This window comes from Mauremys reevesii, linkage group 1, assembly GCF_016161935.1.
Source record: "Mauremys reevesii isolate NIE-2019 linkage group 1, ASM1616193v1, whole genome shotgun sequence".
Lineage (NCBI taxonomy): Eukaryota > Metazoa > Chordata > Testudines > Geoemydidae > Mauremys > Mauremys reevesii.
In genome coordinates this window covers 212854024-212920980 of record NC_052623.1, presented here as the reverse complement: position 1 = coordinate 212920980, position 66957 = coordinate 212854024, and the positions used below count along the sequence as shown (strand labels likewise).

General features: G+C 45.4%; 1 protein-coding gene and 1 long non-coding RNA gene across 3 annotated transcripts; one reads left to right on the top strand and one right to left on the bottom strand.

Moving 5' to 3' along the window:
* Positions 1–9879: 9879 nt before the first annotated feature.
* HAO2 (hydroxyacid oxidase 2) lies at positions 9880–42027 on the bottom strand. 2 transcript variants are annotated; one of them, XM_039499475.1, is made up of 8 exons: positions 41977–42027; positions 28788–28940; positions 27514–27665; positions 26692–26975; positions 23110–23325; positions 16391–16549; positions 13492–13561; positions 9880–10151 (listed from the first exon to the last, which is right to left on the bottom strand). In XM_039499475.1, exons 2-8 carry the CDS (start codon positions 28916–28918, stop codon positions 10096–10098), a joined length of 1068 nt encoding a protein of 355 aa, XP_039355409.1. In that variant the 5' UTR covers positions 28919–28940; positions 41977–42027; the 3' UTR covers positions 9880–10095. The 2 variants fall into 2 exon arrangements, with proteins under 2 accessions (XP_039355409.1, XP_039355417.1); XM_039499483.1 differs by lacking the exon at positions 41977–42027 and adding an exon at positions 31279–31402.
* On the top strand, positions 20678–27597 carry LOC120381293. Its single transcript, XR_005588012.1, has 3 exons — positions 20678–20704; positions 26775–27048; positions 27495–27597. It is a non-coding gene; the product is annotated as an uncharacterized LOC120381293 (long non-coding RNA).
* Positions 42028–66957: the final 24930 nt, after the last annotated feature.

Genomic DNA, 66957 nt, shown 5'->3' with positions numbered 1-66957 from the left:
TTTGTTTTCAAATGAAGTGACACTGCTGTGTAGATCCACTACACTGAGATTTTGCCCCTGTAGCTTTAAGTTGAAATAATTGAAGTGGCCTGTCAAATCAACAAGGAAGGCCAGGATGCTCAGGCTTGTGGCATTCGTCAAAAATGCATGTAGCTCTTCTGCCTTTTCCCCTGGAATGTTAGTAGATATTCTTCCACATGAACTTAAATTTCCCACAGCCTTCTTAGTACTTGCCCTCGGCTCAGCCAGCAGATGTCATTATGAATCAACAGGTCATAGTAATCAGCAGATACTTCTGAAAGAAAGCTTTGGCACTGTATGTGTTGCAGTGCTGACTTGGACTGAAGGAAGTTGACAGGTTTAATAACCATTGACATTACATTACCATACTCATCACTAAGCTTTGCACAAAGTGTGGTTTGGTGGTTTGCACATTGATAGGAAATCAGACTGGGGTTCAGGTCTTGCAGATGATTCACAAGCTATCAGTGAGTACCAATCAAGGCAGAAGCACCATCCGTTGTAATTGACACAATCTGAGTCACAGCAAAACCTTCATTAGACAAAAAAGTTTGAACCGAATAAACAAATCCTCACCTGTTGTGCGATTGTTATGCAGTATAAAGGACAACAAATACTCCACAAATTTAGCTCCATAAAGAAACATACATACAGCGCTAGCTGAGCTGTGGTCTGATATCATAGGACTTGTCCATTGCCACGGAAAATCTTCTTGTTTTGTTTCTCACCCAACTGCTTGAAAACGTCTTGTGCCATCATTTCAGTGCGCCTCATAGCTGTGGTGTCTGAGAGTGGCAGTTGTCTGAAGGTGTCAACAACGTCTTTCTTCTCCGCAAAGAGGGTTTCAGCTGTAGTAACCACACCCTGCTTAATAATGACTGCATCGGTAAAAGGTTTCCTGTGTTTTGCCATTACCCACAGACACCTCAGTGAGGTTTCAGTTGCCTTTTCCTGAGCGCAAGTAGCTTTTGAAATCATATTTCTGTCCGAAAAATATTCATCTTTTAATGACGCGATCTTGTCTGAGCTTAAACGGGAGCCCAGTGGATACTTATGGTCAAAATCCATGTGCTTTGTTTCGTTGTGCCATTTGACGTTCCCACTTTTAACAACAGCCACAGGCCCTGTACAAATTAAACATACTAGTCAAGCCTTTGGACATTGCGGCAAAATAAAACAGTAAGGGTCAGTCCACGCTTCTTTAAATGAATGGTTTTTGGTGTCAACTTCCCTGGTTTTTGCTGCCATGTTTAAACACAGTGCCGTTAGACGCTGAAAACGCTGGAGGCAGGACTGCAGCTTTCAACAGTGTAAATGAGCCTATGAGTGTAAAATGGAAAATGTAATTTTTTAAAAAAGGAACATACATTCAGTTTTTTATTGGCAGAAACTGGTGATCACTCAAGTTAAGCAAATAAGAAATTAAAGAGAACCCGTCAATCATTAATTCACAATGCAATGTAATGGAGATCTCATTGTGAGAGAATGAGAGGGTTAAAAATAATAAAAAACCAGCACTGATGATCATAGTAAGTACATACAAAGATGTTTCAATCTGTTCAAATGTAACTGGTGGTCCGGATTTGGCCCACGGGCCGCCTAGTGACTGGTGTAGAGAATTAGTCCAGGTCACTGTGCCCAAGAGAACTCCTCAGGGTCCACTGGCAGAGGACTCAATGTTCTGTAACAGCAACTTGTATCAGGCTTGACAAACTCACTACACCTCACACATGCTTTCATAGTATTTATCCAAAAAGGGTCATACGAGATGTCTAGTGGCAGCTTACATCACACTGATCCTCTTAATCACATCATGATGTATGCACGGGGAATATTTAAAGAGTCATGTATCTGTGTATATGTATGTTTTACAGGCAGGGTTGACAAACTAAGTTTTCTGTCAGATAAGGAATGTTTATTCACCTGACTCAGTTCATATGTAATCAGCATGAGGATGTGATGTCAGCATGGGAGGACAGAGATAGAGACATCCTTCCACCTCATAGGGTACCAAACCCAGACATCTATACTGCAGTTTTATACCCCCACAGCCTGAGCTCCATGAGCCCAAGTCAACTGACATGCCAGCTGCAGGTGTTTTATTGCAATGTAGACATACCTTAAAGGTATATCTACAAAGCAATGTAAGCTCAGACTCAAGCCCTAACCCCCTTCCATAGACACAAAGCTCTTCAAATCAGGCTCAGACCCTGGGTCCTAGAATCCCACGAGGGTGGAGGGTCTGAGCTTGAGACAACGTAGGACCAAGGGTTCGAGCCCTATCATTTTTCAGTGTAGATGTAATCCCTGCCCAAACTCAGATCCTTGCAGTCCGCCAATAGTATCCCAGAATGCTGTGGGACAACTTCCTTGTCCTCCCTCTCCCAAGAATCAGGTCAACTCCAGGGAAATGGAACATCCTCCCACCCCCTGTTTCAATGCAGCAGCTTGGCGTTTAACCCTTCCATTTTAGTCTGACTGCAAGCTGCAAACACACCTTAGGAGAACCTTCAGCATTTGCAATGGATACCGACCAGAATGAGCCCTACAAAGCATGCTGCTTCATGGTTTTGGACACACAGGGAGGTTCAAATGTCGTCCATTTTCACATGTAGTCCATTTCTGTTAAATGCAGTCCAGGCTTTCCATGGGTGATGAAATCATTAGTCCCAAATACAACCTCGACCTCTACAGGCTGCAGTATCTCCACAGCTCACCCACACTGCAGAAGCCTGGCTCATCAATTGTACCTTCATGAACCATTCCAAGATGAAGCGTTTCTGGGATGAACTTGTGATTGAAGTTCTGGACAGGGCCAACAAGCAGGTCGAGTACCAAAGGCAAAGGGATTTGTGGCAAGAGGAAAGACATGCAGGAGGCAAGTGGAAAAGGCTCAGGCTAGCTTTGCAGCTTGAGAACAGGGTAGCGATGCAGGAGCAGTTGCTCACTTCGCAGTTCCTGGAACAGGTACAACGGTTAAGGGAGGAAGATAGAGCACAACAGAGAGAGCTGGCTGAGCAGCTGCTGTCTCTAATGTCTGCAACAGTCCTGGCTCCTGTAGTACTTTCTATCAGAGGGGTAGCCGTGTTAGTCTGGATCTGTAAAAGCAGCAAAGAGTCCTGTGGCACCTTATAGACTAACAGACATTTTGGAGCATGGGCTTTCGTGGGTGAATACCCACTTCGTCGGATGCATTCCAGGAACAGTTTGGACAACTCCATGGCTAGGTGGCCCATGCAATCAGGCCCTATGAGTGGCAGGATAGGGAAAATGTGCCTCGTGCAGTCCCACGCGGATGCCTCCATCTCCCTGCCTTGGCACCAAGTGTGTGGCAAACATGGAAGGAAGGGAAAGGAGAAAGGGCTGCTAGGGACATGTATTAGTGTGCAAACAATCAAAACCACTGGAAGGTAGAAAAGGAACAGTACAACAGAAAGACAAAAGCCTGTTTCAGTATACCAGAGGAGGGGGAAAGACCGTTTGCATCCTTTCACTGAGGAATCATCTCAGGGAGCAGGGATGTTTTCTCACAGGTACTGAGATGTTCTCATGAAAAATTGGATTCTGGTTCTTGTGAATCCAACCAGCTCTGCAACAGCTTGAACTTTGGGGTGGAGGAACCCTACTTTATTAGATAGGAGAGGTAACCATTAATAAGTGTAGGTCCAGGTTGACATTTTATGATTTTGTTTTGTATTGTAACCATTTGTTTCCACTGCTCTCTTTTAAATAATTGGAGATATACTTATCTCCTAGAACTGGAAGGGACCTCAAAAGGTCATTGAGTCCAGTCCCCTGCCTTCATTAGCAGGATCAAGCACTGATTTTTGTCCCAGATCCCTAAGCGGCCCCCTCAAGAATTGAGCTCATAATCCTGTGTTTCGCAGGCCAATGCTCAAACCACTGAGCTATCCCTCTCTAGTCTTTCTGAAATAAACGTTTTTTTGTTTTATTATAAGTGCTCACAAGTGCTGTGTGTTATACAGGAGCGGTGATTTAAGGTAAAATTAATAAACTGGGGTACACTGCTCTCCTCAGGGAAAGGATCTAAGATTTCTGTGAGTAGCCAGTGTCAAGGGGTGGGTATCACAGGGGAATGATTCAAAGGGACTCGGGGACTGGGGTGCACCTACTGTTAACCCACAAGGGAAGATAAGTCTGGCATAGCCTGGAGGACAGTGCTTGAGTGACTGACAGGCTGGTCGCATTAGGGAGCTAATACCCAGCCAGCACAGGCCAGGCTACCTCCTGCTAGAGGCAGGGTGTAACGAGGTGACTCACAGTCCTGGGCACCCTGAGAACCATCATAGTTATTAAACCAGTTCAGTTAAAACCATGTGGACATTCTTTATTTTGGTGTAGATTGACTTATTTCAGTTTAGTTTAAAACAATTCCCAGCTGATTTAAGCTAAACCAAAGTCCCACTTATAACAAAATATGTGTCCGCATGGGCTTTCATCGCTGTAACTAGATCAATATAAATTATCAACTTTAGTTCAACCCATGCAACTCTGCAGGTAGCCAAGGCCTAAAAAGCAAAATGTGACAATAAGTGGGAAGACGCATCATCCCAGTCAACAGCCTCTGGATAATCTAAAAGGATGGAATGTCTTGTTCCTGAAAGAAGGAAGAGAGATGATGTAGGGGAAGGCAAAAGGAAATAAAGAAACAAATTCCAGGCAAAGGGGAGACAGAAGACATGGAGGGAGAGAAAGGGCTGTCCCTTAATTACATAATACATTTTTTGGTTGATTTTTCAAGACCCACCCACCACTTGTAACACTGAAACAAACACACAAAATTAAAGACCCGCCCTCCCACCCATTAATACATTATGTTATTTACGGACAGTCCCAAAGTGGGGTATAGAAGAAAGGGGGAAGAGGGATGATACATGGGGAAACTAGCAAAGGGCTATACTCTGGGTGAGGTGAGATGGAAGGTAAGAAGACAATTGTGGGAAGGGAGGAACAGGGGATAGAGAAAAAGAACATGGGAAGAGTGGTAGAAAGATAGCTCATTATTATTAGTTATTTAACAGAGGCACTGTGCTGGCTTGGTCTGTGGGCATGGCACAGCCACAGGCAGCCCCCAAAGGCGGTGGCTCCTCTCAGACAGGATGGAAAGACCCCTGTCTCGAAAAGTAACTTGGAGAGGAAATAGAAGTGTGTTTTCTGCCTCAGGGAGAGATGGAAACTATTTGTACCAGCAGCAGGATATTCTGTATACTATTCAAAAAATAAATACCTGTTGTTAAACTGAGCTTATGCCACTATCATTACTCAGAGACCCCATATGGCTGCACTGATCTGCCAATAAGGAGACCACAGGGTGACCAAACGAATATTTATACAGGACCATAGGCATGCATGGTGCTCTGTACAGAAATAAGGCCTGACCCCTGCTGTGTCCAAGCTTAGCCTTAAAGTAGAGGGGTCTGGGGAGGGGGAGGGTGTGTGTGTGTGATAGGGTGACCAGATGTCCCAATTTTATAGGGACGGTCCCGATTTTTGGGTCTTTTTCTTATATTGGCTCCTATTATCTCCCACCCCCTGTCCCAATTTTTCACACTTGCTGTCTGGTCGCCCTAGTGTGTGGGGAGGGTTGTGATGATAAGGACATGCAGTGATGTTACTTAGGCCTGGTCTACACTACGCGTTTATACCGAATTTAGCAGCATTAAACCGATTTAACCCTGCACCCGTCCACACAACGAAGCCCTTTATATCGATATAAAGGGCTCTTAAAACCAATTTCTTTACTCCTCTCCGATGAGGGGAGTAGCGCTGAAATCGGTATTGCTATGTCAGATTAGGGTTAGTGTGGCCGCAATTCAACAGTATTGGCCTCCGGGAGCTATCCCACATTGCACCATTGTGACCGCTCTGGACAGCAATCTGGAGTCGGAGGCACTGGCCAGGTAGACAGGAAAAGCCCCGCGAACTTTTGAATTTAATTTCCTGTTTGCCCAGCGTGGAGAGCTGATCAGCACAGGTGACCACGCAGAGCTCATCAGCACAGGTAACTATGCAGTCTGAGAATCGAAAAAGAGCTCCAACATGGACCGCATGGGAGGTACTGGATCTGAGCGCTATATGGGGAGAGGATTCCGTGCTACCAGAACTCCGTTCCAAAAGACGAAATGAAAAAACATTTGAAAAAATCTCCAAGGCCATGATGGAGAGAGGCCACAGCAGGGACTTAGTACAGTGCCGTGTGAAAGTTAAGGAGCTCAGACAAGACTACCAGAAAACCAAAGAAGCAAATGGAAGGTCCGGGGCATGGCCACAAACATGCCGCTTCTACACTGAGCTGCATGCAATTCTAAGGGGGGTCTGCCACCACTACCCCACTTCTGTCCGTGGATTCCAAGGTGGGGGTGGTAATCGCAGCCATGTCTGAGGATTCTGTGGATGGGGAAGATGAGGAGGAGGAAGAGGAGGACGAGCTTGCAGAGAGCACACAGCACTCTGTTCTCCCCAACAGCCAGGAGCTTTTTCTCAGCCTGACAGAAGTAACTTCCCAGCCCTCCCAAGCCACTATCCCAGACAATAAAGCCATGGAAGGGACCTCTGGTGAGTGTACCTTTGTAAATATAAAACATGGTTTAAAAGCAAGTGTTTTTTAATAATTAATTTGCCCTGAGGACTTGGGCTGCATTCGCGGCCAGTAAAGTTACTGGAAAAGTCTGTTAACATGTCTGGGGATGGAACGGAAATCCTCCAGGGACATCTCCATGAAGCTCTCCTGGAGGTACTCCAAAAGCCTTTGCAGAAGGTTTCTGGGCAGGGCAGCCTTATTCCGTCCTCCATGGTAGGACACTTGACCACGCCACGCATGTAGCAAGTAATCTGGTATCATTGCATGACAAAGCCTAGCTGTGTATGGTCCCGGTGTTTGCTGGCATTCAAGCAACATCCGTTCTTTATCTCGCTGTATTATCCTCAGGAGAGTGATATCGTTCATGGTAACCTGGTTGAAATACGGGAATTTAATTAAGGGGACAGAGATGGTTGGGCTGTTTGCCTGTGGCTTAAAAGAAATCCTTCCCTGCATTTAGCCAAGCAAGGGGAGGAGGGGGGTGATTGGCGCTGAGCTTTTTCGCGTTTGGCTAGCTGGGATCTTCCCTGCTACCAGCCACGCGGTGAGGGGGAGGGTGGCTAGCAGCGATATTCCATGATACCAGCCACGCGGTGGAGGGAGGGGTAAAGCGATCATCCCAGAGAATTGGATGGGGGCGGTTCTGGTGCTGCACGTTAACAGGAAAGAAGCAGCACTCAACAGGCTTTGCTTGCTATTTGGGAAAGGAGGGCGCTAGATAGATGAAGGCTGCAGAAGCCAAAAGACAACGGCATACCATGGCTGCATGCAAGCCGAATTCTGATGCCCGGACCTGCGTCTGTGATCTCTAACACCAAAGCCTCAGGCACTCAATATTAAGATGCAAAATGCGACCTTGTAGTGAGATCACATGTGCTATGTAAAATGAATAGTGTTGTTCACCGTGAAAGAGTATAACCATTGTTCTGTAAAATGTATCTTTTTAAATACTTCTCTCCCTTTTTTCCCTCCCTCCTGCAGCTGCAAATTTTTCAAGTTTCCCTCCTCCGTCCCGAAGGCTCTCAGATAAGGCGGCGGAAAAAAAAGACGCAAGACAAAATGTTCTCGGAAATCATGGAAGTGACCCACAATGAAAGAGCTCATCTGAATGAGTGGAAGGACGTGGTATCAAAGTACAGGAAAGATTCCAGTGAACGTGAGGCGAGAAGAGACGCTCGAGATGAGAGGTGGTGGCAGGAAGATCAGAGGAGGCATGATGCAACTCTGGGGCTGCTGCGTGATCAAACGGACATGCTCTGGCGTCTGGTGGAGCTTCAGGAACAGCAGCAGGATCACAGAGTGCCGCTGCAGCCCCTGTATAACCGCCCTCCCCCCCCACCATGTTCCTTAGCCTCCTCACCCACCAGACAACTAAGAACACGGGGAGGGGGGGAGGCTCCATGCACCCACCCATTCCACCCAGTGGACAGCACAACCAAAAGGCTGTCATTATTTTGAAAAATTTTTAGTGGCCTTTTCCTTCCCTCCTATCCTCCTCCCAAACCCCACCCGGGCTACCTTGTCAGTTCTCTCCCTCTTTTTATAATTAAATAATGAAGAATATATGATTTTTAAACAATAGTGACTTTATTTCCTTAGGAAGCAAGCGGTAATCGAAGCGGGAGGCTGGGTGGCTTACAGGGAATGAGTCAATCAAGGGGGGTGGTTTCATCAAGGAGAAACAAACACAACAGTCACACCGTACCCTGGCCCATGATGAAACTGGTTTTCAAAGCTTCTCTGATGTGCACCGCTTCCTGGTGTGCTCTTCTAATCGCCCTGGTGTCTGGCTGCGCGTAATCAGCGGCCAGGTGATTTGCCTCAGCCTCCCACCCCGCCATAAAGGTCTCCCCCTTACTCTCACAGAGATTGTGGAGCACACAGCAAGCAGCAATAACAATGGGGACATTGGTTTGGCTGAGGTCTGAGCGAGTCAGTAATGTGCGCCAGCGCGCCTTTAAATGGCCAAATGCACATTCTACCAACATTCTGCACTTGCTCAGCCTGTAGTTGAACAGCTCCTGACTACTGTCCAAGCTGCCTGTGTATGGCTTCATGAGCCATGGTATCAAGGGGTAGGCTGGGTCCCCCAGGATAACTACAGGCATTTCAACATCCCCAACTGTTATTTTCTGGTCTGGGAAGTAATTCCCCTGCTACAGCCATTTAAACAGAGTAGTGTTCCTGAAGATGCGAGCGTCATGAACCCTTCCCGGCCATCCCACATGGATGTTGGTGAAACGTCCCTTGTGATCCACCAGTGCTTGCAGAACCATGGAAAAGTACCCCTTGCGGTTTATGTCATGGGTGCCCTGGTGCTCCGGTGCCAAGATAGGGATATGTGTTCCATCTATCGCCCCACCACAGTTAGGGAATCCCATTGCAGCAAAGCCATCCACTATGACCTGCACATTTCCCAGAGTCACAACCTTTCGTATCAGCAGCTTAATGACTGCTTTGGCTACTTGCATCACAGCAGCCCCCACAGTAGATTTGCCCACTCCAAACTGATTCCCAACTGACCGGTAGCTGTCTGGCGTTGCAAGCTTCCAGAGGGCTATCGCCACTCGCTTCTCTACTGTGAGGGCTGCTCTCATCTTGGTATTCTGGTGTTTCAGGGCAGGGGAAAGCAAGTCACAAAGTTCCATGAAAGTGCCCTTATGCATGCGAAAGTTTCGCAGCCACTGGGAATCGTCCTACACCTGCAACACTATGCGGTCCCACCAGTCTGTGCTTGTTTCCCGGGCCCAAAATCGGCATTCAATGGCTGAAACCTGCCCCATTACCATCAGGATCTCCAAAGCGCAGGGGCCCGCGGTTTGAGAGAATTCTGTGTCCATGTCCTCATCACCGCGCTGCCGTAGCCGCCTCCTCCTCGACTGGTTTTGCAGATCCTGGTTCAGCATTGACTGCACGAGAATGCGCGAGGTGTTTACAATGTCCATGATTGCTGTCTTGAGCTGAGCAGGGTCCATGCTTGCCGTGCTATGGCGTCTGCACAGTTCACGCAGGGAAAAAGGCGCGAAACGGTTGTCTGCTACTTGCACGGAGGGAGGGGTGAGGCTGTACCCAGAACCACCCGCGACAATGTTTTTTGCCCCATCAGGCATTGGGATCTCAACCCAGAATTCCAATGGGCGGGGGAGACTTCGGGAACTATGGGATAGCTACCCACAGTGCAACGCTCCAGAAATTGACACTAGCCTCGGTACATGGATGCACACCGCCAAATTAATGTGCTTAGTGTGGCCGCGTGCACTCGACTTTATACAATCTGTTTTAAATAACCGGTTTCTGTAAAATCGGAATAATCCTGTAGCATAGGGGGTGGAATTCAACAGCTTAAGGGGAACTGGGGTGCTTGTTGGGGGACAGTGGAACAGCTGGGAGTCTGTTACGGAGGACACTCAAAGCTTTGATAGTTATCAGGAGCTGCTTCCATTTATCTGGTTAGTAGGCATTGCTTGAGCCATTTACAACTTGGAGAACTGAACCAGGTTTCGGCCGATTCCTGAGACATTGTGACAGCCTGAAATAAAATACAGGGTTAAAAAATGACTATTGAGAGAAAGAATGGTCTATGGTTAAGGCACTGAGCTAAGTCTTGGGAGGTCTGGGTTATATTCCTGGCTGTGCTACAGACTTCCTGTGTGACCAGGAGCAAGCCACTTAATCTGTCTCAGTTCTCCATCTATAAAATGGGAACAATAAAACTCTTGTTTTAGCTTGTAAACTTGGCAGAGTTTTCTAAGTGTACGTTCAGCACCTGGCATGTTCAGGGTTCTAGACACTAATGTACCATAAATAATAATTACATACCAAAAACCTACTTTGTAAATAATATTAAGTTTGCAAAAATCAAACATACAAAAATTAGGAAATGCCAGAATTAAGACTGACCGCATAATTTAAATTTTGGCCCCCTTGGGCACATGCATTATGATACAGTCTTTAATTATGTGATCACATACTATTATTTCCACAGGCAAAAATGCCTCACTCAGTGCACAGGATGGATGGAGTAGAGGCAAACACATGCAGGCAAGGAAAGAATGGTCTCATAGTTAAGACAGTTGAATGCTGCCCAGATTTGGATTTTTATCCCTGGCTAGCTGGCAGACTTCCTATATAATGCTGTGCAAATGACTTAAACTAAAAATTTTGCAGGTGGCCAATCATGGTGTGTCTCTTATTTTCAGCAAGCCTAACTTGCGATCCTGGGGCATGATTTTCAAACTCCTGAGCACTTATGACTGCAACTGATGTTAATGAAAGTAGTGGATGCTCAATCTTTTTGGCAGTAAGATTGTGTGCTCTGGTGGAATGATCACGGATTTCTAGTCCTTGCCAAAGTTTCAATGTGTTGTCTTAGGCAAGCCTCTTTGTTTCTGTTCTCCCATGTGTAAAGTGGAGGTGATGGTATTTTCTTCTCTTACAGGGAAATTAATGTTTTTGAAACAGTCCAACACTACAATGGTGAGTGCCACAGAAAAGTCCACGAGGAAATAAATATTTATGTGTCCAGTCCGGGGTTCAGACGGTGTGCAGTAAACAGAGTCTGGGGCCACACATTGACCAGAGGTCATAAAAAAAAAGTATTGAGCAGCTGTCACATTCCCTCAGCACCATCCATGCTGTGCACTGAATGAGACAAGGATCCTGTGCAAAAAAATAGTACAGTCTGTGATGAGGTAGTTAAAGACTATCAGAATGCATACGCACAGGGGGCCAAATTAAGGTGACATGGACATCCTTAATTCTGGCATTTCCTAACTTTCAAGCGCTTGACTTTGAAAACTCCATAATTTACTTTGAATGTAGCTTTTATGTTGTAAATTCTTTGTTTTTTTAAAGGAAAAAGATAAAAGTAAATCATATTATATGCAATTGTAACAGCCAACACCATCAGTACTGCAATATACACTGTTGCCTCATGAGCTACAGTACTAGTGAACTACAGTGCATTCCAATTTAGGATTAAACGAAATGTTGAAATATCAGAATGGATGGAAATTCCAATTTTTGCTTAGCTCTGGTCAGTGGTTTTGCATGGTTTTAACCCAAACCAGGTAAAAAAGTAGTTTCAGCCCACTTTCTCACAAAACTCAAAGTATGTGAACCCATGTGAAGCAAAAATGAAAGAGGGTTTTCATGAACCCTAACAACTGAAACCAGCATGGTTCTAATGCTTTAATCCTGATCCCCAGTTCCCTGATCTAACCACTATACCCTTGTAGTAAAGTGGTCATAGAATCACAGAAATGGAGGACTGGAAGGGACCTTGAGTAGTCATCCAGCCCAGTCCCCTGCAGTGTTGCAGGGCCAAGTGAACCTAGATCATCCCTGAGAGGTGTTTCTCCTACTTATTTTTAAAAGCTTCCAATGATGGGGACCACATACTCCCTTGGAAGCCTGTTCCAGATCTTAACTACCCTTAGAGTGAGAAAGTTTTTCCTAATATCTAACCTAAATCTCCCTTGCTGCAGATGAAGCCAATCACATCTTGTGCTACCTTCAGTGGATATGGAGAACATTGATCACCATCCTCTTTATAACAGCCACTAACATATTGGAAGACTGTTATTAAGTCCTCCCTTAGTCTTCTTGTCTCAAGACTAAATATGCCCAGTTTTTTTAACCTTTCCTCATTGGTCAGGTTTTCTAAACCTTTTATCATTTTTGTTCCTCTCCTCTGTACTCTTTCCACTTCGTCCAATCTTTTCTAAAGTGTGGTGCCCAGAATTGGCCATAGGACTCCAGCTGGGACTACACCAGTGCTGATTAGAGCAGAACAATTATCTCCTGTATCTTACATATAACACTCCTGTTAATACATCCAAGAATCATATTAGCCCTTTTTGCAGATGCATCCCATTGAGGTGCCACAAGTACTCCTGTTCTTATTGACAACTCATTCACTCACATTCAATTTGTGAATTACTATAACCCCCAGATCTGTTTTAGCAGTACGACCACCTACATAATTATTCCTCATTTTGTCATTGTACGTTTGGTTTTTCCTTCCTAAGTGAAGTATTTTGTACTTGTCATTGTTGGATTTTATCTTGTTGAATTCAGACCAGTTGTCCAATTTGTCATGGTCATTTTGAATTTTAAACCTTTCCTCCAAAGTGCTTTCAACCTTTCCTGCTTGGTGTCATCTGAAAATTTTATACGCATATTCTCCTCTCCCTTAACCAAGTCATTAATGAAAATATTGAATAGTGCTGGACATAGGACTGACCCCTGTGAGATTCCACTAGATGTGTCCTCCCAGTTGGACAACAAGCCATTGATAAATACTCTTTGCGTACATTCCTTCAATCAGTTGTGCACCCACCTTATAGTAATTTCATCTAGACCATGTTTCCCTAGTTGGCTTATGAGAATTCAGAACTGTGTTAAAAGCCTTGTTAAAATCAAGGTATATCATGCCTAGTGCTTCTCCCCATCCACTAGGCCAGTAACCCTGTTAAAGAAGGAAAGTAAGTTTATTTGGCATGTTTTATTCTTGACAAATACATGCTGACTATTCCTTATAATCCTATTATCCTTCAGGTGCTTATACCTCATGATAGACTTAATTGGGTTGTCCACAGTACTATGGGATGGAGGCAGGCTGTACCCTGCCTTACTTCCTATTTTAGTCAGTGAGAGTTTTTCTACCCACTCTGTTTTGATGCAGTCATATAAAGCAACAAGCCTGAAATCCTGTGAATAGAATTATTTTTGTTGCACTGAGCAGTCCTTTTACAAACCTCCTCACTTTGATTTGATCCATCTGTTTGCATGTGGTGCCTTTGTGCTCACTCTAAAGGTGGCAATACTGCTTCTCGTTAATTACTAATCAAACAGCAAAAAATTCTTACCAGCCAGGGCCATTGACAAACGAAATTCATCATGTAAAATCTGCAAAACTTCTCGAAGCCCTTCTTCGCCCTATTCAAACAGAGAAAGCAGTGAAGGTAAGAGGAATGCAGTCACAGAGCAACACAGCAAAGAGCATTTACTATGAAAGTCGGGACAGCTCCTTAGAGCAGTGCCAATTTTTAGACACTCAGATAGATGGCTTCTTAGGTTTATGGATATTTTAGTTCACAAGAAGTTAATTTAGATATGTTCACTTTTTGTGCTGTATCTGAATGAAGAAAAAAAATTGAGCTGTTTTTCAACTCAGACATTTTCCGGATGTGTGAGGTGGGTTTTTTGTTTTTTTGGGGTTTTTTTGTAGTGTGCTTTCAGATAACTTCTTCTAATGCCTTTGTTTCAAAACTTTAAATGTTGAATGCACTTAGTGCTCAATAAGGTCCTGAGCACTTTACATTTTGGAAGATATAGGTTTTTCAGATAAAAGTTATGGATCCTAAAAATAGTGCAGTGTACATTTTCTTCTGTAAAAGTGGTGCCAACAACTTGAAAATCACATTTCCATTTGAACATTTTGTCCACCGTTTTTTTCTATACTGTTCTATATCACCGTAACTGAAAGGTATTAGAGAAAATTATTTTTCTCTAATTTCAGTTTTACATTTCACAATACTTAGTGATGTCAATGTCTCTCTTTCATTGATGGTCATTTGCATTTTCTGTCTCATACACTAGCAAAATTACATGGAAAGAGATCTTCAGAAGCACGTTAGTGAGGCACGGCACCCAACACACATTCCCCTTCACTGGGAGTTGGGTGCCTACCTCCTTTAGGCAAATCTGAAAATCCCACGTGTTACTCTTATGCATTGCCTGGGAGGGGGGCACGGAGCTCACCAACACCCTTTTCCACATCCCTTTAGTACAGTATTTACTCGCAACAGAAGCAGTGCTGCCAATTCTTGAAAGTTTATCACAAGTCTGCTATTTTTCTGAAAGCCCCAGTAGCTAGAAACACAACACTGCAGGGCCGCCCAGAGGGGGGGGCAAGTGGGGCAATTTGCCCCAGGCCTCGGGCCAAGCAGGGGCCCCCACGAGAGTTTTTCGGGGCCCCTGGAGCGGGGTCCTTCACTCGCTCCGGGGGCCCCGGAAAACTCTCGCGGGGCCCGGGCCCCCGGAGCTTCTTCGCTCCCGGTCTTCACTGGCGGGGGGTCCTTCCTCTCCGGGACAGAAGGACCCCCCCGCTGCCGAATTACCGCCGAAGCTGGACCCGCCGCCGGAGTGCAGCCGGGTCTTCGGCGGTAATTCGGCGGCGGGGGGGGGAGGTCCTTCCATTCTGGGACCCGTCGCCGAAGTGCCCCAAAGACCCGCGGTGGGGGCTGCACTTCGGCAGCGGGTCCCGCTTCGGCGGTAATTCGGCGGCGGGGGTCTTTGGGGCACTTTGGTGGCGGGTCCCGGAACGGAAGGGGCCCCCGCCGCCGACTTACCGCCGAAGCAGGGGCCCCCCACCGCCGAAGACCCCGGGCCCCCGGAATCTCTGGGCGGCCCTGCAACACTGCATCACAATCTTAGATTTCATTTAAAGGAAAAAATGTTTCCAGCCCTCATGATTGTGAAAATGTGAACCCAAAAGGTTCAAAAGCCAGAAGACAAATAAAAAGAACCCAGATTTTACTAGATTTTAAAAAAAAATCTCATGATTTAAGCCAGCCTTATGATTTTTGGGGTCTACTCAATGTTTTTGAATGCTTGAGTTTGATAGTATTATTGGAGCAGCAAAGCTGACACTGGAATAGAAATGGTAGCAGGCTTGAGCACATTAAGGAAAGATAGTGTGGTTGGTCCTGCCCAAAAGACCCTTTTAAACTTCAGCACAGTAGCAGAAAACAGTGGTTTTAGAAAAGGTTTCATGACATGCTTTACAATGGATACTATACCAAATCTTGGATTGTTTGTTAGGTAATTTTTTTTTAAATGTAAGGTGACCCTGGGTAAATTAAAAAAAAATCTAAGTGACTTAGGAACCTAAGTCCTGTTTTCCAAAGTGACTTAAGCACTTTGTAAAATCCCACTAGGCACCATCTTTTAGTGCCAAAATACTGTACCTTTCAAAAATCTAGCAGTCACTGTCTCTTTAACATCAAAATGTTTCACCAGGCTAAAATGCCATCAGTTTCGGCAGGTACAAATATTTGACAAAATGCACCTAAATGTATCTAAATATGGAGCTATTAAACTTTATAGCTGAATGAGGAGACCTGTCTCTATATCACCAGTACTGCCAAGCCCAGGCTTTCATATATCATGAGGCAGGCCCCCCAAAATCATATGATTGGCTTAAAAGTCAAGGTTTTTTTTATAAATACATTTTGGGTTCTTGTTTTTTTCTTTTTTGGTTTTTGAGTCTTTAGATTTTACATTTTCATATCTCTCTTCATAGCCATGAGCTCTATAAATATACTTTTTAAAAAAAAGCTGAAATTCTCAGTGATCACAAGACTCCTCATGAAATCACAAGAGTTGGGAAAATTATGTCACAGAGCAAGCTAACCTACCATCTGGAGAGTTGGAATCTTTTACTCAGGGTGAACACTGCTTATCTGCAACTTCTTCCTTTATCAGTAACTAGAGCTGGTGAAAAATTTTCCAGAGAAATGTCCATTGACAGAAAATGGCATTTTGTCTGTGCAAAATATTTGGTTTTGAGTAAATGTTTTGCGTTTCCATTGAAAGAACAAAAGCCTGAAAATTTTCAGAGAAACGTTACAATGAAAATTAAAAATATTTCATTTTTGTTTAATTTTTTCACTGGAAAAAATATCCCTCCCAGCTCTGTCAGTAACCCAATGTTTGTGCATATGAGAATGAGTGCATGTACAAACCCCACATTTCCTCATTCACCTTGTAGGTCAGACCCCATAAAGCTGGCCTTCCAAGGAAGACACATTTTGCTCCGAGTGCCAGTGCCTTTAATACATCACTTCCTGTTCGTATTCCACCGTCCAAATAAACTTCAGCTCTACCTTGCACTGTGTCTACAATTTCAATCAGAGCATCAATCTGAAAAGAAACAGATACTTCTACATAGAACTTTGATTCTTAGAGAAAGATGTAAGAAGAGAAGGGTGGGGGTACAAACATGTAAGACCTTCTGTAACTGCTTATGTTCTTTTAAACTGAAATTAAACAATGCACCTCATAATACAAAATGTAAAAATAAACCATTTTTGAAAATTTCTTATTTTGAAAATAGAAAGTAAATGATAAAAGAGAAAAATATTTGTAAAAAAAAAAGCTGAGGGAGAAAAAAGGGAATTTTTCAGCAAAAAAAGGCTAGGGTTTTCTTTACTTCTCCACTGTGAAACCTGACCATTTATTCCCACCTATTGTTTCTATCTTTTAACTGGTTACTGATCCATAAGAGGACCCATGACTGCTTACTTTGCTTAGGAGTCTTTGGTGAGGGAGCATGTCAAAGGCTTTTTGAAAGTGTAACCACTCTATATCCACTGGATCAGCCTTGTCCACATACTTGTTGATCCCTTCAAAGAATTCACAAAAGCCGTGTTGACTCTTCCCCAACATATCATGCTTACCTATCTGTCCGATAATTCTGTTCTTCACTATAGTTTCAACTAATGTGCCTGTGCTGAAGTTAAGCTTACTGGCCCGTAATTGCCAGGATCACCTCTGGAGACTTTTTAAAAGATCAGCATTATGTTAGCTATCCTCCAATCATCTGGTACAGAAGCTGATTTAAGTGCTAGGTTGCATACCAGAGTTAGTAGTTCTGCAATTTTTTATTTCAGTTCCTTCAGAACTCTTGGGTGAATACCATCTGGTGCTGATGACATATTACTTTTTAATCTATCAATATTGCTCCAAAATCTCTTCTATTAACTTCTCAGTCAGAGACAGTTCCTCAGATTTGTCACCTAAAAAGAATGGTTTGGATACGAGAACCTCCCCCATATACTCTGCTCTGCAGTGAAGATTGATGCAAAGAATTCAATTAGCTTCTCTGCAACAGCCTTGTCTATCTTGAGTGCTCCTTTAGCACCTCCATTGTCCAGTGGCTCCACTGATTGTTTAACAGGCTTCCTGCTTCTGATGTACTTAAAATGTTGTTGCTTTTAGTTTTTGTGTCTTTTGCAAAGTGCTCTTCAAATTCTTTTTTGGCCTGCCTAATTGTATTTTTACACTTGACTTGCCAGAGTTTATGTTCCTTTCTATTTTCCTCAGAAGGATTTGACTTCCAATTCTTAAAGGATGTCTTATTCTCCCTAGCCTCCTCTTTTACTCTGTTGTTTAGCCATGGTGGCATTTTTTTGGTACTCTTGCTGTTTCTTTTAATTGGGGGTATACATATAGTGTGAGCCTCTATTTTGATGTTTTTAAAAATTATCCATGCAGCTTGCAGACATTTCACACTTGTGACTGTTCCTTTTAATGTTCATTTAACTAACTTCCTCTGTTTTTTTGTAGTTCCCTTTTTGAAGTTAAATGCTACTGGGGTGGGGTTTTTTTGGTATTTTCTCCCTATAAAGATGTTAAATTTAATTAGATTATGGTTGCTATTACCAGTGGTTCAGCTATATTCACATCTTGGATCAGATCCTATGCACCACTGAGGAAAAAATCAAGAATTGCTTCTCCTCTTATGGGTTCCAGGACTAGCTGTTCCAAGAAGCAGTTATTAACTGTGTAACAGGATGGTCACCTGCTCCGGACATGAGGGGCTTAAAACAGCTCAACAGAGGGCTGTGGCTGGGGCACGCCGCTCACAGGCTGATTGGGGAAGTAGGCACAGCTGGGAGCCATGCCCCATACAGACCACAGCCAGCCTTTATAAAAAGGCTTTGAGTCAGATGCTGAGACAGATACTCTCTCTCCCTGCCTTTAGAGGAAGAAGAAGAGCCTGGTTGCTGGGGAGTGCACCTGGGTACCTGAGCTGGAGCAGGGCTGAGGGAAGACCCAGGGAGTTGGGGAGCTCTGACCTGGAAATCTCCAGACTGTGGCCTGGTGGAAGGCCGAATAGGTACTGGGGGTGCAGGGGGCAGCCCAAGGGCAGGCAGAGGCAGCCGGTCCAAATCCTCCTTGCTAGTGTAAGCAGAGTCAGGATGAGCTCTACAATGACATCTGGTGGTAGATTATGGGGAGTGCGGAAAGAAGTTTCAAATATTCGTATTAGCATTTCAGTTATTTGCATGGGCACTCCCACCCCACTTAGCATACCGCAAAGCAGCCTGGGATGGTTATTTTCACAGCTATGGGAGCCCCAATTTTGTTGTTATTGGGGCAGGAGCAATAAAATGTTGTCATCCCGATTAAGTAAATGAGGAACTACAAAACTGTCTTATGATAGAGGGTTTCATTGTCAACTAAATAGCACTTGCTAGACAAGGGACATGGGTTCCAAAACCCAATCAAGAGAGAAAGAGGCTGGGGACAGAGATCTGTATTTGGTGGTGTAGGCTCCTTGTGTGAGCCAGAAGCACCAGTTCCACCTATGCCTCTCTCCACTGTGGAATGTCAGAGTTAATTTTTGATTCCCTTAAGAATCTAAATGCAGGTTACTGAGCTGAATTCACTGGTACTGGGGTTCCCCTACTAAGAGCTGAAATCACCTAAGAGCTGGACTTGCTGAGCTGAGAGCACTGAGTACTGTGCTAATGAGTGGGGGATCCTGAAGCCATACTGTGGAGCAGAGCAGCTGGCAGAGCGGAGTGGAGCAGTTTGTGCAGCCACTGGGTGAGTGGAGCCAAGCAGCTCGCGAGGACGGCTGGAGCGGATCACAGGACAGCTGGTGGACCAGAGCAGCTGGCAGAGTGGAGCAGCCCACAGAGCAAGCGGAGCTGAGCTGTTTGCGGAGATGACTAGTGGAAGCAGAACCCCACGAAGAGGCAGGGCAGTTGGCCCCGAAACCATGTACGGTGCCCCTTTCTACCCAGGCTGAGGAGGGGGGCCTCTGCAGAGAGACTCTTGAGCTCTGGGGCTGCACTGACCTGGGACAGAGACTTTTGGATTGTGGGACTTTTGGGACTGTGGGTGATTTGGGGGTTGCTGGACTCAAGGGCCCCGAGAGAAGGACATGGCCCAATTTGCTGGAGTGGGTCTTTGCTCACGGTTTGACCTATGAACTCTAGCTGAGGTATTTTCCCAATTTAATGCTTGTTGTTTGTCATGTAATTAAACCTTTTCTGCTACACCAAGACTCTGTGCTTGCAAGAGGGGAAGTATTGCCTCCTCGAGGCACCCAGGGGTGAGTGTAAGATTTTCCCAGGTCACTGGGTGGGGGCTCGAGCTGGTTTTGCATTATGTTGTGGGGAAGGGACCCCTATGTATTGAACCCAGCCCTTGCTGCTATCGTTTCGGCCCGGCAGAAGGGTTACACTAGTGATGAGTGGCAATCATAGTGCAGTCTGTCCCAGTGAATGGGGGCTAGATGGGGACTAGCAGTAGCCAAGACTGAGGCAAGGTGGGGATAGGGAGATGGAGGTTCCCTGGGTAGGGGAGACCCACTGAAACTGTGGGGTTACTGCCAGGGAGCAGCACCCCAAGGAAAAGGGGCACTGGGGCCTAAGGGGGAAATGGGGGCCCAACAAGTTGAGACAGGGGCTTTCAGAGGGCGCGCCAAGGCTATGAAAGAGCTAATTCCCAGGCAGAGGTGAAAGGAAGCCGGTCCGGTACGGCGTATTGGCAAGAGCCAGTAGGCCGTGCTGGACTGCATCGACTTCCACAGCGGGGATTGAAAGGGTTCTGGGCTGCATTCGGCTGCAGGTAGCCCAGAGCCCTTTACATCCTGGCTGCAGCTCTGCCGGCCAGGCTGGGGCTGCGATTTAAAGGGCTCTCAGGGCTCCCCATGGCTGTGGGCAGCCCAGAGCTCTTTGAATCCCGGCTGCGGCTCTGGCAGCCGGGCTGGGGCCAGGATTTAAAAGGCTCCGGGCTTCCCTCAGTGGCAGGAGCTCTGGACCCTTTAAGTCCCTTTCCCAGCCCTGCAAAGCTTGGGGTTCCCCCTGGCAGCCAGAGCCTCAGGCCCTTTAATTTGCCCCTGAGCCCCGGGGGGCTCCCAGCCACCTCTTCAGCTGGGAGCCCCTGGTTGATTTAAAGGCTCTGGGTCTCCCAGCCACAGCTGGTTCCCCAGGGCCTTTAAATCTTGAGAGGCCACACCTCTTCCGGATGAGGCCACACCCCCTCAGGACTCCAGCAGTATGGGTAAGTCCTGTAAGTTACTTTCACCCCTGTTCCCAGGATGAAGCAGGGGGTGCCGCCGGGTGAGTCTGTGCCCAGTTACAAACTGTATCTAGAAATTTTATCTCTGCATCCCATTCTGTACCTAGTCAACAGGGGGATAGTTGAAATCCTCCATTATTACTGGGTTTTCTGTTTATGTAGCCTCTCTCATCTCCCTGAGCATTTCACAATCACCATCCTGGTCAGATGGTTGGTAGTATATTCCTACCGCTATACTCATTATTCAAGCATGGGATTTCTATTCATAGAAATTCTGGATGGACTGAAGGAGGGAGGGCCAATAAGAAGGGATTGAAGAAGTTTGGGCAAAAATTGATGATAGGCATTTTCCCCCCAATCACCTTGACTACTATCTCAACCTTATCTTTAGAAGGCACTGGTCTTCTGATCTGTTTCCCTTCTGTGTTCTCCTTCTATATTGTAATTATAATAGTTAGTTACATTTCCTAGAATAATCTTTTCAGTTGCTTATGATTTTGTCAAAGTTTGAGCCTGAAGTTTTCTAAGTTTGATATCTGCTGGTTAATTGGGGCAGCAGAAGGCATGACAGACCCTGCACTAATAGCTGGAGCCATAGCAGTGGTTGGAAGTCTAGTAGAACAGAGGTTCTCTCATGTTTGTTTCTTTAGTCTGTAGGCCCTTTGGAGTTTCATGCCTTATGGGTTTCCTCTTGGAACAGAGGGGACCCGGATGGTGCTGAATTCAGAAGAGTCCCCACATGACCAGCAAGCTCCGGGACCCCTCCCCTGAGGAGGGGGTTCAGTTGCTATGGCAGAGGGGCAGGGGCCTGTGGAGAAGGAGTGCATGGAGCCCATTGGTTTGACCCTGGGTGAGGGGTCCTTAGTGTGGGAACAGCTTCTCAGCTCCACAGTGTGTTGGGGAAGCCAGGGCTGCTGGACAAGGGGAGTCCATCACCTGGCCCTTCAAAGAGCAGCTGGAGCCAGGTTCTGGGACAGCCCTCCTCCTAGCCCCCATCTCCCTGGCAGAGCACCCAGCCTTGGGTTGGCAGCAGAATTTCCCTGCCTCCCCATCAGCCCCCCAGCAGTGCTATCACCTCCCTCCCTTCTTTCTACCCAGACCCTGCTCTCTGTCCAGAGCAACTCCCCCTGTCTGGCCTGTCTCCCCGCAGCAGAGTCCCCAGACCCAGACCCAGGGCCGGCTCCAGGCACCAGCATAGAAGCAGGTGCTTGAGATGGCACATCCAGGTCTTTGGCAGGAATTTGGCGGTGTCCCCCTCATTCCCTGCCGCCAAAGTGCTGCTGCTCTTCTCTATTTGGGGGGGGGGTTGGTCCGCTTGGGGTGGCAAAAAAGCTGGAGCTGGCCCTGCCCAGACCCCAGCTCCCCTATCAGAATCCTCCTCTCACCAGTTCCCCCACCTCCTATATTCAGTCTCTGCAGCAAACAGCCTCAAAGCTGGGGGTGCTCAGGCTGCCCCAGAAGAGGCTAAGTTGGTTCTCAGCCAGGCAGATGCTGTCTGGTGAGAGCTCCCAAGCAGCTCATGGCAGTGGGGGCAGCCTCTAATGTCTGCAGGCAGCAGGATAGCAGCACAGCACTGGACATGCTGGGTAAAGGGAACAAGGGAGCCTGGAGTGCAGGGATCCTGGGACTAGCCTCATCTCGTCTCTCCCGGCCCCGCCCCCCTCCCCGAGCATGTTCAGCCCTCTGAAAATCTTGTTGTGTCTCTCCAGAGTGGTGTGCCCCACACTTTGAAAATCATGAAGGTACAGGCATGAGCAGGAAGATTTAAGGTGGTAGTGAAAACCTTATCACTTACATATTCTGCATGCATAAAATTTTCTACCTTGTCATTGCATCAAAGTAGTGTTTCCATGGAATTCTTTGGATTATTGTGTTGTATTTTATAAAGCAAATGAGAGAAAAGTCAGTAAAAATAGTAAAGTGAATAGGTCACAATAAAACACAGATGTGACAATATGCAAAAATAACATGGATAAAAGAAACAGAAAAAAAGATGAGAAGAAACGTGGGTGTATGCAAACATTCAAACACCCAGTGATTAATTTGTAGAGATGGATATCAGGGAGGTTTCTGCCACATAAATTCTTTACTCTGGGGCTTAAGGGACTATAAATTTCCATTCCATTAAGATCTAATGCTGCAAATATTTGCAGGCAGTTTCTGCTAAATTCAATGGGCTTGTGTCTCGGCAGAATTAGGTGCTGAGACCGTATTGTACCCTCATCTCTATATTTTCTACTCTTCACTTCATCCTTGCTACAGTACACACAGGCACGCAAATGTATGTGCAGGTATACCACATCTATGTATATGAATGTCAGCACACAGTTACCTATGTCGGGAAACATGTACATGCCTATGACAACAGATTGCAGCTTTCCACTTACAGTGGCAGGTCCTCCATCCAGCTGCCTTCCACCATGGTTGGATACGATAATCCCCTTAACTCCATGTCTCACTGCCAGATCTGCATCTTCCTTAGTCAAAATTCCCTTGACAATGATAGGCAAGCGAGTCAGGCTCTGCAGCCAATAGATGTCATTCCAGTTTATAGAAGGGTCTATGGAATTAGACGGGAGGCCATACACAGAACAACTCTCTTCCTGCAGCCATGGAGTAGAAGGAAATGTCATTACATGTATATAATATAATATAATATAATATCTCTCAAACTCTTTCTCTACCACAGAAGACATTAATAGACTTCATAACAGTTCCATCAATTGGCTTTGTAAAGGGCATGTCCCTGTAGGACAACAATTATTATGGGGAATGGACATGGAAAGAAAACTCTCTGAGGGATGTAGGCTGAGATGTCAAAGCCAAGGTATTGGAGGGCAGGAGTGCAAATGAGGATATTGCAGAAACAGGAGGGGATATGCCCTTGATACAGCAGTTGTCAAAATGATTTTTTTTTCTGCAAACAAGGCCATTTGGCTTCTTTAGATAGCAGCATAAACTGTCTGGTGTGATGGAGGCCAAGGCAGGTCTCCTTTCCATTCACTGTATTTCAAAACAAGATGAGAAAGCAGGAGATACAAAAGGGAAGGCTACCCATAGTCATACAGTTCTGATTGTTGCAACCTGCCTATTTGCTACATATCATCTATCCTGCCATTAACCTTAAAGGTACTCTCAGTTACACTGGTTTAGACTGAGAGTAAGTGCATGGACTACAATGCATACTCAGGAATTACACTGTGCTGAAACAATTGGGCCCCAAATCAGGCCCAGATCCACAAAACAGTTCTCACTCATTCTGTACCTTGTCTCATTCAGTGTGTGCCACCCAGACCCACAGAAAGAGTAGCATGTAAATGAAGACTGTATCACAATACATTCACATAAGCAACTGTCACTTTTGCATTTCCTGATTTGTGTGTGATTTTAGTGCCATTTTCTTGAGGGAATTAGTAGTTTATTTAAAAGGAAACAATGGGGGGGGGGTGAAATTGGATGTGGCTAGCCCACCGTAGATTGCTCTGTCCCATTCAAGATGCACACTGAAGGAGGCAAGGACTCCTGCAGAATCGTGCCTCACTCAGTGCTCACATTGTGCTTTGAATGAGGCACTCCTTTGAATCCCTGGCTTAACATAAGAACGTCCATTCTGTATCAGACCAAAGGTACATCTAGTCCAGTATCCTGTCTTCCAACAGTGGCCTATGCCAGGTGCCCCAGAGGGAATGAACAGAACAGGTAATCATCGAATGATCCATCCCCTGTTGCCCATTCCCAGCTTCTGGCAAACAGAGGCTAGGGACGCTATCCCTGCCCATCCTGGCTAATAGCCTTTAATGGACCTATCCTCCATGAATTTATCTAGTTCTTTTTTGAACCCTGATATAGTCTTGGCCTTCACAACATCCTCTGGCATGGAGTTCCACAGGTTGACTGTGTATTGTGTGAAAAAATACTTCCATTTGTTTGTTTTAAATCTGCTGCCTATTAATTTCATTTGGTGACCCCTAGTTCTTGTGTTATGAGAAGGAGTAAATAGCACTTCCTTATTTACTTTCTCTACACCAGTCATGATTTTATAGATCTCTATCACATCCCCCCTTAGTCGTCTTTTTTCCAAGCTGAAAAGTCCCAGTCTTGTTAATCTCTCCTCATATGGCAGATGCTCCATACTGCTAATCATTTTTGTTGCCCTTTTCTGAACCTTTTCCAGTTCCAATATATCTTCTTTGAAATGGGGGCAACCACATCTGCACACAGTATTCAAGAGGTGGGCGTATCATGGATTTATATAGAGGCAATATGATATTTTCTGTCTTATTATCTATTCCTTTCTTAATGATTCCCAAAATTTTGTTAGCTTTTTTGACAGCCGCTGCACATTGAGTGGATGTTTTCAGAGAACTATCCACAATGATTCCAAGAACTTTCTTGAATGGTGAGAGCTATTTTAGAACCCATACTTTTATATGTAGAGTTGGGATTATGTTTTCCAAGGTGCATTACTTTGCATTTATCAACATTGAATTTCATCTGCCATTTTGTTGCCCAGTCACCCAGTTTTGTGAGATCCTTTTGTAGCTCTTCACAGTCTGCCTGGGACTTAACTATCTTGAATAGTTTTGTATCATCTGCAAATTTTGCCACCTCACTGTTTACCCTTTTCCAGATCATTTATGAATATGTTGAATAGGACTGGTCCCAGTACAGACCCCTGGGGGACACCACTATTTACCTCTCTCCATTCTGAAAACTGACCATTTATTCCTACCCTTTGTTTCCTATCTTTTAGCCAATTACCAATCCATGACTTCCCTCTTATCCCATGACTGCTTGCTCATGCAGAGCCTGAAAAAGTGAATGGAATTAAGCCAAGTTACTTAGAAGCGTATGTGCCGACTCTGAAGGTGCTCCGGCACTGGAGCATCCATGGGAGAAAAAAAGTAGTGGGAGCTGAGCAGCCGATAACCTGGCCCAGTGTTTCAAAATGTTTTAGTAAAATCTCCACACACACAATTTTGTTAGATCTGCACATGCAGATCTGCCAATAGAAATCAGGGAGAGCACTATTAAAAGATTCTTGTGCGCGTACAGAGTATGATTTTAAACATTTGGTCAAATCAAGACAGATTTTCATCCAACCATTTGAAAGGAAAATGTTTGACCAGGGGACTACGTGCCTATCAGTTGTCAATTCTTTCCTGCAAAGGCACTTGAGCTGTTGAACAAAATGACTTCAGGGGCATTACACGGATTTAGAGCTCACCTCCCGTTCAGTTGTGACTGCTGTAACCATCAGTGGAGCTCTGAGAGTGAGGCCAGGCTTTAGAGCAACCCAAGCTCCATCAGAATTTAGAGCAGGCACAGATGAATGAAAGGCAGTGAGCACTGGCTGGCACAGCTGAGATCTTAGGGCATGTCTATACCCCAAAATTGTACCACTTTAACTATACTGGTACAGTTAAAGCAGTAATACCATCCCCACCCCCACACACACCACTGCCACCAGCATGGGTGCAGTTATATTGGTATAAAGATGCATCTACCAATATAGCTATTCCCATATGGAAAGGGAAATAACTATACTGGCATGAGTCACCGTTATGCTGGTATAACTGCATCCACAGTAGTAACAACATCACATCCCCTCACTGAAGTAGTTATAACAGTAGCTCTTTTAAGTGTGGACCAGGCCTGAGTTCGGCAAATAACATGTATCCAAAAAGGCTAGGAACTACTTTTGTAGTCCAGAGGCAGAGGCCGTGTGTGTGTGTGGGGGGGGGGGCGGGGTAAGGGAGACATATGGTCATGTGCCCCCACCCTGATATGCAGCTTGGTTTGTACTGAGCATGCTCAGTAACACTGCTTAAGCCAGCTGCCCTCACTCTGCCTCCTCCCCCACTATCGGTAGGCAGGAGTTGTCACTGTCCAGTGAGGCTCCCATCTGCACGCTCTCTCTCTCTCTCTCTCTCTCTCTCTCTCACACACACACACACCATTTCCCAAACCTCAAAGACTCCTTCAAAGTTCTTCACTGTCATGTGTGGTGGGAGCTGGAAGTTGTTGCGGATGTCGTCTCGTCTCTTCCCAGTGTAGGGAAGATCGGCAGTGAGCACCAGGCCTTGAAAACCCGCGGCTTCTACACGTCGGACCAGCCCCTCTGAGAGTGCCCTGTTGCAATGAATGTACAGCTGGAACCATCGGAAGCCATTGGGTGCGGCTGCAGCAATCTCCTCCACGGCGCAGGTGGAGAATGTGCTGGTGATGTAACAGGTGTTCATGGCTTCAGCAGCTGCAGGAGATATTTTAAAAAGTCTCAGTACGAGGTGTTGAAGCTTCCTCACCAATTCTGCCTGGATACAATGGTAATGCCAGCTAAGAACCCCCAATACAAGTTCTTTCATCCATATTTTATAAAGTGTGTATGGACTGTACAGGCTGAATGCTGTATGTTACCCCACCTCAGATCCTGGGGCCAGTAGGGGGGCAGTTTGGTCCCCGGCACAAGGAGGAATAGCTTCAGGTCTTCTCTAAGTTACAGTAGCCCCCAAGAGGCTGTTCTGGTAGCTGAGGATAACTACAGTGCTGCAGCACTGTGACCATATGTGGTTTTCCCACTGCTTTGTGCCTCCAGAACATCGCAAGGGAAAGAGGAGTAGGAGGTCAGGAAAAGAATTTGGCTCTAAGACATGGCACTTCAGTATCATTCTTATGGATTGGCTTTTCAGGGGGGTCGGCCTCACTTTAAAATGCCACCAGAGTTGCTCAAGGTTTCCCACAGGCTTTTAGTGTGGCCTCTTTTGTTTTACAGGAACGAAATAAGAAGGTACCTCTTGCTGTGCTCTTCTCTCCATCAGGCCAAGCCAGCCGGTGGAACGAAGTGGGGGCAATCCCCACAGGGAAGCTGATTTCAGTACCTAGAAGCATAGTCCTAGTGTCTATCACAGACATACCCCGCAACATGCGTGGCCGGAAGTGGATTCTGCAGGAAGACAAAGAGGAAATGCCAGTGGAAAGAATCTTACTTTGAACCAAGACTGTAGTTTTGTTAACTAGAAAGTGTATTTTTACTTGTTTTTTAACTCTTTCTAACTTTATTTTTTCAATTTGGTATCACTTAAAATCTATCTCCTTTGGTCAATACATTTGTTTTACTTTTAATCTAAACCATCCCAGTGCTGTGTGTGCATTGAAGTGATTAACTCCAGTTAAAGTGCATTTTGTCTCTTTAGAGGAACAAAAAAACCTTATTCCTCTGAATGGTCCAGGAAAGGGCTGGACATTGCAGAGCACATGGTTTCAGGAAAATTCGGGATGGGGTGGATGCTGGGGTCATATTGCCAGGTGCAACCAAAGCTGGTGGAAACCAGGGAGTGATTGTGTTGCTGCAGAAGGCAAACTGCTGCTGTATCAGGATTGCACAGCAAACAGACAGAGGGCATGCTTGTTGCTAACTGTGAGCATCCCCGGCAGAGAGCTTCAGCAACAGAGCATTTAAAGCACTTGGAGTTGCAGGGAAAGTGGTGATACCACCCCTCAGTGGTCTGAATAGCATCCTAGAACATGAAAACCACCTACTCAAATGCTCCTTGTTCCATGTCATTTGCCTTCCTTGTATCCCATGCCATACACATCTGCACTTTTGCTACTTGCTGTTGGATTCCACCTCTCTTCCCTTACATCAAAAACCTTCAGATTGTTATAGCCATATCATCAGCCGGAACACTGCCCAGTCTCACTATCCATGCAATTTCCCCTCAAGTCTCAGCCCCCTGTGCTACATACTTTCCACCCCCATACTCCCAATGCCCCACACTCCCTATGGCCACTCCCACCCTTTACCCTCTCACCTACACAATATGCCACTTGCTTCCACTCCCTTGCTGCCCATTCCCACCCTCAGCATCCCCTGTGCTCCATGCTACCTACCTTCATCTGCTGGGTAACGCCAGAGGCTACAGTGTAAGTAACTCAGGTGCATTTTGCTTTGGGTCATTTATATAGGGGATAGGTGTTGAGAGTATTAGACACTTGAGAACATCAAGAACTTACATCCCAACATAGTCTAAAAGATTTTGGCCCACAAAATAAGAGCTCTCTTTACCTCTTATATGCCAGGAGGTTGTCATCTCGGGTGCAACACTCATCAGCTCCACCTGCAAAAAAGTCCCATGTGCTCTTGGGCAGATGCTTCTTAGCATAAGCTTCAAAGTCTGACAAACATATCATGGGCATTTCAGAAAAAGGTTATAGGAACCTGAGAAGAGAGGAATAACATGTCAAGCATAGAGTAGATATCAGGTCCGTGAGCATTGTCAGCGTTCTCTCTTTTATCCACTTCAATTTAATTTAGTGCTGGTCTTGGACTGACAGCTCTACAATCCTCTATCTGCAGAAGAATTCCAGCTCCAGCTTCTCCACAGCGACCAATCAGTGTGCCTCATCTCTGCCATGATGGCGCGACCTCCAGGAATGAGAAAGGCACTTATCCTTAATCTATCTATTGAGAATGTCTTAGAGTATAAAGATGAGAATGGCTTTCAAGATCTGAAATGGTCTCAGATGCCACTATATCATTTTGTATAGGCCACCATTTGCCAGACAAATTTCAGTCACCCACACTGCTTCCTGCAGCAGTCTGGGGATTTTTTTATTTATTTTTTTGGTGGTCTCCAACCAAAGTACTGTCAAGACTTCTTCCTGCATAGTAGGATCACTGCATAAGGTAGAATATTCATCCTTTCAGAAACTGAAGCATAAAGACAAAAATTTTGTACTCTATGAAATGCCATTGAAGTCTGTGAGGTTGTAGAGTATAACTACTGTCTGAATTTGGCCTGCGATATGTACTATGTGTTATATATTGTGTACCACAGTCCACTTGCAGATACTGTGTATGCTACGCCTGTCGTATTATTTTTTACTGGGCATTTGTCACTGGGCATTGCTGTGTAGCGCACATCTGCAGCTCTAGCTGTTGGCCACACAGCTATTTCCTCCCAGCGGCATCATAATAAGAGGTGCAGGTAGTGCTGCCAATAGTTAAGGTTGCCTGACACTTCCTTCATAAGAACCTGTTTTCAGTTGCTTTTAACTTTGTCAGACTTTAATCGTTTGGATTGAAATTTCCATACTGGGTGTCTGCCTCCGTCTGAGTTTTTTTTTGTTTTTTGTTGTTTTAAATTTCAGCAAAAGCGGTTCAGTCATTTCTGAGAACAAGCTTAGGGAAAATGCATTGTTTTGCTCATGAATAACTGTTTCATTGAGAAGTTCTAGTACATCTGTTTTTTGGTCCAGGAACTTGGAATTTGCCTTAGTGTAAGGTACACGTCCTTTGTCTTCACTGTGAATATCCACCTAAACTTGGCCAAGTTGTGAGACTGAAAATTTCAGTTTGCACATCTCGGTAGAGACAGAGTTTGGCAGCTAAATTTTCTGAGGATTTTGTTTTCACTGAGCATTCTCCAACCTAGACCTGAAGGACTTTCCCTGAAATTGTGTCTCCTTGCCACCAGAGGCAGCTGAGGCAGCAGACACAGGAACTGAGAGCTGGGAGACTGATCCACCACAGACTCCTCAGCAGGGAAGAGGAGGCACTTGCTAGCTGTAATGTAGAGAAGTGAGGGGCTGGGATGGTGATGAAGGGGAGACTGGGATGAAGACCCAGAGGACGTATGGGTGGGGGCAGTGCTATGGACAGGGATGAGGAGATGGAGGATGGATAACTGGGGCTGGTCCTTGGACAGCTGGAGGCATTGGTGGGCAGAAGGGGTCTGGTTTTCAGGGAACAGGGACAGATGTCTCTAACCACTAGAGAACACACCCCTCAGAACCTGGAATGGAACCCAGGATCCCTGGGCCTCATCATTCCTTTGCTGTCAGCAAATATCTGTGTAACCCAAAATGTATGCCTCATCCCCCTCCCCCTAGTAGCTGGCCCACACAGAGAATGCCAACCTACTACTGCTACCAGTTATTCTTTTAGTTCAAGTGGTAGAGGGCTGTGCTATGGATTTAAAATTTTGAAACCTGAAGATGACCCATGTGAGAATCAATATGACGGAATTTCAGGGGGGGGGGAGGGGGTTCAGTTTGCTTTTTTTTAAAACCTAAGAAATGACTCACAAAAAATACATTTAAATCCCATTAAGGTTGCAAAGTCAATCACTCAAAAGTTACGAAATTCCACAGTTAAAGTTACCTGTGCCACCATAATTTGGCTCCTTTGTGTGTATGCATTATGATACACTCTTTAATTACATGATCAAATACTAGTTTTTTCCCCCATAGAATTTCTGACTCATTTAGTGAACAGGATGGACCATGCTCAAGGAATGAATCAGGGCTGTGTAAAGAAGAACGCTGTTGCCTGTAAAACCCCTCCTTCATTGTTGCAGAATCTGGAAGGTGTGAATGAATGAAGCAGGGGATTGCAGAAAGAGAAAGGACAGTTTTATGGTTAAGGCAGCTGAATGCTGCTCTGGAGAATCAGATTCTATCCCTGCCTGTGCCACAGAGTTCCTGTGGGATCCAACGAAAGCAAAATTTTTACAGTTGGCCACTAATTGAGTGTTCTTCATTTTCTGGATGCTTACATTGAAACAGAAGGGGTCTGAGCTGCAGAAGTGCTAAGCCCTCAGAGCTGCAACTGAAATCAGTGAGAGTATAGTCTGAACAGTGCTATAAAATGGTAAGTTCTAGGGAAAATCTGGCCATAAGCATCGCAAATTGGCGCCTGTAGTGAGGCGCCTGTTGGACCGAGCCCAGTACCCCAAGGAAGGCTGGCCGAGCCTTCCCCGAGCCCGGTACCCCGAGGAGGACTGGCCGAGCCTTCCCCCAGCCCGGTACCCTGAGGAGGACTGGCCGAGCCTTCCCCGAGCCCGGTACCCTGAGGAGGACTGGCTGAGCCTTCCCCGAGCCCGGTACCCTGAGGAGCTGCCCGAGCGTCCCCCCCGACCTGTGTCCTGAGGAGCAGCCTGACCTAGCCAGCGCCCAGCGCCCCGAGGAGCCCATGGTGTGGGACCCCGCCTGATGAGCCCAGAGATGAGCAGGTACCAATGGCGGGGGAGATGGGAAGTAGCCTGGGGGTAGCCGACCCCAGTCTGGCTACAGCAAACTTTGAGCCAATGTTGGTGTGTTGCGGTCAGGACCCCACCGACACAGCAGCAGACTAACTGCCGCTGTTAGGGCCCCGGGCTGGGACACAGTGGAGTGGGTGGGCCTGTGTCCCCCCTGCCACCCCACTCATGGGTGGCAGTCTCCCCCTTCCCACCAATGCCCAGGCATAGAGGCCTGGACTTACCTGTGTGTGTTTGCTCAGCTCCTGCCTGAGGACCTGAGCCCCTGAACCTCTGTGGTGTTTGCTCAGCTCCTGCCTGAGGGCCTGAACCAGTGAACCGCTGTGGTGTTTGCTCAGCTCCTGCCTGAGGGCCTGAACCAGTGAACTACTGTTTGCTGCACCGCCCTGACCTAGGGCTTGGACTCTGGGGACCGAACTGCTTGCTAGCCTTGTGTAGTGAGGCGGCCTGGCTCCCAGCCGCTCCTGAGATGGCTGAGCCCCCACACCGGACTCTTACACGTGGTGCCTTCTCTGAGGAGTCTCGCCCAGGATGTGAGTGCGAGCTCTTGACACCGGTGAGAAGGGGGCCGCGGGAGAGAGACCACCCTCCCGAGAGATGGATCTGTCCCAGCTCCTGGCCCTCATGACGGAGAACCAGGAGCGACAGCAGGCGGCCCAGTCACGACAGCAACAGGAGCAGCAGGCCGCCCACCTGCAACAGCAGCAGTAGCTCGTCAAGCAGCTAGGAACCGAACAACGGCAGCTCATTCAAGACCTGGTTACCCAGCACCAGGACTTTCAGCGGCAATGTGTCCAGCAGCTCGCAGCGGCACTGACCCAACCAGGGGAATCCCAGCCAGGAGGCGTTGCAGGGGCCCCGCGGCCCAGCCCCCCAATTCGACTGACGAAGATGGGGCCCGGCGATGACCCCGAAGCCTTTCTCGTCACGTTCGAGTGGGTGGCCGTTGTCGCGGGCTGGGCCCAGGACCAATGGGCTACCATCCTGGCCCCATACTTAACTGGGACTGCTCAGACGGTCTATTGAGGCCTGTCTGTGGAGGCAGCCCAGGACTACAGCCAGGTGAAAGCCGCCATTCTGGATGCCCTGGATGTGAGTCTGGAGACCTACCGACAGCGGTTTAGAAGCCTGACCCGTCCTCCAGGGGCCCGGCCTTGGATGGTGGCCCAAGAGCTCCAGGAGACCTGCAAGCAGTGGTTGCAGCCCAAACGCCGGACGTCAGAGGAGCTGATAGAGCAGGTAGTACTGGAGCAGTTCGCCCATGTACTCCCACCGCGAGGAAGAGCCTGGGTCCTCCGCCATAGGCCGGCGACAGTGTCCAAAGCCGTTATAATAATGGAGGACTTCCTCGCGGCTGAAGCCCCGCTGGATTCGGCTGGCCGGACAGCCCCACCCGGATGGAGCACCCCAACCCTGAGAAGAAGGGGGCGCCCACCCCGACAGACGTATGAGTTTTCTCCCATGGAGCAGAGGCCCAGACCCGTGCCGCAGTGTCCTCTGGGAGACCCGCTCGGACCCCGGCTCCCGCGGCTAGAGAAGACTACCGGAGTCCTCCTGGAGGTAACCCCGGGATCCGGTCACGGACGGGATGGGCGGACCTGGGGCCCTGTTTCTCCTGCGGGGCGCATGGCCATTTACAGCGGGACCGCCCAGGATTGGAGTGTACCTTTGGCCAGGTTTACTCAGGGGAAGGCCGTGCCCGGCATACGCAAGCGGCCAAGATCACTGTGCCCGTGGTCATTGAGGGGCACCCGCCGGTGGCCCTCCTCGATTCAGGCTGCGGCCAGACGCTGGTCTGCCAAAGCGTAGGCCCTCAGGCTGACAACCGCCCGGGGAAGATTCAGCTGCAGTGCATCCATGGAGACATACGGCCCTACCCGAGTGCCAGGGCCCAGCTGACCGTTGATGGAGTCACCCAGCTGATGGTAGTAGGACTCGCTCCACGACTGGCGTACCCGGTGATCCTGGGTCGGGACTGGCCCAAGTTTCCAGTGGTCCTACGCCGCCACGCGAAGGGCAGCCCGCGGGTCACGCCAGCCTTGGAAGGGGAGGCCCCAGAGACTGAGGAGGACGAGGCAGAAGCCCCCGACCATGCCAACCCGACGGGGGGACCTGAAGAGGCCTCCCCAGGAGTGGGGGAGGATCCCGCGGCGCCTACGGACTTCTGCCGGGATCAACGGGCCGACCCCACTCTCAAACGAGCATACGACCAGCTGCCCACCGTGAATGGGACTGTCCTCGACCCACATCGAGCGGCGCAGTGGCCGCACTTTGAGCTGCGGCAGGAGAGCCTGTATCGCGTCGAGAGGGACCCCTGCACGGGGGATACCCGGACACAACTCCTTGTGCCTCAGTGTCACCGCCGGGCGGTCATGAAACTGGCCCACGACATCCCAGCGGCCGGGCACCTCGGTCACGAGAAGACGCTGGCTCAGATCCTGGGGCGCTTCTTCTGGCCAGGGGTACACCAGGAGGTAAAGAATTATTGCAATTCTTGTCCAGAATGCCAGTTGGCTGCCCCAGCACGAACTCCCAAGGCACCGATGGTCCCAATGCCTCTCATTGAGACCCCCTTTGAATGCGTGGCCATGGACCTGGTGGGGCCTCTCCCTAAGAGCAGTGCAGGGTTTCAATATATTTGAGTTATCATGGACTATGCTACCAGGTTCCCTGAAGCAATCCCTCTCCGGAACATCACAGCCCGCACCATCGCAGCTGAGCTGGTGAAGGTCTTTGCCCGCGTCAGCCTGCCCCGGGAGATCCTCACGGATCAGGGGACTAACTTTACTTCACGGCTGCTCCAGCAGGTGTGCGAACTCCTGGGGATAAAACAACTGCGGACGTCCGTCTATCACCCCCAGACCGATGGGCTGGTTGAAAGATTCAACCGGACGCTGAAGGAGATGTTGCGTAGGTTCCCCCAGGAGGACCTTTGCCGATGGGACCAGCTACTTCCACCCCTGCTCCTGGCGGTACAAGAAGTCCCCCAGTCGTCAACCAAGTTTTCCCCCTTTGAATTGCTGTATGGACGTCGACCCCGGGGCCTATGGGACCTCATGAGGGAAACTTGGGAACAAGCCCCATCACCGGCCCAGGGACTCTTAAAGTACGTACTCCAGCTCCAGGAGCGCCTTAAGCAGGCGGGGGCTCTGGCGCAGGAGAATTTGAAAGTTGCCCAAGAGGCGCAGGCCCAGACATATAACTGGGACGCCCAGACTCGGGACTTTCAACCCGGAGACCGGGTGTTACTCCTCCTTCCCTCCAGCGAGTCGAAGATTCTGGCCCACTGGCAAGGGCCATATGAGGTGGTCCAGAAGGTGGGCCCGGTTACCTATGAAATTAATCAGCCAGACTGGAAAAAGAAGATCCAGCGGTACCACGTCAACCTTCTCAAGCCCTGGCGCGACCGTGAAGGTCTTCTGATTAACCTCTACCCACCAGAATTGGAGCTAGGACCCCAGGTCACCCATACCGAGGACCCCGGGGAACCCCAGCTTGGGGAGACCTTAACAGAGGAACAACTCAAACAGACCCGGTGCCTCCTGCGAGCCTTCTCCTGCACCTTCACGGCTCAACCGGGATTCACTACCCTGGTATATCATCGAATCCAGATGGAGCCTGGGGTGGTGATCCGGAGTACGACCAGGCCCTTGCCGTATCACCGAAGGCGGGTCATTGAGGAGGAGGTACGGGCTATGCTGGACTTGGGGGTGATTGAACCTTCACAAAGTGAGTGGCGGAGCCCAGTAGTGCTGGTACCGAAGCCCGACGGCTCACAATGGTTCTGCATCGACTTCAGGCATGTCAATGCCATCTCCAAGTTCGATGCGTATCCGATGCCTCGGATAGATGAGCTGTTGGCCTGGTTAGGAGAAGCCTGCTATATTACCACCCTCGACCTAAGTAAGGGGTACTGGCAGATCCCCCTGGAACCAGCCTCCAGGGAGAAGACCGCATTCGCCACCACCACGGGCCTGTACCAATTTACCTGGATGCCTTTCGGCCTCCATGGGGCCCCGGCCACGTTTCAGCGCTTGATGGACCGCCTCCTCCAGCCACATCAGGACTACGTGGCCGCCTATCTAGATGACGTGGTCATTTACAGTCCTCGGTGGGAGAACCACCTAGAAAGAGTCGCAGCTGTCCTGAGGTCCCTGCGGACAGCTGGACTAACAGCCAACCCAAAAAATTGCCACATTGGCTGGCAAGAGACTATGTACCTGGGGTACACTATAGGGCATGGGCAGGTAAAACTTTTAGTAGGCAAGGTCCAGGCCATCGCAACCTGCCCCCCGCCAGCCACGAAACGTCAGGTACGCCAGTTTCTGGGGTTGGCGGGCTATTATCGACGATTCATTCCCCAATTTGCGGCGATTGCCGCCCCCTTAACGGGGCTCCTGACGAAGGACAGCCCGCGACAGGTGAAATGGACCCGCGAGTGCGACGAGGCCTTTCAGACACTCAAGACAAGCCTCTGCGGTGAGCCGGTTTTGTACAGTCCTGATTTCCACCGGACATTTGTTTTACAGATGGACGCCTCGGAAGTGGGACTCGGGGCCGTCCTTTCCCAAGAAGTAGAGGGGGAAGAGCATCCGGTTCTTTACATTAGCCGGAAGCTGTTCCCCGAGAGAAAAACGATGCGGTGGTCGAAAAAGGAGCCCTTGCTGTGAAGTGAGCTTGTGAAGCCCTGAGGTACTACATCCTGGGAGCCCCCTTCACCTTGGTCACTGACCACTCCGCCCTGCAGTGGTTGGCCCGCATGAAGGACCATAATATGCGGCTGCAGCGGTGGTACTTGGCCCTGCAGCCCTATGTCTTCACTGTTCGTCATAGGGCCGGGAAGGACCACGCTAACGCGGACTTCCTCTCCTGGCTGGGGGGTATGGAAGGGGCTGGCCCCGCTGCACGGGAGCCAGCCTTGGGAGGGGGGGCATGTAGTGAGGCGGCCTGGCTCCCAGCCGCTCCTGAGAGGGACGAGCCAGAACAGCCGCCATAGTGGGCGGAGTCACCACCGCCTGTCCCCGCCCCCCGGAAGTCAAGGGGCGGTATAGGAAGTATAAAGGCCCGGCCCCAGCGCTTAGTTGCTGCCCGGCGGCTGGAGAGGACAGATGCTACTGACCGAGCTCCTGTTGGACCGAGCCTTCCCCGAGCCCGGTACCCTGAGGAGGACTGGCCGAGCCTTCCCCGAGCCCAGTACCCTGAGGAGCTGCCCGAGCGTCCCCCCGACCCGAGTCCTGAGGAGCAGCCCGACCTAGCCAGCGCCCAGCGCCCCGAGGAGCCCATGGTGTGGGACCCCAGAGATGAGCAGGTACCAATGGCGGGGGAGATGGGAAGTAGCCTGGGGGTAGCTGACCCCAATCTGGCTACAGCAGACTTCGAGCCAATGTTGGTGTGTTGTGGTCAGGACCCCAATGACACAGCAGCAGACTGACTGCCGCTGTTAGGGCCCCGGGCTGGGACACAGTGGAGTGGGTGGGCCTGCATCCCCCCTGCCACCCCACTCACGGGTGGCAGCCTCCCCTTCACACCACCGCTCAGGCATAGAGGCCTGGACTTACCTGTGTGTGTTTGCTCAGCTCCTGCCTGAGGACCTGAGCCCTGAACTGCTGTGGTGTTTGCTCAGCTCCTGCCTGAGGGCCTGAGCCCTGAACTGCTATCTGTTGCCCCGCCCTGACTGAGGGCTTGGGGCTTAAATTACTGTTTATTTTACTCAGACCCTGCCTGAGGGCCTGAACCAGTGAACTACTGTTTGCTGCCCCGCCCTGACCTAGGGCTTGGGCCTTAAATACTATTGGGTTTGCTCAGCCCCTGCCTGAGGGCCTGAGCCAGTTAACTACTGTTTGTTGCACCGCCCTGACCTAGGGCTTGGACTCTGGGGACCGGACTGCTTGCTAGCCTCGTGTAGTGAGGCGGCCTGGCTCCCAGCCGCTCCTGAGAGGGCTGAGCCCCCACACCGGACTCTTACAGCGCCCAAAATAGGTGGATACTTTTGACACTAATATCTCTGTGCCTCAGTTCCCCATCTGTAAAATGGGAATAACAATATTAGAGATGTTCTGAAGATCAATTTGTTAATGTCTGTGAAGCACTGATATTATAGTGATGAGCACCATGGAAAAGTCCCTGTGGAAATAATAATTCTGTATTAAGAGCAATGTGTGACTGGTGTTCATTAAAGAATGCATAGGCCCACACATTGAATGATGAAGATAAAATTAATTTAATTAATAGCTGCTCATTAAGTGAGCACTGTCCAATGTGTTCACTCAATGAGGCAGTGGAAAAAATAGTATGTGATCATAGAAGTAAAGACTGTATCATAACGCATACACACAGGGGGCTGAATTAAGATGGCACAGACCACCTTAATTCTGGCATTTCCTAACTTTTGAGTGCTTGACATTGCAACCTTAATGTTCTTTCAACATAGGGTTTTTTTTAATGTAATCATATGTCTATAATACTTCACAAGCCACTCAAATCACTTTCTTTGATGTCAGCCACAGTGTTAAGTACATTGGGCCTAATTCTGTCTTCTTCATACCTGTACAATCCCATGGATGCCACTTGGGAATTAAAGGATCACAAATGAGGGCAGAATTTGTCCCTTGATCTTTTTAGATAGCTAAAACCAGAACATAATCTAACCTTAGCTACTGCTTTACCAGGTTGTGATTATCCAGGTTAATGATTACTTAACTTGGCCTCAAGCAAACCCTGCAAATTGTCTTCTGCCCCAATGTTACAAAAAAGCATTACTGATATGGCCAGAAAGCAGAATGAAGCCTATATTTTATGATCTCTCTGTCTGTCTCTGTCTTCTCCAAGGTTAAGCTGTCAGAAAAAAACAATCAATAACAGAGAATGTAGGCCAAATTCAGAGAGAGCATAATAGAATATCAGGGTTGGAAGGGACCTCAGGAGGTCATCTAGTCCAGCCCCCTGCTCAAAGCAGGACCAATCCCCAAGTAAATCATCCCAGCCAGGGCTTTGTCAAGTCAGGCCTTAAAAACCTCTAAGGAAGAAGATTCTACCACCTCCCTCGGTAACCCATTCCAGTGCTTCACCACCCTCCTAGTGAAAACGTTTTTCCTAATAGCCAACTTAAACTTCCCCCATTGCAACTTAAGACCGTTACTCCTTGTTCTGTCATCTGCTACCACTGAGAACAGTTTAGATCCATCCTCTTTGGAACCCCCTTTCAGGTCTTTGAAAGCAGCTATCAAAATCCCCCCTCATTCTTCTCTTCTGCAGACTAAACAATCCCAGTTCCCTCAGCCTCTCCTCATAAGTCATTTGCTCCAGCCCCTTAATCATTTTTGTTGCCCTCCACTGGACTCTTCCCAATTTTTCCACATCCTTCTTGTAGTGTGGGGCCCAAAACTAGACACAGTACTCCAGATGAGGCCTCACTAATGTCGAATAGAGGGGAATGATCACGTCCCTTGATCTGTTGGCAATGCCCCTACTTATACAGCCCAAAATGCTGTTAGCCTTCTTGGCAACAAGGGCACACTGTTGACTCGTATCCAGCTTCTCATCCATTGTAACCTCAAGGTCCTTTTCTGCAGAACTGCTGCCTAGCCATTCGGTCCCTAGTCTGTAGCAGTGCATGGGATTCTTCCGTCCTAAGTGCAAGACTCTGCACTTGTCCTTGTTGAACCTCATCAGATTTCTTTTGGCCCAATCCTCTAATTTGTCTAGGTCCCTCTGTATCCTATCCCTACCCTCCAGTGTATCTGTCACTTCTCCCAGTTTAGTGTTATCTGCAAATTTGCTGAGGGTGCAGTCCACGCCATCCTCCAGATCATTAATGAAGATATTGAACAAAACCATCCCCAGGACCAACCCTTGGGGCACTCCGCTTGATACTGGCTGCCAACTAGACATGGAGCCATTGATCACTACCCATTGAGCCTGATGATCTAGCCAGCTTTCTATCCACCTTATAATCCATTCATCCAGCCCAGACTTCTTTAACTTGCTGGCAACATCAATGGATGGCTGTGTTACATGTTGCTACCAGTAGGTGGTGAAAGTGAACATAACATTGGAGGTGGAAGAGTGAGGCTGTAGTAGGAAAAGCACCCAACAAGAGCCTGTAAGAAGGTGCAAATTAAAGCAGCCCTTTCTCTTACATCCTTCTGTTTGTTCATTTTCCTGTGTCCCTCTCCACCCTTCTATAAATGATACCAGTCCTACACACTTTCACCAATATGCAACCCTCACTTAGAACATTTTGTAATTTGGTCTAGAAAATTCTGAAAGACGTAAATACAGAAACCTGCATCTAAACCCATTCCAGAATAAATGCAGTGCAAAACTATGTTCTGATTCATAGTTAGAATTAGAGCTCGGTGAAAACCACCAAATATTTTCCAGGAATATTCAGTTGACCTTTGTAATGAATTCATGACCCTTTGATGTTTGCTTTCTGTGAATATTGTAGCAAATGAGTATGTGCAAAGGCAAATGTATAACATTTGGAGCAACTATAGGAGAATATTGGCACAAAGAAAATTTTGAAATTGTAGTTGTAACTGTTCACACAGGAAATATGATTCTTAGTATTACTTCATCCAGTCAGGGAACAGAAATAACACTGCATGACATCTGTGTGCAGTCAAAGCAGCAGGAATGTTGAATATCAAATACTTGACAGTCAAAATGGGTTTATATGGAAAACAGATCCTTTGAAACTAACTCGATATCTCTATTTTTGATAAGATTATATAAGTTTCATTGATAAAGATAATAGGGTTGATGTAATAGATTTCGGTAAAGTGTTGACATGGTATTGCATGGCATTTTGATTAAAACTTGTATGATTTAAAACTAACGTAGCACATATTAAATGAATTAAAAACTGGCTAATGGATAAGTCTCAATGTAACTGTAAACAGGTAATCATTACTGAGTGGGTGTGTTTCTAGTAGGGTCCCACAGGGATCAGTTCTTGCTATTCTGTTTGCTATGCAATGCTATATTCTTGCTATGCTATTTTATATTTTTATCAATGACCTGGAAGAAAACAAAAAATAACGACTGCTAAAGTTTGAAGATGTAAGTACCTGCATGGGGAACAAATATTTGATAATGAGCTCTTCAACCTAACAGAGAAAGATATAACGCAATCCAGTGGCTGGAAGTTGAAGCTAGCAAATTCAGACAGAAAATAAGGTGTAAATTTAACTAGTGGAGCAATTTATCAAGGGTCATGGTGGACTCTCCATCAATAGCAACTTTATCATCAAAATTGGTTGTTTGTCTAAAAAAATAAAACTGCTCTAGCAATTATTTTGGGGAAGGTCTATGGCTTGTGTTATACAGGAGGTCAGACTAGATAATCACATGGTCCCTTCTGACCTTGCACTATATTCATCTATGAACTATTGTGAATGAGCTACAGACCAAAAAGTATTCACAGACATGATTTGGAAAATAATGACAAAATGTGAAGTAAGTGTGAGGTGTTTCCTCATAATTCACAAAACAGAAAAAGAAGCATAATTTGTTTAATAAATTATTTGTTACTAATAGTCTTGCAGACCTAGTTAAAATAGACTTTTTACAGTGCAAATGAAAATGGAGGTGCCTCAGACCAGGAATAAATGTGCTGTTTACAATTTAATTTTTTCTGAAATTACCCAGGAGAGTGATCCAGCCCTCTCTGCTATCCTTCTATATCAGTTAATTAGGAGTTGCAACCCTTATTGGGACCAGAACTTCAGATAGCCACAATTTGAGCTACCAGGTTGGAAAGGCGGCCAAATGATGCCAACCTGTGCTCCAGACATAGAGAAACACATTGGCTATGTACACAAAATCACTCAACCAAACGTCCAAGAGTAGATATGGTCTGTCTCACTGACAGACATGTTTAACTCTCCACTAAAAGATAGAGCAACTCCAGTAATAATTGCAATATTGGAGGTGGTAGCATAGACAGGACTTGGGTGTTTTTGCCACTGTGTCATCTTCTCTGAGAAGGTGACACAGTGACATGTGCATGAAGTACACATCTGCATGACAGCAGACAAAAGGGGAGTCACACCAGAGGAGAATTATAGGTCTTAAGTTTCCTAGTGCAAAGAAAGCCAAAGTCACCAAGGACAAATATGAAATCAAATTATTTCACAGCAGGAGAAGCAGGAACCATAGTCACCCAGACGCAGCCCTCCCTCATCTCTCAATCATTTGCAAAAACCAACTTACTTTGGGTTTTAAAAGCAAGCAGAACCAAGGGAGACTCCAGGCTTCAAAGTGGATTACAGACCTACAGAATGGCCACTATTTATTTTCTGGAGTGAATAAACAACTACAAGAGATTAAAGCTTAACCCACCAGCAAACTTTGTACTTTTGTGTTTGTCTAAATTTGTTCTGAAAGTTCCTGCCAAAGACACAGATCATATTCATTACAAACTGATTGCTTGGCAAACAGCCCTGGGAACTGCTGGGTGGCAGTGACAGAAGGCAGTGCAGTTATCAATGCAAGGTACAGAGCCACTGCAGCAGAATGGCTGGGGAGGGGGCAGCACTAGCAGCCAGAGAGGCAAAGCTGCAAAGCCAGCTGGGATGCAGGAGGGCTGAGAGCTTGGGGAGCACTCCTGACCCCTTAAGCAAGGGAGAGGGTAGAAGGGAGCTCTGCTTGCTCCATGTGCTGAGGGTAGATGAAGAAGCTCTGCAGCAGGTGGAGCAGCATTTTTCCAGGAGGCAATGGGGAAGGACAGCCTATCAGAGGGGTTTTTCCCCACAGACCTGAGTATGAGGGCCTGAAAAGCTGCAGGTTACAGGGAAACCAGGTAGAGATGGCAGCCCTTTGATGGAATCCTTAAAAACTAACACACACAAAAGCAGTAGCCGTTTTTGAAATTTGGGGGCTAAGTGCCCACCTGTGAGCCCCTGGTCTTTATCCACTGTTGGAAGGTGGGGGCATGACCAGTGAAGTTCATTGATAAATTGTTCTGGCTGTTCAAAGAAAACTTGAAGTGTGTGTTCTTATTGAGGTACTGGGAGTCTGTATTTAATACTTACATTATATTTATTTAAACAAGTGGCTCTCAAACTTTTGTACTGATGACCCCTTTCAAATAGCAAGCCTCTCAGTGCGATCCCCCTTATAAATTAAAAACACTTTTTTATATATTTAACACCATTATAAATGCTGGAGGCAAAGCGCAGTTTGGGGTGGAAGTTGACAGCTCGTGACCCCCCATGTAATAACCTCGCAACCCCCGAGGGGTCCCCACTCCCAGTTTGAGAACCCCTGATTTAAACACTACATAACTCTGGCACAACAGCAGCCTGTTTCTGGTAATCCAAAGCCAGGGCTGGCTCTGGCTTTTTTGCCGCCCCAAGCAAAAAAAACCAAAAAACAAAAAAACTGCGTGGGGGCCGGAGCGGCGAAGGGGTGGCGGGGAACAAACCTGCCAGTCAGCCGAAACAGCAAAGGGTGGGGGCGGGAAAGCTGCCGGTCGGAGCGATGGGGGAAGGGCATGAAACAAATCTGCCGGCTGGAGCAGTGAAGGGGGGGGGGGGCCTGAAACAAACCTGCTGGCCGGAGCAGTGAAGGGGGGGGGTGAGAAACAAACCTGCCGGCCGGAGCGGCAAAGGAAAGAAAAAAACAAAAAACCAAAAAGAAAAAAAAATACCTGCGGGGTGGCAGAAGCGCGGGTGCAGGGGGACTCCCAGCCCTGCAGACCCCGGGCAGTGGAGTGCACACCCCAGCTAGCGTGGGGAGTGGTGAGAGAAAGAGGGTGGCCAGGGCTTCCTTAAGCAGAGCGCTCGCCATGCGTCCCCTCCCGCCGCGCCGCCTGCTGGGAGGGCTCTGTGCCGCTCCGTGGGCAGACAGGGAAGGACGCGGTCTGCGTGCCAGGCTTGCTGCAGACCTGGCACCGCTCCCAGCAGCTCTCCTCCTCCGCGCTACCGCCCCCTACAGGGCGGCAGGAGCAGCAAACCAAAAAGAAAAAAACCTGCAGAGGCGGCGGAAGCGGCAAAGCGCAAAAAATGTCCCCTCATGCCTAGGGAGAGGTGAGCGAATCCTGCAGGCTTGGGGTGTGCTACAGACCGCCGGGATCTGATTTGGAGATGGATAGAGACCTCTTTAATGTTTTTAATGAAGTAAACACTAATGGGAATTGTGTGATCATGGGAGACTTTAACTTCCCAGATATAGACTGGAGGATAAGTGCTAGTAGTAGGGCTCAGATTTTTCTGGATGTGATAGCTAATGGATTTCTTCATCAAGTAGTTGAAGAGCCAACAAGGGGGGATGCCATTTTAGATTTGGTTTTGGTGAGTAGTGAGGACCTCATAGAAGAAATGGTTGTAGGGGACAACCTTGGTTCGAGTGATCATGAGTTAATTCAGTTCAAACTAGATGGAAGGATAAACAAAAATACATCTGGGACTAGGGTTTTTGATTTCAAAAGGGCTAACTTTAAAGAATTAAGGAAATTAGTTAGCCAAGTGGATTGGACTGAAGAACTTGTGGATCTAAAGGCAGAGGAGGCCTGGAATTACTTCAAGTCAAAGTTGCAGAAACTATCAGAAGCCTGCATCCCAAGAAAGGGGAAAAAAATCATAGGCAGGAGTTGTAGACCAAGCTGGATGAACAAGCATCTCAGAGAGGTGATTAAGAAAAAGCAGAAAGCCTACAGGGAGTGGAAGATGGGCGGGATTAGCAAGGAAAGCTACCTTATTGAGGTCAGAACATGTAGGGATGAAGTGAGAAAGGCTAAAAGCCATGTAGAGTTGGACCTTGCAAAGGGAATTAAAACCAATAGTAAAAGGTTCTATAGCCATATAAATAAGAAGAAAACAAAGAAAGAAGAAGTGGGACCGCTAAACACTGAGGATGGAGTGGAGGTTAAAGATAATCTAGGCATGGCCCAATATCTAAATAAATACTTTGCCTCAGTCTTTAATAAGGCTAATGAGGAGTTTAAGGTTAATGGAAGGATGACAATTGGGAATGAGGATATGAAGGTAGATATTACCACATCCGAGGTAGAAGCCAAACTCGAACAGCTTAATGGGACTAAATCAGAGGGCCCAGATAATCTTCATCCAAGAATATTAAAGGAACTGACACATGAAATTGCAAGCCCATTAGCAAGAATTTTTAATGAATCGGTAAACTCAGGGGTTGTACTGTACGACTGGAGAATTGCTAACATAGTTCCTATTTTTAAGAAAGGAAAAAAAAGTGATCCAAGTAACTATAGGCCTGTTAGTTTGACATCTGTAGTATGTAAGGTCTTGGAAAAATTTTTGAAGGAGAGGGTAGTTAAGGACATTGAGGTCAATGGTGACTGGGACAAAATACAACATGGTTTCACAAAAGGTAGATCATGCCAAACCAACCTGATCTCCTTCTTTGAGAAAGTAACAGATTTTTTAGACAAAGGAAATGCAGTGGATCTAATTTACCTCGATTTCAGTAAGGCATTTGACACGGTTCCACATGGGGAATTATTAGTTAAATTGGAAAAGATGGGGATAAATATGAAAATTGAAAGGTGGATAAGGAACTGGTTAAAGGGGAGACTACAATGGGTCATACTGAAAGGTGAACTGTCAGGCTGGAAGGAGGTTACTAGTGGAGTTCCTCAGGGATCAGTTTTGGGGCCAATTTTATTTAACCTTTTTATTACTGATCTTGGCACAAAAAGCGGGAATGTGCTAATAAAGTTTGCGGATGACACAAAGCTGGGAGGTATTGCTAACACAGAGAAGGACCGGGATATCATACAGGAAGATCTGGATGTCCTTGTAAACTGGAGTAATAGTAATAGAATGAAATTTAATAGTGAAAAGTGCAAGGTCATGCATTTAGGGATTAATAACAAGAATTTTAGTTATAAATTGGGGACGCATCAGTTGGAAGTAACAGAGGAGGAGAAGGACCTCGGAGTATTGGTTGATCACAGGATGACTATGAGCTGCCAATGTGATATGGCCGTAAAAAAAGCTAATGCGGTTTTAGGATGCATCAGGCGAGGTATTTCCAGCAAAGATAAGGAGGTGTTAGTACCATTATATAAAGCACTGGTGAGACCTCATCTGGAATACAGTGTGCAGTTCTGGTCTCCCATGTTTAAGAAGGATGAATTCAAACTGGAACAGCTTCAGAGATGGGCTACTAGGATGATCTGAGGAATGGAAAACCTGTCTTATGAAAGGAGACTGAAAGAGCTTGGCTTGTTTAGCCTAACCAAAAGAAGGTTGAGGGGGGATATGATTGCTCTTTATAAATATATCAGAGGGATTAATATTAGGGAGGGAGAGGAATTATTTAAGCTTAGTACCAATGTGGACACAAGAACAAATGGATATAAACTGGACACTAGGAAGTTTAGACTTGAAATTAGACGAAGGTTTCTAACTGTTAGAGGAGTGAAGTTCTGGAACAGCCTTCCAAGGGGAGTAGTGGGGGCAAAAGACATATCTGGCTTGAAGACTAAGCTTGATAAATTTATGGAGGGGATGGTATGATGGGATAGCCTAATTTTGGCAATTAATTTGGCAATTGATCTTTGATTATCAGCAGGTAAGTATGCCCAGTGGTCTGTGATGGGATGTTAGATGGGTTGGGATCTGAGTTACTACAGAGAATTCTTTCCTGGGTGCTGGCTGGTGAGTCTTGCCCACATGCTCAGGGTTTAACTGATCGCCATATTTGGGGTCGGGAAGGAATTTTCCTCCAGGGCAGATTGGCAGAGGCCCTGGAGGTTTTTTGCCTTCCTCTGCAGCATGGGGCATGGGTCATTTTCTGGAGGATTCTCTGCAGCTTGAGGTCTTCAAACTGCAATTTGGGGACTTTGATAACTCAGACATAGGCTAGGGGTTTGTTATAGAAGTGGATGGGTGGGATTCTGTGGCCTGCGTTGTGCAGGTGGTCAGACTAGATGATCATAATGGTCCCTTCTGACCTTAAAGTCTATGAGTCTATGAGGCTCTAGTTCTGCCAAGCCCAAGAGTTCAAAAAGCATGAGTCAGGCTCTGAAAATTCATGATTTGGGCTTTAAAATGATGAGATTTTAAAAAATAACAAATGTTGGCTTGTTTGTATCCGTCTTCTAGTTTGGGAGCCTTTCGGGTTCACATTTTCAAGCTTTTCTCTGCAAGCGTAAGACCTGGAGACTTATTTTTTTAAATGAAAGGTGAGATTCTCCTAACAATGGCCCTACTGGGTCAGACCAATTGTCCATTTAGCTCAGTATCCTGTCTCTGACAGTGGCCACTACTAGGGCTACAGGAGGAATGTACAGAACAGTGTGGTTGGTGTGATCTACCTTGTGTTCCCCTCCTGGCTTCTCGCAATCAGAGGCTCAGGGATGCCTGGAGCATGGGGTTGCATCCCTGATCATTGTGGCTAATAGCCATTGATGGACCTATCCTCCATGAATGTATCTAGTTCTTTTTTGAACCCAGTTATATTTTTGGCCTTTACAATAACCCCTGGCAATGAGTTCCACAGGTTAATTGTGTGTTGTATGGAAAAGTACTTCTTGTTTTTTTATTAAACCTGATGCCTATTAATTTCATTTGGTGATCCTTGGTTTTTGTATTGTGGGAAAGGGAAATAATACTTCTCTATTTACTTTCTCTACACCATTCATGATTTTATAAACCTCTATCATATCCCCCCTTAATTGTCTCTTTTTCTAAACTGAACAGCCCTCATCTTTTTAATCTCTTCTTATATGAAAACCATTCCATAGCCTTGATCATCTTTATTACCCTTCTCTGAACCTTTTCCAATTCCACTATATCCTTTTTGAGATGCGACAACCAAAATTGGACTAAAATGTTGGTGCACCATGGCTTTATATAGTGGCATTATGATATTTTCTGTCTTATTTTTTATCCATTTCCTAATAATTCCTAACATTCTGTTAGCCTTTTTGACCACTGCTGAGCACTGAGTTGAAGTTTTCAGAGAATTTTCCTGAGTGGTAACAGCTAGTTTAGACCCCATCATTTTATATGTATAGTTGGGATTATTTTTTCCAATGTGCATTATTTTGCATTTAACAAAGTTGAATTTCATCTGCCATTTTGTTGCTCAGTCATTCAGTTTTATGAGATCCCCTGTAACTTTTCGCAGTCAGCTTTGAACTTAACTGTCTCGAACACTTATGTATCATCTGCAAACTTTGCCATGTCAGTGTTCACTCTCTTTTCCAGATCATTAATGAATATGTTGACCAGCATAGGTCCCAGTACAGATCCTTGGGGGATACTGCTGTTTACCTCTCTCTACTGTGAAAACTGACAGTTTATTACTACCCAGGGCCTCCCGGAGGGGGGAGGGTGGGGCAAGTGGGGCAATTTGCCTCGGGCCCCGCAGGGGCCCCCACAAGAATATAGTATTCTGTAGTATTGCAACTTTTTTTTATGGAAGGGGCCCCTGAAATTGCTTTGCCCCAGGCCCCCTGAATCATCTGGGTGGCCCTGTTACTACCCTTTGTTTTCTATCTTTTAACCAGTTACTGAGCCACGGGAGGACCTTCTATTGTACACTATATTGACTAGATCATCCTTATCCACGTGTTTGTTAACACTCTTGAAGAATTCTAATAGATTGGTAAGGCATGACTTACCTTTACAAAAGCCATGTTGGTCCGTCCCCAACAAATCATGTTTATGTATGTGTCCGATAATTGTGTTCTTTACGATAGTTTCCATCAATTTGCCCAGTTCTCAAGTTAGGTTTACCAGCCTGTAATTTCCAGGATTAACTCAGGATCCCTTTTTGAAAATTGGTGTTACACTAGGTAACTTCCAGTCATCTGGGACAGACTATTATTTCAGTGATAGGTTACATACCACAGTTAGAAGTACTTCAGCTTCATATTTGAGTTCCTTCAGGACTCTTGGGTGAATACCAGCTAGGTCTAGTCACTGATTACTGATTAATTTGTCAATTTGTTCTAAAACATCTTCTACTGACACATCAGTGTGGGACAGTGCTTCAGCTTTGTCAGCCAAAAAGCAGAGCTCTGATTTGGGTATCTCCACCACCTCCTCTGCAGTGAAGACCAATCTAAAGAATTCATTTTTCTTCTCTGCAATGGTCTTAGCTTCCTTGAGTGCTCTTTGAGGGTAGATGATGGAGCAGAGCAGCCCCAGCAGAGCAGTGGGGGCAGATGCAGAAACCAAGGGCTAAGGGGAACAACAGAAATGGGCACAGCAGTAGCAGAATATGAAGATGTGCATGTGGGGGCCATAGCTGGTGTTGGGGTTTGTGGACAAAGGGAGTAATTCATTCCCTGAGGGGTTGTGGGTGGGTGGGGGGTAGCCGACAATTTATTAAGGGGCATCTGTGTGGGCATGTGTGTTGGATGGGAAATTAATTGACTAGGAGTAGAATTAGGAATTTGAGTATTTGATGGTGATGTGGGGGATTCTAGCTGCACTGCCTTGGTTTGGGTTTTAACGTGTGGGGGAGCGCACATCAGCTCCTCTCCTGCTGAGCTGAGGAACTGCACTATCAGCAGCCATTTCTCAACTGTTGATTTTGTGCTGATTACAGTCATTGGTGGCCAATTGCTGTTGTAGGTGACAGTGAACCCCTTAGCGTAGATAAGATAACCATGCTTTGCTCTGGTGGAGTTTACCCTTGCTTGAAACCCTACCGTAAACTCCACTGGTGCCTGTCTACAGTAGGGTCTATTGTGATAATTGGGCCTACAAATTTACCTTAATTGTGAGTTCAACTGTAAAAAAGTAAGTGCAAGTTTTTAGGATGTCACAATGATCTATAATAACAAATGTTGATGGGAAATGGTCTGAAAGGGAGACAGAAAGACTGAATTAGTGCAAACAAAAAAAGGCTTACTGATATAACTCACAGGCTATGCTGAGATCATGCTTGGTAAACAAGAAAAGTATGAGACTGAAAAAATCAATGAACCAAAACTGGTGTGTCAGAAATTAGGCCTAATTGATGGATAAAATAATAAGTGTAAGAACTATTCTGCCCACCACTTCCTTTGTGGGTCCTTAAACAAAGAGACTTTGGGCACAAAATTTGGCTACTGGAGTGAGTTTCACCATGATGGCTCCCCACCCACACCCACACATTTTCTAGGATCCGGCCTTCATCTTGATCCTGAGAGATGCCCTGACCAGACCGAGCCAGAGAGATGGATCCAGGTGACATCGCCACCTCTACCGGCTCCAGCTGAATCCCAAATACCACCTGGGATGAAACAGCTCCATCCCAACCCATCTAATTTCTTCTATCATCCCCAAAAGGAAAGTATTACCAAGTTAAATGCCATCTAACAGACTGTCAAACAAGGGGGTTTGTCCATTAAAAACTCTCCCCAGCTAAAGTGAAAAAGAACAAGAAACACTATTAAAATGAGGACCTGGCTTAATACTTTACATTTCAAATTTTTAAGTGATTTTTTTCCTCATTATCTTTTAAAAAAAGGTTAAAAGGATGTTTCATGTTTCAGAATGAGGTCTCTGTATACCAAACCCTGAACCTTGTTAAAAACTGTATACTGTTGGACTAGGTTATGTTAACATCTTTGGCTTGTATATTCCATCTAAATTGATACAAAGGTTGCCTTGGTCCAACTACACTGATCACAGTAATCAGTGCAAAGTTCCAGTCTACATAAGGCTCAATTTAATTTGCAAATTAAAAATCTACCATTATTCTGCCTGAAGATGTTGACAAATATGCCAGCTTGAGACATTTTAGGCCTAATTTTCAGCTGCTATTGACTTCCATTGGCGTTTTTGATGCTCGGCATTTTCTGAAAATGAGTCCTGAGGTGTCTCAAATTGGGCACCCAATAACTGAGGCACTGCTCTGATCCAATCTGGCAGGGTCTGTGTTCCTAACTGCAATATTGCAAGCCTGGGACATTTGCACCGTTTTCTTTCTGCCAGGCCTAGTAAAGATTTCCATTTTTATTCTATCCATGTCTGAGTATTGGCCATAGCTCTGCTAGGTGCAGGAGATTTAAGATTAGCATATGAAGAACCTTTAATTCCTGCCTTCAAGCCTGCGATACACTGAGAATGCTGCAATGTACCCACTGGCGTTCACTCATCACTACATTTGCAAGGGCTCAAAAAAAGCACTCTTCAGTAATGGTCACTTCTGTGCTCTTTAGTCGTCTTTCTTTTCCAGTTAGATGGTATTGGCGTAAAGTGGCCTACTGGTTACATATCATTTTATAAGAGGAAAAGCACTATCTCCTTCTGTCATGCACTCAGGCATCCATGGTAGAGGTAGGGAAGCTCCGGTGTTCGTTTTCTCCCCACTAGATGTCAGCTTTGCTTTACAAATATCAATTAATGCTGTCATAAAAAAAGCCTTTGCTTGGGGTTCTGCCAGACACAAAGGGCATAAAACAGCCTGGTGCCTTTACTGGTGTCTGCTAATATGCTTAGAAATCTTCATTCCAAGCATTTTATTCTTAGCAATCATTAGTACACAGTGTGACACTGTGATAAATCCAGACTGGACCAATATACATTTCAGCTGAAATCATCATCAGGGTCCTTTGCCATTGTTCTCAAGTTGCACATGCTCAGTAAACACACCTACCTTTAGGATGTACATTGTCTAGCAAACTCACCAAACTTCAGGGTTTTCAAGTGTTCAGCAGTCACCATTACATACAGATTAAAAAGGGCCAATGCTACTATATTTGGGTTTTTCAAGTAGAAAATAAAGACACCCGTGGTTTTAGGAGATTGAAAATTTAACACTTGCTTCCCAACATTTTCCTGCTCACTTGTGACTGACTCAAGCTAAAATAATAATGGCATTCTCTCTTTTAAGTAGTGTTTGCCCTGTTTCTAGGATAGTAAGGAAAATAAAATAAGAAACATGTACTCTTACAATTCAGCATTCAGGCCAAAGCACTGTTGACATTCAAGTCTGCCTTTTTGCATGATTTTTGCCAGCTGGTTATTTGCACTTGATTATTTTTATACGAGTGCACAGTCTGAAGTTTAGAGAGACAAGGTGGGTGAGGTAATATTGGACCAACTTCTGTTGGTGAGAGAAGCATAAAATTTTGTGAGTCCAAGCAAAAACTTCCTGTGTAAATGTGTGCAAGTGTCTACAGCAATCACAATGTTTATTAGCCCAGGTTGGTTATACTGTTTGATTTTATAGAGAGCAAATAACTATGGCTCATGCTGTCATCTCACTTTAGCATCCAGTAGTTGCAGATTGGGATTGGGACTTTGGAAGAATTTGGTGGGGAGCCTGGTTTGATATAATTCTGAGTGATGTAAACCAGATGGCAAAACTATTAAGTCAGCACTGATTCTTCTTATCAGATTTGTTTCTTGGGCATATGCCCCAGGTTTTGCAGAAAAACACTTTTCCCTTATATGTTGTTCATGGAGGAAAGTCCTCTCAAATTTCTACCCTTTTATTATAGGTTCAGATGGAAGCAAGTCTTAGATGTAATGCTGCCTAACACTTCTGATTATAAGGTCCAGTTTCAATTGACTATCACTTTGTCAGATTTTAATTATTCAGGATGAGTTTTTCTATGTTCGCTCTCTGTGTTGGGCTGAATATTTTGGAAAGTTGCAGCAAAAGTGGTTCAATGATTTCCAGGAATAAAGCTCCCCATGCTAAATTCTTACAACTGTTCCACTGATAAGCTCCTGCAGCTCTATGCTTGAAGAAGGGGATTATTCCTGGGGTCATGGAGGTGCCTTTTGCAGGCTTTGTGAAAATCCACCCAGATTTGACCAAGTCATAGGCCTCTGAAAAGCCCTGTTTGCATATGCTCAGCAGACTTCGTTATCGGTCTGGCAGATAATTTCTCTGAAGATTCTGTCTGCACTGAGTATGATCCACCCTAGGGCTGCAGGAGCTGCAGGAACTTAACAGAACTTTCCCTGCAGTTGCTGCTCCATGCAGCCAGTGGTCATTGTGGTGCAGGGATACTGTCTCTTCTGTGCTCTCAATGCCCCACAAAAGATGCTCAAGCAGTACAGAGGAGGAAGCACAATGATTTAACTGCACATTAGGAACCACTGAACTAGAGAGGACAGAGATTATCCTTCTCTCCATGGATAGATGCAGCATTGCTCATCTAAAACTACAGTTAGCCTAATAACTGTGAAAGTAAAAGCCAGACTAGTAAAATACAATGTCTTGAACTTGGGTGAGAGGGACGGTGTACATGCCTGGTGGGATTTTGGGGATGTGAGACAGAGGAGGGATGCTCAGAGAGCATCTGAGTGTGCTGAGGTCATACATTATGCCCCCAGCAGTGAACGGAAAAAGCCACTCTGACCTGCATAGCACAGTGAACGTTATAACAAGTGGTGCCCATGAGCTGCACCACCACATTAAAAACTATTCCATGAACAGATACACAGATTGTCCGACTTGCCTCGCAGACTTCCAATGTGGCCTTCGTTTGGCAGAGCTCTGGCACTCCACATCCAAGCACAGGGTTATTACAGTGTCATCAGCAGGTGGAAATGGTTGGCAGCAGTTTTTCACATCTTAATTTGATTCTACCTTTTCTTCTGACAAACTAAGAAAGTTACCAGGCTGTCCCAGCAAAATCAGGGACCATGGAGAGTAGTTTCTGAAACACAGATATTAATTACTAGAGGAAAATGTCTCTTTCTTGTCCTAAATTCTGTGAGACTGGTTTGGACTAAGAGCATTAACTACTTTTAAGCCACTGGCAGTAGATAGTAGAAGGCTCATCATCCAACTCATCTGTGGACTATCAAAGGTGTCCACCTTCAGCCTTCCTCTAGTTAAAAAAAGCCCTACTTAGTCTGTTTTTCACCATGGCATTTCGGCAATGGAAGAAACAATAAAACCCTGATCACAGCAGTATGCCTCCAATCAACTAGTCATAGCATATATTAGAAGGCGCAGAACTGAATTTTCCTTTCGCTAAATAAACTTTGCAGTTCTCTCTTCTTTTGTTCATCAACTTTAGATATCAAGAAAGATATAGTCTCATAAAATAGAGTTGCAAAAGAAGTATTAGCTCACAGCTGGTTCTCCTGTGGACCAATGAAAGACTATTTAGATCATGGACTATCAGGGTTGGAAGGGACCTTATCTAGTCTACCCCCCTGCTCAACATAGGACCAATCCCCAACTAAATCCCCAAATGGCCCCCTCAAGGTTGAATTCACAACCCTGGGTTTAGCAGGCCAATGCTTAAACCACTGAGCTATTCCTCCCCTCTATGACTTATTCTGTAGGGCTTCTTTCAGCCTACTTTAAAATGACTCCATAACTTCATTTTTGAAGACTAATGCATTCTAATAGATCTGACCATTTTCTTGCTATTCAGCCTACATTTTCTTTTGTTCAGTTTAAAATCATTACTCCACGTTATCCCCTCTGCAGTTCCAATCCTGGGCTCTCATGAGGCTCTATCATCACCTCTTGGTCTTGACCCCACTAGTCCTCCTCACTTCCCCAACAGTTCTAAGAAATACAATGATAAACTAAGCATCCTGAAATCCAAAATCAATCCTATAAAATAGGTGGAAAATGTGTACAGTTTCAGCACACATTGTCCCAGCACATTGATTTGTCCACACTGAAAGAATAGAAGGAAATTATTTCTTATTTTAACTTGATTCTCTGGCTGACTCTCCACTTGGCTGACTCTTCATTTAAATGATTAAAGAACTTTAGCTGTTAGCATCCAGTGCAGTCAAAGTTTGAATCCTGTTTGCATTTCAAATGTGGTTTCAATTTACCCTGCACACCGTTTATTTCTCATCATTTTGTGCTGGGGCAAAAGAAGGCTTGAAAAATCAAATCACTCTTCCTTAATTAGGGGATACAGTTCCCTCTGGTGGATTCCCAGAGAGCAGGAACAGAACCAATTTCTCTGCAATTTCATATTGGGAATATTAAATATGGTGCAATTAATTCATCAGGGAATTAAATCTCTAGGTTATGTCAGCTTTTCAGCTGTTCCTCATAACTTTTATTTTATTATCCATTGATTACAACACAGAATACAAAGTGTACAGTGCTCACTTTATATTATTATTTTTATTACAAATATTTGCACTGTAAAAATGATAAAGAAAGATTTTTTTTCAATTCACCTCATACAAGTACCATAATACATCTTTATCATGAACGTGCAACTTACAAATGTAGATTGTTTTTGTTACATAACTGCACTCAAAAAACCAAAACAATGTAAAACTTTAGAATAGGGGTTCTCAAACTGGGGGTCAGGATCCCTCAGCGGGTCGTGAGGTTATTACATGGGGGGTCGCCAGCTATCAACCTCCACCCCAAACCCTGCTTTGCCTCCAGCATTTATAATAGTGTTAAATGTATTAAAGTGTTTTTAATTTATTAGGGGGGTTGCACTCAGAAGTTTGCTATGTGAAAGGGGTCCCCAGTAAAAAAGTTTGAGAGCCACTGCTTTAGAGCTTACAAGTCCACTAAGTCCTACTTCTTGTTCAGCCAATCGTTAAGACAAACAAGTTTCTTTACATTTACAGGAGATAATGCTGCCCACTTCTTATTTACAATGTCACCTGAAAGTGAGAACAGCATTTACATGGAATTTTGTAGCTGGCATTGCAAGAAATTTACGTGCCAGATAAGCTAAACATTTGTATGCCCCTTCATGCTTTGGCCACCATTCCAGAGGACATGCTTCCATGCTGATGATGCTCATTTAAAAAAATGTGTTAATTACATTTGTGACTGCACTCCTTGGGGGAGAATTGTATGTCTCCTGCTCTGTTTTACCCACATTCTGCCATATATTTCATGTTATAGCAGTCTTGAATGATGACCAGCACACATTGTTTGTTTAAGGACACTTTCACTTCAGATTTGAAAAAATGCAAAGAAGGTACCAATGTGAGATTTCTAAAGATAGCTACAGCACTCGACCCAAGATTTAAGAATCTGAAGTGCCTTCCAAAATCTGAGAGGGATGAGGTGTTGAGCATGCTTTCAGAAGTCTTAAAAGAGCAACATTCCATTGCGGAAACTACATAACCCAAACCACCAAAAAAGAAAATCAACCTTCTGCTGGTTGCAGCTGACTCAGATGATGAAAATGAATATGTGTTGCACCGCACTGCTTTGGATTGTTATCGAGCGGAACCCTCCATAGGCATGGACGCATGTCCTCTGGAAGGGTGGTTGAAGCATGAAGGGACATATAAATCTTTAGAGCATCTGGCCTGTAAATATCTTACAATGCCGGCTACAACTGTGCCATGCAAACACCTGTTGTTACTTTCAAGTGACATTATAAACAAGAAGCGAGCAGCATTATTTCCTTCAAATGTAAACAAACTTATTTGTCTGAGCGATTGGCTGAACAAAAAGTAGGACGGAGTGGACATGCAGGCTCTAAAATTTTACATTGTTTTATTTTTGAGTGCAGTTCTTTTTTTGTGCCTAATTCTACATTTGTAAGTTCAACTTTCATGATAAAGAGATTGCACTACATTATTTGTACTAGGTGAACTGAAAAACTATTTCTTTTGTTTTTTACTGTGAAAATATTTGTAATAAAAATAATAATATAAAGTGAGCACTTTACTCTGTGTGGTAATTGAAATCAATATATTTGAAAATGTAGAAAACATCCAAAATATTTAAATAAATGGAATTCTATTATTCTTTAACAGTGCGATTAATTGCACAATTTTAAACGCACAATTAATCGCGATTAATTTTTTTAATTGCAATTATTTTTTTTCGTTGCTTGACAGCCCTAGTTATAGCCATAGGAATTATTTTATAGTTTCCTCAATCTATGTAAAAATAGATACATTTTCCCCAATTTGTAACAGGAAGGCTGTTTCTTAGGACTCTGCATAGTAATGCAGATCTCTTCTCCTTATTTACAACATTGTCAGCTGTTAGAAACCTGTATAAAGATGCTGTTATTTCTGTTGATGCATGACAGTCGGTGTGTCTTGTTAGCTCTGTCATGCTTACTGGGCTCACTGCACCTCTGACCACTATTGATCTTTTTGTGTGCGCTCCTGTTAGGTTTCAAGTCTCAACCTTTGTCAGGAGTGAAGAAACCCAATAATTTTCTAATTCTCAGACCAGGCCTTGGGCTGCAGTCCCCAGGTGCTAATCATGGTTACCTCAACAGACCAGACTTATCTTCAGTACCTGCAGTTCTGTCCCCAACAGGAGTAAGAGACCAGTAGTTAATACAGTGAGCAAAGAGTCTTCCTAAAGCAAACCAAAGCATTATAGAAGAAACAGACCTTAATAAAACAGTCTACACACATGCCTGCCTCTCTCTAAGGCTTACTGTTTCTTGGATCTGGGGAAGGCCCAGTTTCCTCTGCAGAGTCTGTCTCTGTGTCAACTGGTCCTCCTGAATAGCCCCAACAACCGAAGTCCCTTGAGGATCAATTCTCTCTAAGGTCTTATTCAACATTTAGACATGGCCATTAGGTGAACTGGTCAGACGACATGGACACAAGTCTTAGCAATACACAAATTCATAGGTTATAAGGCCAAAAGGGACGATTGTCAACATCTCCTCTGACCTTCTGTTCTTTGCCTGTGGCACACAATAGTTTAGTCTCCTGAGAGCTGTAATATGTTGGTCTAATTGGGGGGAGGGATAGCTCAGTGGTTTGAGCATTGGCCTACTAAACCCAGGCTTGTGAGTTCAATCCTTGAGGCGGCCATTTGGGGATTGAGTTGGGGATTGGTCCTGCTTTGAGCAGGGGGTTGGACTAGATGTTCTCCTGAGGTCCCTTCCAACCCTAATAATCTATGATTCTAATTCCAGTTGTTGGGTTTAGTGTGTTGGTGGCCTGTGATATACAAGTTGCAATAGATGATCTAGAGGTCCCTTATGGCCTTAAACTTTGGTTCTATGACCCCCTGTATAACAGAGGCCATAGGACTTCCCTGAGTTAACTGCTGTTTGAACTAGAGCAGATCAGATGACACACAGATCTGTTTATCCTTCACCACTACACTAAAATGGCCTTGGACTTGGATGAGCTCAGCTGATGAATAAAGAACCCCTGGTTGAAGCAGAACTCAGCCAGCATGGGAGGTCATGCTGGTGGGCAGAAGAAAGCACTGTGAAGATTTTGCAGTCATAGTATAGTCTTTTATAGTTGAAGGTATCCACCTTCATCTGGTCAGTTCAGTCCATAGTTTAGGAATGCTCCTGGATTCCTCTCTGAGGCATAGCACCATCCACAAGTGAGGCTTTCTATCTCTGATTGGCTAGGACAAAACATCTGATCATGGCAGATGATGACTTAGCTCCCATCTGGCATACAGCAATGTGATATACCTGGGTATGAAGTCCTCAGCCCTTAGAAAGCTCCAATTAGTACAGCATGTCTCCTCAGCACAGTGACATAGGATACTCTGAGCACATCAAACCTGTCTACTGATCCCTACAATGGCTTCCCATAGAATGTCGAATCAAGTTCCAAGTCTCAGTCCTTATTATCAACATACTCAATAGAGTAGGCATATCTAAAAGACTGCCTAAAACTCCAGGATGGAGACATGGTCAATAACTTTGCTCCTCTAGCATAATGGAACTGTCTAACATCAGAATAAAGCTTATCTGTGCGGTAGACAGAGCTTTCTTGGGAGCTAGTCCAAGATTGTGGAATGAAGTTCCTCAGGAACTAAGGGCCATCCCAAACCCCACCACCTTCTGCTCCAAGTGCAAGGTGCACTTCTTCAACTGTGCCTTCTCAAACACACATACCACAGAGCAGTGTATACATTTAAAAAAACCTCAAAAACATACCCTTACCAGATCAAGTCACTCCACTGCACACACAATTCTCCCCGTGGGAGTGGATGAGAAAATGAACTACATGTGACAGATGCTAGTCATGTCACTTCATGTACTACTATAAGGCACTCAGATACTACAGTGATGAAGGTTGTATAAGAACCTAGGTAGACTAGATGAGACTAAAATAGCCCCTACAGCTCAACCACATTGAAAAAAAAACTAAACAAAACACCAAGTTTGAGTTCCAAATAAATGCAAGTTCCTTTGAGAAATATGAAGGAAAAAAACCCATCCCAGTCTCACAAAGGTTTAATATGGTCTGTAGTCTCACGGACACTCATGGAATGCCTGGTGGAGATAGAACTTCCTGCTGTCTGGGCCAGGGTATCTGTCATCTCCCTGAAATCATGAGGTCTCAGTTGCCCAAATTTGTAGTCCAGGCCAAAAGTCCCTTGAGGAGGAAGGCATGGAAAAGGCTAGGCCCATGAAATGGGGGAGGCGGGGGGGAGAATAGCTGTAGGAAAAGGAGTGACTGGAGGGTGGGGCCTAGTCAAGGCAAAAGTAGAGTGGGTTGGGGGAACCTCTTAATCTGGTGTCTTGAACCTGTCCCTGTGGAGTTTTGTGTTTGGCTGGAAGATGGGTTTGGGCAGCTGAAAAACCTGAATGTGGGTGTATTTGATCCTAAATTCAGTTTAGGCTCAACTCTACATGAAGGTGATGTTGACTAGAACACAGAGGAAAAGGAAGAATGGATCCTGTCTATGCTGGCTGATTTGTGCAGGTTCATGTAAAGTAGGGAATGTATTATTGTCCTGATTAAAAATTTATATATTTGATGTCTTTTTCTTCATTCCAAATGGCAGTGAGACACTTTGCCAAGGACCTTGAGGGTCTCAATGAAGAATCAGCCTCAGTCTTTTCAGTTTCCAACTGTAGGTAGGTGCATGTCACAAATACACACGTAGAGTTAGGCTATTCTGGCTATTCATGCAGAAGTTGTAAGTAATATGCTCTCCTCTCATTTACAGTGATTTACACATCACAAGATCTGGAGCCAATATTTTTCCTTTTCTTATAAAAATGAGGGACTGGGCAACATATAATTTGTAAATTGTGAACACACTACAGAAGCTGTTGCTGAGAGCAGAGGACAAGTGTCCTTAACTTTAAATTTCTTCTGCTTGCACATTATAGCAGGCAGCAAGGTGACACAGCAGAAGATCATGGGCTCAGCATCTCTGCTCAAGGAGAGTAAGTGAGACCAAGTAATATGTACAATCTGATTTTCATGAGGCATTATATGCACTAAAGAGATACAATAAGTGATGGAACATAAACACACTCCCCTACCTAACCCTCAAATTTAATCATGTTTGCATCTGGCTTCAAAGGCAGAGCAGAGATGTGTTTTTAGTTAGGGATGGAGGCTGCATCACAAAGGCAGAATGTCTATTAGTTAATGGATAGTATCATTTTTCATGCCTTTTAAAGTCATAAATATTTTAAATTTCAAAGCATTTTTCTTTGGTGCATGTATCTATTTCTCTTAAGTGCATTCCACTGATGTCCTCGTTTTTATCTTCTGCTCTACTTTATTTACAAAAAATGAGACATGATGTGGTCTGATACCCACTTTCAAGCCCTCACCTGGGGAAGATGTTCCAGGATACTCATGAGTCATGGTTGCCATGAATGATTTTACAAATCCTATTATCTTTGGGGAGGGGAGGTAACTTTATAAACCTCATTTTCATAGTGATACTAAATTCCCAAGGATGATGGAAAATATGATTTATTTCAATGTACCTGCCTTGCTGCAGGAAATGTGCATTAAGTCAAGAAAAATAGCATAAGGCAGCAACATTCTTACTGCAACACTTGCCTGTGGGTGCTTGGAATGGAGGCAAAAGCATAAAGGCAGGGTCTGTGCTGGCTCCAGCAACATCTGAAGCAGGGTAAAGCCTAATGGCACTATTTGTATCTGTTGAGTATGGAGAGTTGCTATTTGTTTCATCAGATGAGCTCTTCCCCATTTTACCTACCCATCATTTCATTTCCTTCTTTCCACCAGTGATTATAGCATGCTTCTCTGGGTGAGCTTTGGAGTGTGTTTTGTCAGTGAGGAGCACTATTTTTTTGTCTCTGTTTGATTTGTTCCACTTTAGAGAAAGGGATCTGAGAGATCCCAGTCTTTGAGTGCTTAGGTACTGCTTTGTCTTTGTTGATGTGCACGAAAGAGAGAGCGTTCCAACTGAGGAGGTTATTGCACAAGTGAGTCATATGGTGAAGTAGCTGAGATAGTGGTTATGAAGCTACCCATTAAGACAACTCTCCATAGGGGAGATAAAGTCCAAGGTATGTCAGAAGGCATCTCATCTTAGGCTCCTTTGGCAAAATCCCCTATATCCTACTGAGAAACACTCATGTAGCTAAGTTGGAATGAATAATTCCGGTTTCTCTTGCATAAATTTTTGGTTGAGTGATGCCAGGTCTTATATGAATAAGACTAGTGTAGTTCGTGATTCACGAAGTGACCATGGGATGTCTTGCTGAGTCCTGGTTGCATGATGTTGATCCAGGTGGGCATCAGAGTGGTTGATCAATCTTAGGGAGAAGATAGAGGTGGTGACAGTGGTGTAGTTCCAATATTTTTATCCTATTGCAGTACACAAGATGGCTAACCATGCAGATGAAGGTAAAAGTTCACTATTTTCATGGTGCTTAGCTCACTAGTTTTAATGCAGATTTCACAACTGAGTTTTTTGATCTTATTTAGAAGTCCTTACACATTAGTGGCATCTTGTGGAAGTGAAGGTCTGTCTGGGACTCATAGTCTCCTACAGGATTGGCCATATGTTAAACCTCATCTTTATATGTAGTGTAAGTTATTTGGGTCTCTAATAGTTATGTGGTCAGACCATGACTTGGTGTGTTTAGAACAGGGGCTATGATGTTGCCATCCATTGCAGAGTGGGTGCAGGACTTTATGGCCTCGGAGACTAATGATTCATATGGGTTTTTGTAATCTCCTGACTGCTGCTGAGGAGTATCTGACCGCTATTTCCTAGGTCTGATCAACTCACTGACATCTGTAGTCCTGTATTGGGTGCTTTAGATTAACTGACTCCTCTGGATTCTCTGGTTGTTGTTTATTGCATTGTGCTTTAACAATGATGAGTCAGAGCTCAACAGCTGGGATCCAGATTGGACAGAAGATGCCTATAACAATTAAATATTCCACTAAATGTTGTAAGCCCCACAAAAGGTGTTAAAGGGAGCTGACCTGCAAACAATGCAGGGTGGTGGTGGGGAATTAATTTGTCTAGTGTGCAATTTCAGACAATTAAATTTAATTGGAGTTAATGAAGGAGATGCTGCCAATTGGGACCTGATCCAAAGCCCATTGAAATCAATGAACAGATTCCCATAGACTTCGATGGATTTTGGATCAGCCCCTTGATGGTTTTTACATGGAATGGTAGAGAACTTTCAGCTTCTGGAATTTCTTTCAAATTATATTGCAGTAAACAGGTTTAACATAATGTCAATGTTCAAATAAAAGACCATAGAATGGAAAATGTCAAGATTTTCATGGTGACTTCAGGAGATATAGGCTAAAATATTCAAATGTGGATGCCTACAATTAGGCCCCTAAATCCATGTTTAAACAACGATATAAAAGAGGATAATTTTTCAGAGGTGCTGAACTTCTAGCATCTCTCACTGATGACCATGGCAGTTGTGCAGGGTCAGTAACCTCTGAAAAACAGCTCACTTATTTAGGTGCTTAAATATAGGTTAGTTTTAGGAGAACATGCTGAGAAAGGCTTCTGTAGTGAATACGCTTGTTCATTCACAAATGCCCTTCTATGCGTTAATATCTCCACTGATACAAAGAACAGCCATTCCCCAGAGTTCTTACGAACATGTGAATGTTCACGGATATCAAACTACAGTCAAACTAACCAGCTGTTTGGAATTTGAATGAACATTTGTGAATACTCTTTTGCAGTATTCAACCATTTCTAATATTTAGTTCATTTAATCATTTTTGTCAGTCTTTCTAGTTCCCTGATAACTTATGGTCCTCTTCTCAGAACACTTCCAACTTGTCAATACCTCTCTGATAACAAGGTGACCAGAACTGAACACAATGAGCAAGATTTTCAGCTGGCGTTAATTGGCATAGCTCCAGTGACTTCAAAGTCCCTTCGTCCTTCAGGTGTGGTCACACCAAGCATGTGCAGAGAGGGTTTATTATCTCCCTGCTCTGTGATGTGGTGCCTTTGTGTGCACAGCCTAAAACTGCAAAGGCCTTTTTTGCTGACACATTGCAAACTCATGTCTAATTTGCTGTCCGCTATCGAACTTAGGTCTCTTCCAGCACTACCTATTTCCAGGTTTCTCCCAGTGAATAATGCGTTTCAGATAATTTTCCCCATATGTATTAGTTTACATTTTTTCAAAGTAGAATTTCATTTTGTTACATTGTGCCCGTGTTTCTGATCTCTCTTGGTCTTTTTGTATTATTTCTCTCACCTTGCTGTATTTACAGTGTTATTATTGGATATTACCTTCCCATTTTAGTATTATCTACAGACTTCATTAAGTTGCTGTTTATGCTCTTTTCCAAATCATTAACGAAAATGTCACATAAAGTCATCCTTAACACATGCAGCATCTCACCAGTCACCTTCTGCCAACTTGATACATTGATGTTTATTATTAATACACCATCAGCCAGTTTTCAGGCCACGTGATAGTTTCTGTACATGACAATTTTAATTTACTTTGAAATGAAGGTTTCATGAAACACCTTCAAATGCCTTACTAAGCTCCGAGACCCAGGGCTAGAGCTGCAGCTGAGCTATGCTTGGCAAAGCTCAGAAAGGGAGTCGTGCAAATGTGGCTTAAAGCTGCTTTTATGTTCCCCCAAATCTGGGCTGTCTGACTGCCAGGCCAGTCCTTGATATAAATAAAAGCAGCTTCAGGGCTGCTGTAACTAATCTTGCTGTCAGTGGGCTGGAGGGGTACAGCTACACTGCAAAAAAAATAAAAACCCCACTACAGTGAATCTCTGAGCCCATGTCAGCTGACTCAGGCTTGGGCTATAGGGCTAAAAAATAGAAGTGTAGATTTTCCTGTCAGGCTGGAGCCCAGGCTCTGAGACCTTCTCCCCACTCCAGCCTGAGTGGGAACATCTACAGTGCTACTTTTAGCCCTGCAGAGCAAGCCACTCAAGCCCGAGTCAGTTGATCTGGGCTCTGAGACTTGCTGCTGTGGGGGGTTTTGTTTGTTTGCAGTGTACATACATACTCCAAGGACTGGGCTGGCAGCTGGATACCGTGGGGATACATGGACATCCCCATGTCCACATGCCTCTACACAGGAGGCTAGGAGAGAGGCCTGTGCAGGAGGTGCTATAGTGGTTCGGTTCTGTATCACCCAAGGTGAGTCCTTAAGGGACCAGTTAAGATGGATTTAAGGCTCCTTCAGGGCCAAGGATCTGGCCCCAGAAGAGTTTGAGGACATCTTCCAGGGAAAAGGAAACTCTCAACAGTGTACAGAATTGAGCTGAAAGAGTCAAACTGCCCCACAATTAATATCCTTAGGAAAGTTTCTCTTGCCCTAAGGCAGAGGCCAAAGGAGGAGCTGGATGGGCCAATTGGCCTGAAAATCACCATATGAGTAGAAGAACTGACAGAGAGGGTACACCCATTGGTCATTGTAGAAAACAAAAGATGGAATCCTTTGCTACATATAGACCTCAAAGAATTAAATGAATATGTTAAAAAGAAACATTTCCCACTGCCTACATGGAGAGAAATTTAGGGGAGTTGGCTGAAGCCAACTATTTGTCTAGACTGGTTGCATCAGCAGGGTTCTGTCAGGTCCCCTTAGAAAAACAGAATCCATGTGTGTGCACATTCAACATCCCCTTGGGAGCTACTGTTTCCATAAAGTGCCGCTGGGGTTTTGTTCAGCCCCTGAAGTGTGTCACCAGACAATACACCACACTTTTGATGGTACAGAGGGTGCTAAGGGTGCTCCAGATTAAATTCAATCTAAGGAAAGGCATTGAAAGAGCATGACCAGAGACTCCAGGAAGGTTTGGAAAGAGACAGAGCTACTGGGCTAAAGTAACACAAACAAAATGAAAAATCTGTGTAACAGAAATAGCCTACCTGAGAGAGAAGTGAATACAGCAAGGTGTACCGGGAAAGACAATAACCAACACGTCTGCCCTAACAGACTAGGAAGAGGTGTAGCCGATATTGCTATCCCATGAAATACCTTTGGGACCATATTGTGTTAAGTTTATGTACCACTGTGGGCCAGGGATTGTAACTCAAGGAGAGAAGGCTACCCCAACTCCTCCAGGAAACAAAAACAGTGGTGGGTGATTAAGATGAATCACTTAGTTATAGGCACCTCTCTGGAGGTGCCATTTCCCTGGGGAGGCTTGCATATATTGGTTCAGCCTTGGTTTTCCAGTGACCAACAGACAAAGAAAGGGGTTTTAATATAAAAAGTCTGGGTTTAAACTGCCTCAGGGTCTTCTGACTGATCCAGCAAATGGACAGGACCTTCTGTCCAAGGACCTCAACCTGAGCTGAAGAGACTGTGGATAGATGGGTGACCTCTGGTAAGTTGTTAGCACGGGTATAGGAACGTTTATTGTTTTGTATGTTTTCTCTGTAATGCTTTTACCTTGCGAACATAGGTGTCTGTTTAGAAAGAACTGTGTGGTAACTTGTAACTGCTGGCAAAAACACAGTTCACAGCCCTCTGAGAGAAAGCAAAGACCAGGCACTGGCCTTTATACAGTCTGGCTTGCTGGGGATATCACAGTGTCTGGCAAACGGCTGTGCAGCCTTAACACCCTGGTCAGGAGGGAGAGAGACGTGCATCTCTGCCTAAGAGACGTGACAGCTGGGAGTTGGAAACCTTAATTGGGTATCCCGGTGGGCCCATGGAGGAGGGGAGGATACAGGTGCAGTTACCCTGAAATTTTGACAAGGGGTACAAAGAGTCTTTAGAATGGTGGGACATCAGAGCCTAGTCTAGCTTCCTGAACCAGCAACTGAGAGCGCTACTGCGCAAAGATGTCCAATGAACATGGGATAAAAATTTTAATAGCGTGAGAGAAAAAGAAAGAGTTAATTAAAGAGGTCCCAGTCCTGGGGTACTATGACTGCGAGCACAAAGTAAGTTGCCCACAGATTCCTCCAAGGAGTGTGTTGGCACAATCTTCTTCCATCAAAATTGGAGACCAGAGGCTTATAGGTCACAGGTGCTAACAAAAACTGAGTGTCAAAAGTGCTCCAACAGAGGAGGCTTTGGCCTTAAACCAGGGGTGTAAAAAGCTTCACATCTTCATTTAGTTGCGTGAGCTGAAACTGGCCATAAACCACTTATTGCCATTGCCAAAAGAGGCTTTCCTCTCTCACCCCAGGGGAATATAGAGATTATTTTTTCAGCTAAAAATGTGTGATTTGCAAATTGATACAAACCGGGGAGAGGTTTGGTGATTGCAGACATACTCTAGAGCGTTTCACAAAAGTGCAGTGGAGAAAAGTTCAGAGCTAGATTTTGTACATGCCAATCTGATAAAATCTCCTCTTCAGTCTCAGGTGACGTGGACTGTGATTGCCAGAGCTATTGCTCAGGAAGAGACCTGCAGAAAGTAATTAAGGTTATTATCTTTGCACAGGGCGGCCAAACATGGATATTCCTAGTTTCTATTATCATTTTAAGGGAAAAATCTTGGTACTAGAAGGGATTTTGTTTAAAGGAACCAGAATGATGATTCCTAAGGTATTAAAGAAAAATATGTTTAAAAAGATGCATGAAGGACATTAGGGATTGAAAAATCTAAGGAGAAAGGCCTTATTGTATACTGGCCTCAAATGAAAAGCAACTTTGAGGAAACTGTCAAGGTTTGTTGCCTATGCTAAAAATACAGGCTAAGTCAAATGAAAGAGCCTATGTTGGTTGCACAGGAAAAATTGGCTCCCTGGAACAAAATAGGCATAGATTTATTTATGTTGGCTCAAAAACTATATACTTCCCCTGGATTATTATTCTCACTTCCGTGAGATAGCCTTACTAGAAGATACTGCAAGTAAACAAGTGATTGTACATATCAAATCTATTTTTGCTAGACACAGGGGTGAAAGTAATTTAAATGACTTACCAGTACGCAGGGTGGCTGGGGTCCTGGGCAAGGTGTGTGTGTCGGGGGGCAGCTTTGGACCCCTGGAGGGGGTGGGGCCTTGGACGGAAGGGGTGGGGCTGGGGCCAAAATGCCCCAGCCAGCCTTTCAGAGCTGCCTGGCCCACACCACCCAGGGCTTTGGTGGTGATTTAAAAGGCCCATGGTTTCAGCGGCTGCCGCGGTGTCAGCTATGTTGGCTGGGAGCCCTGGGCCCT

What these genes read in the sequence shown, in the direction of transcription:
- HAO2 (XM_039499475.1), bottom strand. Translation starts at nt 28,918, where the DNA reads ATGCCCATGATATGTTTGTCAGACTTTGAAGCTTATGCTAAGAAGCAT. An exon ending in AACCTCCTGGCATATAAGAG is followed by an intron (nt 27,666 to 28,787) that starts GTAAAGAGAGCT and finishes GTCTTCCTGCAG; the next exon opens with AATCCACTTCCGGCCACGCA. An exon ending in AGAGAAGAGCACAGCAAGAG is followed by an intron (nt 26,976 to 27,513) that starts GTACCTTCTTAT and finishes TATCTCCTGCAG; the next exon opens with CTGCTGAAGCCATGAACACC.